The sequence below is a fragment of the Saccostrea echinata genome, unplaced genomic scaffold (assembly GCF_033153115.1).
Source record: "Saccostrea echinata isolate AGI-Se365-2 ecotype Australia unplaced genomic scaffold, CSIRO_AGI_Sech_v1 ptg000030l, whole genome shotgun sequence".
NCBI classification, from domain to species: domain Eukaryota; kingdom Metazoa; phylum Mollusca; class Bivalvia; order Ostreida; family Ostreidae; genus Saccostrea; species Saccostrea echinata.
In genome coordinates, this window is record NW_026889779.1 from 27,523,696 (window position 1) to 27,595,784 (window position 72,089).

The 72,089-nt window shown below is 32.4% G+C and overlaps 4 protein-coding genes across 5 annotated transcripts in view; 2 read left to right on the plus strand and 2 right to left on the minus strand.

The window, feature by feature from the left end:
• LOC133196650 (uncharacterized) overlaps positions 1-1,105 on the minus strand; it is a 10,695-nt gene extending 9,590 nt beyond the window's left edge. Inside the window, exon 1 of the mRNA XM_061332510.1 lies at positions 1,021-1,105. Coding sequence (XP_061188494.1) covers positions 1,021-1,105 — 85 coding nt within the window. The remainder of the gene's footprint in view (positions 1-1,020) is intronic.
• A 4,671-nt stretch (positions 1,106-5,776) lies between these two features.
• LOC133197622 (uncharacterized) lies at positions 5,777-9,335 on the plus strand. Its single transcript, XM_061333731.1, has 4 exons — positions 5,777-5,940; positions 7,279-7,443; positions 7,818-7,864; positions 9,257-9,335. The coding sequence occupies exons 1-4, from the start codon at positions 5,850-5,852 to the stop codon at positions 9,293-9,295; spliced, it is 342 nt and encodes a 113-aa protein (XP_061189715.1). The 5' UTR covers positions 5,777-5,849; the 3' UTR covers positions 9,296-9,335.
• A 12,097-nt stretch (positions 9,336-21,432) lies between these two features.
• Positions 21,433-31,426, plus strand: LOC133197621 (uncharacterized). The gene is made up of 8 exons (XM_061333730.1): positions 21,433-22,019; positions 25,524-25,548; positions 25,652-26,233; positions 27,925-28,872; positions 28,961-29,527; positions 29,811-29,846; positions 29,987-30,562; positions 30,807-31,426. The coding sequence occupies exons 1-8, from the start codon at positions 21,969-21,971 to the stop codon at positions 30,812-30,814; spliced, it is 2,793 nt and encodes a 930-aa protein (XP_061189714.1). The 5' UTR covers positions 21,433-21,968; the 3' UTR covers positions 30,815-31,426.
• Positions 31,427-37,793: 6,367 nt separating this feature from the next.
• LOC133197620 (collagen alpha-3(VI) chain-like) lies at positions 37,794-45,303 on the minus strand. Of its 2 annotated transcripts, XM_061333729.1 has the most exons (9): positions 45,197-45,303; positions 45,020-45,044; positions 42,396-42,977; positions 42,118-42,168; positions 40,368-40,418; positions 39,715-40,269; positions 39,559-39,591; positions 38,647-39,204; positions 37,794-38,312 (listed from the first exon to the last, which is right to left on the minus strand). In XM_061333729.1, exons 1-9 carry the CDS (start codon positions 45,245-45,247, stop codon positions 38,305-38,307), a joined length of 1,914 nt encoding a protein of 637 aa, XP_061189713.1. In that variant the 5' UTR covers positions 45,248-45,303; the 3' UTR covers positions 37,794-38,304. The 2 variants fall into 2 exon arrangements, with proteins under 2 accessions (XP_061189713.1, XP_061189711.1); XM_061333727.1 differs by lacking the exon at positions 37,794-38,312 and having other exon boundaries at positions 38,633-39,204.
• Positions 45,304-72,089: the final 26,786 nt, after the last annotated feature.

Below are 72,089 nucleotides of genomic sequence, written 5' to 3' on the forward strand. Positions count from 1 at the left end.
TAGGGCGGGCCACAATAGGTATTACAAAAAGATCATCTGGTGAAGAACAGCAGGGCCAAAGTTATTCAGGTGAACGTTGTGGCCCATGGGCCTCTTGTATTAATAATTATTTCGTTTTGAGTTAGGTGTCTCAGAAGAATTATTTTGTCTCTAGGCAATCTTTTAAGAGGGTGTATCGAGTGAACGCTCAGAGTTATATCTAGAAAGCGGTTTCTGAGATTTTGAAGTTGGTGTCACATGTGTATAAAACTCCCGTCTTTTAATAAGATTGAATCTATGTAATCAAGAACAAGATGAAACCCTTCTTAGACTGTTTAAAAGATTGAAAAGTGAACTTATAAATATTTTTTTTGAATATTGATGAACATGTTTAATATAATCAGTTTGTAATATTGTAAAGGGCTCAATTTCCGAATACTAGTAAATGTGCATATTACCTGATTATCTTGGGCTGAATATGTTCCTAAGTTTTTAAAGTCAAAATTGGAAAATTATTCCGCAACCATTATCAACGCAAAACCTGTCATGAGAGTAGGACGATGCATATTGATTGAATAAAATAAACCAGATTTTATATATTTTACCGAATAATCCAATATTTTCGAATAATTTCATTGAAATATTCGAATATGAATTACTAACAAAATTGACATCCCTACCTGTGGCAAACATACGAACTCTACACAAATATATATATATATATATATATATATATATATATATATATATATATATATATATATATATATATATATATATATATATATATATATATATATATATATATATATATATATATATATATATATATATATATATAAGCAAAACAAAACAGACAAAAACTGCAGTAATTCACAGCTTTAACATGTAAATTGTATGAAAAAAAAAATCATTTTGTTAAACAATCTATTCAAGAATTGATTATAATCTCTATTTCATGTCAGTTTACAGTTTACTTTGTACACTTCATCATGTGAGGAAGCTTTAAAATGAACAGCCAAGAATTAGTTAAATGCTCACCAGAAGACGTAAGTTGAACATTGAGTCCAACGGCAGAGGTGTTGTAGAAAAGAAACAGAAGAAAAACCTGGAGTATTCCAGCCATATCTGTAATGAGTAAAAATTGATGTTTCAAAATAATTTTGTTCTTATTTTTGAATTTTTATCAAAGAAAAACAAGGCAAAATTTCTTTTTTACTTTAAATTTACTTCCTCTAATATGTATTTTCGGACTTAATTTGAATTGATTTTGAAATTCTAATATTAAAAAAGCAATTTTTTATTCTAATTTTTACGACAAATAATATAGGTGTACATCTACTCTCCAACCCACGTATTTTCTAAAACAATACAAAGAAAACAAGTGTGACAATTAGTTATCCAATTCGAATTCAGCAGTGTACATTTATGTTTTATTTAAAAAAAAAAAGAATAAGAAAATTACTATGACAGTAAATTCCCGTTTGTAATCTGCATTTAGATTGACACCGCAACAAATCCCATCATTTGATATTCCTGTTAAAACTAAAGCTATTTTACTGGAAAAGTAGAAACCCTCATATATATGGTAAAATATTCATTTGCAAGTTCTATTAAAAGGGAACAAACAATCACACAGAATTAGCTGTAACCAGCTGAACTGGAAAAATCCCCAGATTTAGTCTGTTCTAAATTAAGCCATAAGGAAATGCCCTACCGAGCCCTGTATTATTTAAAGTCGCTGTGTTAAGTTAAAATTTTGATAAATGTGTTAACCTCTTTTAAGTCCTTTTATTTCGAATATGAAATAAAAATTCAAAGAACATACATTACTATGGTCAGAAACTTGCAAACCTTTAAAGATAGATAAAAATGAAAGGTAAATTGCATTTGTAATTTACAGAGATTACTTAGAGAAAATTTCAGTGATAGAAAACTTTTACGTACCTTGCCTTTTGTTTAGCCTCTTCATATGTGAGAAGATCAAGTCTTTTATAGACCAAATGGATGACGTGAAGACGGGAGAAGTCTTATTGGATGCTGGATCAATTGGCATTTATCGAAGGATAGCATCACCGTTATAAACAACTAACATTTACATGTAAATGTCGAATAACCCTATAGAATGGAAAGTCTAAACAACTATTGATGTCATGTTGAATCGTCATGAAATCCAATTTCGATTCTTTGTTAGCATGTATTACCCAATCGTGTAATCAATCCTGTTAAAAATAGCTAGAAATTAGAATTTTTTGATTAATTTTAAATTAATTTTTTTGAGAAAAGTTCTCAGTATTCCTTTAATTAAGGTTGAAGCCTTGTCACGTGCATGACAAACACATTCTTACAAAAGATTATCTAATATTTTGAATTATACATTTGTATAATATACATTTGAAATCGATTTTCTTAAAAAATGTTAAATTTTTTAACCATGATTTTTTTTTTTAAAGTTTTATATCGTACAACTAACGATACGTACATGTATCATACTTGACGAATGTAAAACATCATGCCATTAAAACGAACTGAATTTCATGAATACTAAACCGGAGGAACGTGCCCTCTAGACAGCATAATTCTGAACTTTCTATAACATAATCTATATATGTGGCATAAACATCAAACTTTATACGATCAAATCTAATAAGTTTTAGCGCCGTGGCTGTATGCAGGTATTTTCTGTAAATTCTTTGCAACATATATAACCAGCATATATTACTTCATATAGTGTTAAGTAATGAAGCGTGTACATGTATATACAAGGTCTGTTAAGAAAGTGAATTAGGTCAGAAAATTTTTCACACTTACATTGTTATATATTAGGTATTTATCATTTCAAATATTTGATATGACTAAAATATTTTTCCTTTAAAGTAAAATAAAATAAAAAAAACGCATTAAAACTCTTTCAATGGTATGTTGCATTTAGCACCTGGTACTTTGAAGTATTACATTTACAAAATCAGCTAAACATTTACACAAGGACTTAAAAAAGAAATACATCTGTAAACAGATGCTGTCAAAAGAGAGTAATAGCCGCATATGTTTGCCTGTATATGTACTCTCCTTTGTACATAGTTTATTATTGAAGAAGACACAATATTTAATCTATAATTTACACTGTGCATTAATATATTTAAGTCCAATGGGGCATAAAATGCCCAGGTGAGCATGTGGCTCTGTGGTCTTTGTTATAGGTAAGTATGTGTATTTAATTGTAATGTAGTTATGATTTTCAAGAATACCTAAGGCCTAAATTATAGTTTTAAATAAAAAAAAATAATACAGTGTGAGTGAGCAATCGTTGCACTTTGTCACCTTTTTTCAAGCTACATGTACTGTCCATGGAGTAGTTTACATGCTTCCATATTATATAATATTAGATTCCCGCTGCAAACAAAGATATAGACATTCGTGTCTTATCAACTACTGAATTTACTTCAAAATTCTCGTCGGCTAAATGGAAAAAAATAAAGAAAAACGTGTATGTATATGTTTATTGTACTGCCTTTCAATTTATTTGTTCCTACTTTCATTCTGAAAAGTTGTCGAAATCCGTACTTAATACACTGTTCGGTCTGAAGGCGTGCAATAGGTATTCTCCTCTGATATCTGCAGTTCAGTGTAAAGGCTTGACCGATTACAAGACTGATGTAACAGTGCTAGAAGATTGACAATGAAAAGGTCACAATAGATAACATTTAAGCACTAACACTGACTCTCTCTGTCTGTGGAATTGACAGGTTGGCATTGCTCGTCATTAAAGGGTTTGTCTTTTCCTTAAAGAAAAATATCAAGTAAAGCTTCATTAATGCAAAATAACTGATTGTAAATATATTTAAAAACTATAAAAAGGAAACTTTCAAATAACAAAGTAACCATTTTCTTGATAGAAAACTAAATGTATGTAGAACGTATTGAGAAATATACTTTCTGAAGAATATACATGTATATATATATTGTATTAAAACACCACGTTTTCTATTGATAGGACAGTATGAAGTTCTTACTGGTAGTTTCATGTCTTGGAATGGTGTATGCGTAAGTAATTTTCAAAACAATATCAAATTAGGATCTAATGACTCCGGTAAGAGGTTTGTATAGACATTTATGCAGTTTCAACGTATTGTATTAGCAGTACTAGTCCCCAATGGGTAAGTGTAATCTGGTTCCCATCAAAATTTGAAAATGCCATAATTCCGTCAAAATTTAAGTCATTGAGGCTACTTGATCTACAACTCATCAAGGTAGACTCGCATACCAAAAAAAAAAAAACAAAAAAAAAAAAACAGCTCCATATTTACAAGCGTTTAGGAAAAGTGCGGAAAACCCTTAAAAATTAAAAAAGGCCTAAATTCCGTCAAATATCATCGAAGCGGATCGAAATGTAAATTTGTTCTGTAACTTATCAAGATACACTCACTTACCAAAAATCAGCTCAATAGCAGCGAACATATAGAAAAAAAGGGTAAAAAAACCAAGTAGGACAGACTGACAGACACAGAGGGACAGACAGACAGACAATCGAGGAAGAAACCTATAGTCTCCACCGGTTTCACCGGTAGGGGACTAATAATTGATTTTAAATTCCTGTAGCATTTTACAATGGAAAATCACTATACAATCTGTCATGTACAATTTAAATGTTTAATTAGCACAGATACCTTTTGTACATATACTAAATCATATGTCAAATTGATCAAATTTCGGTTACTCGCCTGCCTTTCCGATCGAGTACTCGAGTATTCATTTGATAATCAAGTGTACTTTATTAGTTCCCTACCGGTGAAACCGAAGGGGTCTGTAGGTCTCTTCCTTGTCTGTATGTCAGTCTGTTCCACTTGGTTTTCCGAATTTTTTTTGTCTAAACGCTTGCGGGCATTAAGCTAATTTTTAGTATGTGAGTGTACGAGTACCTTGAGTAATAAATCATGTGTGCAATTCATTCCACTTCAATGATTTTTGATGGAACCATGATTTTTATAACTTCTAAGGGGGGGGGGGAGCAGATTTCCCACACTTTTCCCCCTAAACGCTTGCAGATATTAAACGGCATTTTAGTACTTGAGTCTTCCTTAGTTAATTAGTGATAGATCAACAACATTTCCTTCCAATTCAATGATTTTTGACGGTATTACGGTCTGTTTAATTTTTTAGGGGAACCAGAGTACACTTACCGGTATGGGACCAATATTGCTTATGCAATACTCTTAGAATGCTTATTGTTAAACGTACTTTTAGAATCTAAATGCCAACTCAGAATAAGACATAGTGGTAATAAGTTGGACCATTCGTCGAGTACTCAAGTAGCCGGTTATTCGTTGACAACCTTAATTATTATATAGTAAATATTCAGTGAATATAGACGTGTTATTATGGAATTAAATCTGTGATGTGAAATTTCCATAGTTACCTTTTGATATCCAGATTTTTCCATTACTTGTAGACACGCTATTTATAGTTCAGTGGAGTAGCAGGGTGAGAGGCTTATAATAAGTATACTAAGGTCTGTTAGGAACGTGATGATAAACTAAATAGGGAATTTGTTAATTTTATTGTGCTTCATCATTAACGGTCCATGTCATAGGAATTTCTTCTCATCCATTGCTTGAATATTTATTTTATATTCTCTTGTTCTTTTCATAAATATATTTACGTAAATGAATTTAATTTTGCTTTCTCTCTTACAACGCATGATAAATTATCATTTTTAATCATGCATTCTGAAACCCCTATTTTTAAACCCTTACTGTGATATGGAGGTATACCAATGAAACTTTTGTAAAATCAAAACTATCTAGTATACACATTTTTTGTACAATTTAAGAGCCAATAACCATGGATTGACGCTTGATCAGATAGGACAGATGATAATCGGCAACATGGACAAAAACGCAGACGGCAATATGACGGTGGATGAGATGTTGTCAGAGTTTGTTACAAATTATGACCACAATAGTAAGTTCTTCACATAAAACATAAGGTTAAAACAATAGAATTTTAACTTTATCATTTTATTGTCAGTAATAACCGTAAAAAATGAACTACGAGGTTACATCTTCATAACTGAATCGACCCTCATTTGACCTCTGAACTATATTTTGTTAGATCCATTCGACTATCATTACGTCAGGGGGCGTGGCTTATATAAACATTTGATTTTAAAATAAGAAAGAGGAATAAAGGCCAGAGGAGGAAGAACGATAAAAAATGTTGAATTATTGTAATAGATCTGTTACATGTATTATGTATTAGTGTTTGATGTACGTTAAAAATGTTAAATCAATTTCTTCATAAACAAGCTGACAGAATGTTTGTCAAGATTAGCAATATCTATATCATACAAAACAGAGGGGTTTTCCTTTTGTTTAACCAGACCTTCTGAAAGAAAACATGTATGCATATTTACATTCCATCAACAGTTTAAACATACATTTATATTTTCATATAGACCGTAGAAGTTCGATCAAAATATGCTCTTTCCCTAACACATACAAAGAGTTTCCATTCAATATATATTGTCATGTATTAATCATTTATTAATGCGTGATATTTAATATAGAGATAACATTTATCTAATGCTGAATGATTTAATTTAACATTAATATTAAGTCTAAAGTAATATCTCTTCTATAAAAATATTGTTAAGATCTTAATGTTGTCTCATAATATTTGAAAGAAATTAAAGTCTATCACATTCTTGACAATGTTGGGTCATTTGAATTTATTTTTTGCAAACAATATCAAAGTCATTTGATGAATCGGTGATTTCTAATTTGTATCGACAGTGCTGAAAAGATATAAAATTAATCACTCGAATACAAAAGAGCTTTGAGTTATCCTTTTTGAGCTAAGTAAATTTTCTACCATTCAGTCTTAATCAACGTGACTTTTTGTTCCGTCTTTTATTGAAATATGAACAATTACTAAAAACGACGGAGGAAAACATCTACTGGTTTTTAAAAAAATGCAAAGTTTGTTAGCGACTTCCAAAAATATTTACTGGTTCCTATAAATAAGCATATAGAATATCTTTTGACATAATCTCCTTTTTTTCAAATCTACATTTCACTCTGTTCTTTAAATTTCTAACGAATGCAAAATCTAACTTTATCTTGTGGTTTAATTTTGATATTAAATGTAGAAACTACGAAGTAATATTTTTCTTCAAAATTGTTTTGACTGTCAATGATCTGGGGGATAAAGAATCAATGAAAGTGTACATATGTATAGAAACCATTGAAAGGTGAGACAAGATGTAATTAAAAAAGAATTATTTCACTTTTATTTGATTAGGTGACGGTTGCGTCAGCATGCACGAGTTCACGCATCAGTGGAATCATGATTACCATGACGACCACCACGCGTCAGAGAACATGTACAGACATCTTGATATAACCTCTAACGGGTGTTTGTCAAAGGATGATCTGGACGTGCATCATATGGCCATGGACACAGACAGTAAGATATACATTATTCATTCTAAAGGAGGGGGGGGGGGGGGCAGAGAGAACCCACATTTCAGATGAATTTAATCATACAAAAGTTGATTCCCAGTTACAGGAAGTTTAGAATTTTGTTTGATTTGTACATATTTTATTGTAATTTATAATTACAAAGGGATTGGGCACTAGTGAAAACTTATTACGCCCTCTCCCTACATGTAAATTACAAATTTAAATTGTCACAGTTAAACATAAAGTTTTTAAAGTATACAATATTTGCAAAATATTACAAATCGATGCATTTTACAGATAGAATTTTTTTTCTAGCTATGTGTTGAGTTTCAATGGTATTTTACAGACATATTGTATATGATATGGTTTATTTTTCAGACGACGGTACCGTGACCTCTGCTGAATTTATGGAATGGCTTCATCATGTAAGTTAGCATCACGTGAAAAAATATGCACACGAAAACAGATAAATTTTACCAGGAAAATCTCTTCAAAGATTATTTGATGCTCCAATCCCATAAATTAAAAAAAAAATACAAATATTTGGCACAAACACGATTTTTTATAGTCAAAGTTTTGTGCTTGAAAATATTTTTTTTTTAAACATCAGATTTCACAGGAAAAGGGTTCATGAAGTCAATTAAAATGTGCTGATATAACAAACTAACAAAATAATACGTGAATATGAACAAAACATAAATTCAAAATAACAAAAAAATCAAATGCCATTTGTTTTGCCGAGTCGGCAGTATTTCATCTATGTTTTGGCTGCTTTAAGAAAGTATGAAGGTTGTTGTGAACAATTTTAAAATAACAGATTCGAATGTTTAATACTTGGATAATTGTGAAAAATAATGATTTTCTTGGGAACCATATATTTTTTCATGGCTGACGTTTTTCATACTAACTGTTAGGCCATTATTTACACATTGAATTGTCGACAGATTTTTCCTTTATTACCCGATCATGACAAGGAGCACACGGCGAGTGTGATCGGTCGGCAGGGTATGCTCACTCCTCCATGGCACCTGAACCCACCTCTGATGTTTTGGAGGTCCGTGTTTGCTCTGCTCAAAAATTTGTATTGTTTAATGGATTTTTGAGCTTGAATACTGTTCATTATCTCCATACATTTCATGGAATGGTATTTATTATAAAGAACAGCTTCGTATAATTTTGTTTATTTTATAAATCTGCTGATTACCATTCTGTAAATAATGTTACATGTTGAATGATTAATAACCAATCATAGAAGTAGACAATGGAGGAGTGATTTGTAAACTGCATTTAAATTTTATATTTTCTTTTAATTAACAATTAAGTTAACGTTGGGCAATTCTACTGTGATAAGTATGTGTAAATCAAACAAAGTCAATCAAGATATGTATTTTTTGAAATTGTTTTATGTCCCTTGCAAGAATTTTTCACTCTTATGAAACGTTACCATATAACAGTATAAAGGTCAAGGGCTTCAAATTTGACCTATACTTGGCACTCAAGATCGACATTGAGCAGTTCTTTATCGTGCCAACGCCTACCGCGACTAAATTTTTTACGCAGGGTGCTTTGCGAAGGAACAGTCACTAGCTATGTTAAGCGTCTCATGTTTGACGCAGCGCCGGGAACGAGAATCGAACACTGTACCTCCCGATCACGAAGTGAGCGCCATACCACTAGACTACCGCGGCCGGTTGTTCTGAAATAAAATGTGTCAAAGTAAATAAATGTAATTTAATATGATATAACATTTAAGAACCGTTATCTTAATTGGATGTTTGTTTTTAGTTTTTTCCTTAATTTGTTTTTGTCTTTGACAGGTTCACCCTGACAGTGCTGGACATGGTCACCATGGATAATTAAACCATACATTACAAGAAATAAAAGCAAGTGTTATCACCCGCATCGTTATTTTTTATATAAAGAGAAAGAGTTAGATTTCTTTGCTTTTCCTTGGTTACCTAAGGGTTTTTTTTCATTGTATAAGAGTAGAAGACTGAAAAAACAATACATACTTGCCCTTGCAGTGCATTGTATAATTAACCTTTGATAACACATTATCAGCAATTCTAACGGAAAGAAAGTCGTTATACAACAATATCATGACATTGCATTATAATGTAATTACCAAACATCTGATTTGAGGACTTAATGGAATCTTAAGTTTATCTAAAAGAAATTATTAGCTCACCTGAGCCGAAGGCTCAAGTGAGCTTTTCTGATCACATTTGGTCTGTAGTCCGTCTGTATGGGAATTTTTTTTTAAATCCTCTCAAGTACAACAAAGCCATTTGTTATTTTGACATGGAGGCATCATCAGGTAGTTTAAAATCCAAGCCCCCCCCCCCCCCCCGGTAATCTTTTCACTACTGAACTGATTTATGCCTTTGCCTAGCCAATGTGCTCAGGTGAGCGATGTGGCCCATGGGCCTCTTGTATTTTTTGTTTTTACTAAAGGTGTGTTTAGAATGCCTGCAGTCCATATTCAGTCGCAACATATTAGTGGCGTATCTTTAAGACTGTTCTTAATTTTTTTTCGGGATAAACTTTAAAAAATGAAAGCAATTTTTCCTTAAGATCAACATTAAACCGTTTACTTTTTAAACAATTTCTCGATATAAATTAAAGACCAAGCTTTTTGACGTCATAGGCAACTGCTTCTTTGAAAAAAATTGAAGTTAAAAATAATGTCGATGCCATATACAAGTAATATGAAGATGCTAGAGTGCCGTTTTGTTAATATATATTATGTAGTCTATGAAGATGCTTGAGTTCCGTTTTGTTATATATGCAGTCTTTGAAGATGCTAGAGTTCCGCTTTGTTAAGTAATTTGCCTATGAAGATGCTAGAGTCCAGTTTTATTTTATATGTAGTCTATGAAGATGCTAGAGTTTCGTTTTCTTGTATATGTAGTTTATGAAGACGCTGGAGTTCCGTTTTGTTATATTTATAGTATATGAAGATGCTTGAGTGCCGTTTTGTTCTCTATGCAGTCTTTGGACTACGTTGGCCGATATTAGCCTGCACGTATTCTAACTGTTAATTGGAATTAGTACTTTCATAATATACATTGATATACATTGCTATACATTGCTCTAACATTTTGTCTGTATATGTACAAAATAGCAAAAAGGCAATGTGACAAAGTGGACGCATAAAACACATATTCTTTTATTAAAATTCCTGGTAGGCGAAGACCATTGAATTTTACATGTAAAGAACTGTTCTGTTTAGATTAAAAAAACCCCCAAAATCACCAACTAAAGTTGCTTCAATTATTTTTGTGCAACGCCATATCAATATCAATACAGAACTGTAATTATACTGGATAACATTCTTTGGCATATTGCCATCTTAATCAGCATTTTAATCATTTCTAACCCCTCTACCACTTTTTCTCGTCTACTTATATATATATATATATATATATATATATATATATATATATATATATATATATATATATATATATATATATATATATATATACTTAAAATTTTAAAATACTAATGAATTTGAAATGTGAAAGTTGAAATGAACATTACATATCAATTAAAACAAATAGTTATATTTATTTTTAAAGTTACTACATATTATGCAGTTCAAAGTAAAACATGATTTTATGAACATCAAAAGCCATTATCTTTTAATTAGATGATATTTCAGTAAGTCTCTTACCAGTGTGTATCTCTGCTCCTACTCATCATGGAAACCAGGTTTATGGCCTTCGTATACATGTACTTTTTAATAAAACAATAGAGGAGTGTATTTTCCATATTGTCCTTACTGGAAGGGTCACTCTTTACTGATATAGAGATGCAAAATGTTTGTGGAGGCAACTTTAATTGATGATTTTTTTACTTCTTTAAATAGATTGATTTTAAATTGTAGGGCGCCATGGTTTAGAACTTTGTATATTTTGCAGTTCTTTTTGCTATTTAAACTCTTCCCAACGCAGGTGTACAACTTTATTCATATTTTATGCGTTCAGTTTTTGACATTTGCCTGTTTACCATATGGTATCTGTACTGACAATTATGAAAAGTGTGCAATGTCAGTGGAAAATGTACATGTCAATGTACATTACTAAAGTACGAATTTCAACAACAGTCAGAATACGTAGAGGTTAGTATCGGTCATCATATACAACAAAGACTACATAGATTCCACAATGAGGAATTCCAGCATCCTCTTAATATCTACTTCCGTTTTCATTTTATTAACGAAGCTTTTGACTATGATGTCGATTATTATGGTCCATAGTTTATCGTGTAAAATGGTCGTATAAAGTGTTAAAAATGATGTTATCAAATCGGACGATTTTAAGTAACCGGTTTCTCACTTTTTCGATCGAGTACCAGGCTACTCAGGTGGTTTTCACTTCTCCTCTTAACACCCTTACTCAAGGTTAATTTTTAATAGTAACTGTAAGATATAAAATTCATCACAAATTCTATACTTTGCAATTACTGAAGTTTCTATATTTAATATGATGATTTAGCCACCTGAGGAGTACAATATTCACCTCCGGGCGAGGTGAATATTGTACTTCAAAGGTGTTTGAATCATCGTGTTGACTAAAAAAAAAAAAAACCAGCAATGATTTTTTTTATATAGATGAGTTAAAAAATATTGAACACCAAATTGAATTTAAAAAAAAAATTCATCTACCCATTACATATTTTTCCACTTAGATCATCATAATGTGCATGGATTCTAGTTAAAATTCCTGACTTGCAATAGAAGAGACAACTGGATAAAAAATTTCAGAATTTTTACTAGTGAAAGTTTATTTGAAGAAAGAAAATATCACTGTTTCCTAAAAGACTTTCTAAAATACATAATCAAAAGAAATTAAAGTTTTTTAAATCTTAAAAATGGTATCAGGGAAATAAATAATTAATCTAAACCTTGATTGTGGAAAAAATGGCTTTTATATTGTTATTTTGCATTATTTTTTTTTTAAATTCTGGTTTGAAAAAGTTTAATTTGAAAAAAATGTGTGTAACAATAAAATTCCCAGAAAATCACGTTTTGTCCATATAAGTCAATTCTTTAAATCTAAGCCAAAAATATTTGATATACAAGTTTACTTACAAAAAATACATGTATTAGATTTTGAAGTGACCCTATTTTACATTATTGTGTTGCACTCCTGACATCTGATATGTATAATTTTATTCAACATTGTTTTAAAAATTATAACACACAATAACCAATTCTTAGTTTGTAAATCAGTTCGTTGTTTTGATATTTTTTATCATTTACGGAAGGTTTTTCATATTTTCAAGACTTCAAAACATGATCATTTGCAATGTGTAATATATATACATTTTATTAAAAAATGTGTTAAGTGATGAAAATTATTCTCTGAATTGACTGTAAAATGTCTGTAATTAGTTGACAGACACAATGCTTTGAACATCAAATAATATCAGACATTTTTTTTTTCAATTTACTTTTTTTAGTAAAGATAGATGAAGATCATTGATAATTACAGAACAGTTTTGTTGCACTTCTGACTACAGTAAAATTAATAATTAAAACAATATAACACAAAAATCATGTTGGCAACATCAAGTGGTAACGAAATTGTGCAAAATTCATAGTCCAATACTTCATAATTAAAACATGAAAGTATTCAAACTTAGCTTTTTGTCTTAATTTATTCCCTACTTATTTAAAAAAACTAGCTGAAATATAATTAGAACATTAAATATATTCTGTAGTATATTTTCTTTTACAGAACAAACAATGTAAACGAGGTCAACCAGACACATTCTTCTCATCAATGTTTTCTTTATATTTATTCATATTTGATCAGCAATAATTCTAACATATTTGTTGCAGTCCCGACCAAGCATGAGAGTCTTAAAAGTATAATTGCGAAGTGAAAATGACATCAGGACTTGTTCTGTTGTTTCAGTGAAGTTAAGGTGGAATTACCAAACACGAAAAAGAAGACTTTGATACTTTGTCAGAATTGATTAAGAGCATCAGATGGATGTTGAAATCTCGCATTAAGCGATTAAGGGGTTGTATGAAAAATATTTATCCTTCTGTCTTTAATGATTCAGAAGTGAAAAGGGAATTAAATAGATTACACGATCAGTATGTACTAGTCCCAGCTGACAAAGCTAGTAACAAGATAGTCTTTGTTTCTAAGGCTCATTAATTGAATTGTATTTTAGAGGAATAAGATTTAATTCTACTTGTGGAAATCCAACTCACACCCATTCCTCCATTTCTAAGAAGGGAATTCTTCAAAATCATATGTCCGTTTTACATAATTTAATATTCCCAACAATCAAAGTGAATTTGAATTACCACACCTTTACTGGATTCCTACACTTCTAAAAAAATGCTTACAAACAAAGATACCTAGCGGGTTCCAGTAAATGTTCTACCAAGCCTCTTTCTTTACTCCTCACTAAAATATTTACTGTAATGAATGGGAAACTTCAGGAGTACTGTTCAACAGTATATTCGAGAAGTGGTGTAAATCAGATGTGGATACTTAAAAACTCCAAAGAACTTTCGGAAAATTTGAAATCACAAAATTTTACTAACATCAATAGCATCAAAACGTACGACTTTTCAACACTATACACAATCATTCCCCACGATAAATTGAAGTTCAGGCTTTTTGACATCATAGACAGCTGCTTTTTCAATAAAAATGGAACCCGTAAACGTACTTACCTTGTCATTGGTCATTTACAAAATTATTTTGTTAAAAAGCACTCTGATTGTACACACAAGTACTCTGAAGTTGATATTAAAAAGATGCTTGAGTTTCTTGATTGACAGTATCTATGTATTTTTGGAGTTATGGTCTTCCAACAATCTGTTGGAATTCCCATGGGTACCAGTTGCATCCCCTTATTAGCAGACCTAATTTTGTATTCATATGAAGCAGGATTTATTAAAAAAAAAAACCTTCTACATGAGAAGAACACACTTGCTGTGGCCTTCAACTCGACATTTCGATATATCGACGACGTATTATCAATTCACAATAGTTACTTTCATTCATGTGTCGACTCGATATATCTCAGTGAGCTTTAAATAAAAGATACCAGAGATTCTGACACATCTGTTTCATTTTTAGATATTTTACTAGAAAAAGACGTTAATGGTAAACTAACAACACTGCTTTATGATAAACATGATGACTTCAACTTTTCAATTGTCAACTTCCTTACTTATGTAGCAATATACCTTTATCACCTGCATATGGGGTTTATGTCTTTCAGATTATTCGATACGCAAGAGCATGCTCTACGTATGAATAATTTCTAAAACGAGGCAAGCTATTGAAAAACAAGTTGACGAAACAAGGATATCAACAGTCTCGTTTGAAGTCATCTTTTTTCGGTCGATACAATGACCTTGTCAGCACAAACCTATCATTGAGTCAAACGCCGAATGACGTTTTTCATACTAATTGTTAGGCCATTATTTATACACTGAAATGTCTACGAATTTTTTCGGTTTTTGTTTCCCGATGATGACAAGGAGCACACAGGGGATACTCACTTCTCCATGGCACCTAATCAAAACTCTAAATTTTGAGGTCCGTGTTTGCTCTACTCCAAATTTGTATCGTGTCATTGGACTTTCAAAATTGAACACTGTTCGTTATCTTCATATTTCATTGAGTTTTATGACATTTTTCCGTTTGTTTATTTAACATTCATAAAAGAAAAATCAAAGAAAAGATAAAACTCATCTGAATTGATAAAATTTAAAAAGGGAAGGACTTTTTTGAACAAAAATCTTTTTGTCATATATTTTGAATCTTTAAAAATGCATTGCACTCCTGACCATAGAAACATGAATCTGAAACACAGGCAGACCCTGTAATTGATAATTCTATTTGGTAAAAATATTCTTTGTATCTTTCTTTTTTAAAATAAAACTCAGAGAATCATATACTGATAAAATATTTTCATGCTGGGGAGCAAAACATCCAATGTTGCACTCCTGACATGATTGGATATTCACAGACACTTGACTCATTAATGCTGCTTTTGATTTATATAACATTTTAAGTTTTAAATTGTATATCAGTTATCAGTTATTACATTTTAAAACTTCATTTTGACTTACTTGTCTTTCAGATTTTTAAAATCGATGTTTTTGGCAAGTTTTTTTTTTTCTCTGTTTAGCGTCCACCCATCTTTCAAAAACCTACCTACCTATTCGCACACACACAAGCCAAAAAATAAAACACAGACTTTACAGTAATAAAAATGACATCATTCAAATGATTTGATCTCACGAATCTATTTTTCTCATAGAAATATCTTCTGTTTGGTAAAATCAAGGTATCACATGCTTAAAATATACATAATATGACATACTAGTGAGAAATATTCAAAGAACTTGACAAATTTCCAAAATTTTGACCAAAATAATCAATTTTAGAACTCCTGATTTTTTTCTGATATGGGGTGCCGAAAACCAAGGCGCACGCGGACGCTTAACGTAGAAAAAACTTGGAATGGCCTTACATTTTTTCTGTTGCACTCCTTAGATGGTATAACATTTTTTAAACATCAGCCTTGGCCACAACTTGTTCAAACAAAAGTTGTGGAGTATTTAAAGCTCAATACATTGAATATTATCAAGAAAGCCTTTATTTTCAATATAAAACATTATTGATCTTCAAAAAATATTGAATTTTCAAAATGTCACAAAAAGGTTTGGCACTCCTGACATTTTTAGCATCATTCTTGGGCAAACTTTTTTTTTGTGAATTAAGACATCAATGAGATATCTGGCGGGTATTTAGACTATCTAAAGACATATGCTTAGACATGGAAATTTATTCCCATTGGCTGTATTTTTAATGCAGGTTGATAAATATGTGTTTAGTCAGTTTTTTTTTAATTTACCCATATGGTTCAATGATTAAATGATAAATACAGTGTTAAAATAAACATCACCAGTTGTATTGCTTTGGAATTCTTAATTCTATTTTAGGTGCGTTGTAGAAAAAATCAGCTATGTAGGTTTGATCTTGACAGTAGGGGGGGGGGGTTATAAAGAAAAAAAAAAAGACAACTTACCTTAAAAAATTTTGGGTAGCTCCAAAAAAGAGAAGAATTCTCCCAACTCCAAATTTTATTTCAGCGGGGGTGGGGTGGTTTGGCGGATCAGCCTTTCAATGAATATTTTCATACTAAATTAATAGTAAAAAATTTAGAAAAAAGTTTTGGAAGGGGGCAGGTCCCTTGCAACCCCACGCCGATTCTATGTGCCTGAATGGTATGCTGAGTGGAATTCGAGTGCAAGTGAAATAATTTATCAGAACTATTGATATCAGTTTGGAATTATTTTTCAATCTATTTTTAGTCCTATGTAGAAAAATAAATCCTTTGTTCACCTGGAATTTCAGTAAATTTGGATCTCTGCCATACAATCAGAGAGCCAGGATTTTTTCAATCATATAATAAATGTATTTATCTTATCTTTAAAATACTGATTTGAAATAAATAATCAATTTCACTGCATTCGTACTTTAATTGCAATTTTTTAAAATAAATTTGTCCTTGTGTATGGCTAGGAAAAGGGAAGTTTTTCCTCCAACAAAATACATTGTATTATGTATTATGGTTAGCTGTTTTGTTTATTTGTTTATTCTATCTCACATAATACTATATTATGTTTTACTGTTTAAATACCGGCCATTCCTATAAAATAATTCTATGATTTTGATATCCGGGGGTGGGGGGTTCTTATTATCCTAGCACAGGTTAAAAATACTACTTAAAAGTTACTAGTATAGGTTTTGATGTTATTGACTTTGGAAAATTCTTGTGATTTTATATTTTCTAAAAGTTTTTCGGAGTTTCTGAGAATTAAAAAAATAACGCTTGATTCACACCATTTCTTAAATAAGTACGGAGTGGTACATGTAGCACGTGAAGTTTCTCCTTCACAGCAGTTAATATTTTAGACAGAGGCTTGGTGGAACATTTACTGGACCCTTCAATGTATCTTTGAAAATATATCTTAAGGCATCTATATGTTAGTTTGTAATATATTTTTGTAGTTTTATAATGTTTTGGAATCCAGTATAGCTACGGTTAATCAAAGTCACCTTCATTGACACAGAATGTTAAAAGTATTGGAAACTGAATGGCGATTTTGAAGAATTTTATATTTTGAAAAGGAACTGTGAGTACAAATTACCAGATGTGGAATTAAAGCCAAGTTCTTCAAAGATGCCGCTGTAATAATAAGCCTTACAAGAAAAATTACATTGTAAGAAGCTTTGTCAGCTGGAACTAAAACATATATTGTTCAATATTCATGTATCCTTTCCAATTCTTTTTTCACTTCCAGTATACTAAAAACGAAAGAATAGATGGTATAATTTTGCCTTTTAATTTTCTGATACCATGTTTCTTAAATTCTTTATCTATTCTGACAGTCATGTTATGCCCAAACGTTTTTTTTAGCTTGTGCAGCCTGCGTGTCTTTGACTTACTACAAAGGATACCATTGAGAAGCGACACAAGTAACAGGTGGAATGACTTGACTTACTTGACTTATTCCTGTTCACTCCTTGGGGAGCATAGGGCCGCAACCACAACGCGCCAACGGACTCTGCTTTTGGCTATGTTTTTAATTGGGTTCAGGTAAAACCTGCCTCTTTTGCTTCCCTTTCCAGTGACTAGGGGAAGGAAAACCCCAACAGAAAACCACCGGTCCTCCGGGTCCAGGGGGTTTGGCGTGGGGCTAGCAACTCCATCCCATAAAAAAAGCCCATGCTACAGAAATCGCAACAACAGGTGGACTACTTGAAGTATCGCACTCTGTTTTTGTCTACCATGCTTCATTCTTTAACCCTTGAAAACTTTCTTCATTTTAATAAATCGTTGCATAGAAACAAAATTTTCAAAAAATCAAATTAATGAATTATCAGTATATTTATTGGCAATCATATGAAGAATTTGAAATATTTTTTTTTATTCTTGATGCCTTGACTTCCAGTTGCTACACTATGATTTAAATTTACTAGACCGAGAATCGCATTTCTGAAATTTTTCTTGTGTATTTGTTATAAAAAATTGTTTCAAACTTTCAGATTTATGAATAAATAATGCACTACCCAACCCCTTATATCTAAATTTTACTTTGATTACATAAAAATATCGTCGATGCCACCACATGCATTAGTTTGATTTGAGAGGGAAGCTGTTCTACTGAGTTTCAAATTTTTGTGGTTTTGTAATGTGCCTCCAATACTCTCTTCAAGACATCATTGCGGAAGCAATGATTTCATATCCGATGTTTTATTTATAGAATAACAAATTTAGATCTGCCAAAGATAGCTTAAAAAATATGTCATTCGATATTGAAAATAGCTCTGTTTTTACATGGATTCGATTCTTCATAGAATTGGTAGATTTCATTTGATAGTTATACTCTAAAAAAATTGTAATGAAATACACACGATTATACAAGATGAACTTGAGATATGACTTTCCGCCTTGAGATTTTGATCAATGTCTTAATGTAATTGTGGGTCATGTAAAAAATGTTAACATTGAATGAAGTATTATCAATTATTCTTGTATAAAAGGTTGTACGAATTAGATATATATTTCGATAATTTTAAAACTTTTTACTAGTCCTGAACTTGAAATGTTCAGCTATAGTTAAACAAAAGAGTAATGTAAGCAGCATGTAGAGGAAATCTTTGTAGGCACGATAAGGCTTTATATACATGTGTACCATAGTACCTCATCGTGGGAATCGTTTTCAATATACCTCTCATGAAAGGACATATGCAGGCAGCTAGAAGCCCTGCTGTCCAATTTATTAAAGTCAACAATCACTACCATAGTTTTCTATTGGTTTTGGATCACAAATTGTGCCCTCTAGCTAATGTCCAACTAGTGTGCTTAAATATATGATACATATTATGTACACATATAATTTTAACACATGTTCTATGTTAAATATATATAAGATGTATGCAAATAAGAAAATGATTCTAAAAAAATATAAAAACATACACTTATAAGAATGGTGAATGGTCAGTGTGAACAGAGGCCTATATTGATTATACTTGTAGCAGACAAATATATAACCATTTTAATGTTTTTCTTCTTTAAAGGTTTAAAAGAGAATTCAGTCTAGGAGATAAAGCTTGTTAAAATAAGTTATAATTAGACCCTTTCATGCATAGTTTTCTTATGGGATTATTGACACAGGAAACGTAATGTTTATGCTGAACTCAAATACCTTTTAATGAATGACTGTTGCAAGTTATATTTAATGTGTTCATTGATTAAGCAGGCATCATTAATAATAATGCTGAATATGAGCTATTTTCGAGCCCAGAGAATGAGCTGTCATGCAGACCGATGACGTGTAATAATAAGTACAGTGTTTTGAATTTTAAAACCTGAATTTTTGTAAATGAAATTGATCTTGAAATAAATGACCATTGAATACTAAGTATCTATACATTCAATTTAAGTTAAATGCTTAGCAAAAGAAACAAAATATAGGAGAGGATTATTAAAGATAGTTAAATAGACTTAAAAACGAATGAAAGTATGTAATATTGGTTAATAAATAGTATACATATTAATAAGATATGTGCAATATTTTGAGACATTTGTTAGCATTTGAATCACTTCTAAAATCTAGTATTAAATCTATATTTGAACTAATTACAGATTGAAGAAACGTATAATTGAAGCAATCCCAAAACTAAAAGCTCGTATGTATTTGAAATATATCCAGAATTGACATCTGTGTCTGCATTTGAAGTAATTTCAGATTTGAGAGCTATATTTATATTTGATATTTTAATTCCACAAAACCAGAACTGTGTCTGTACGTATTTGAAATATTTTCAGATTTGAGTCATATGTTTGTATTGAAATAATTCAAAAATTAAATGTATTTGAAATTCTTCCAAATGTTAAGTAATGTGTCTCTTTTTTGATTGCTGTAAAACACATATTTTTTTTGAGTCAAATTTTTGCGTGGGGGATGTCTAAGGATTTGATTTCGAGGTTGAAGTACGGTAGACAAATAAGTTACTGTAAATTGAAATTTTAACATTTAATAGAGAGCATGAATTCGTGGGTGTAACCATACATACACCAGGAGAACGACGAAAATTGAATCCGCACGATAATAAGTCCTGTTACAGAACTGTGTTTGCTTGAAAACATTTTAAATGTGTGTATTCTGTGTTTGAATTTGAAATAATTTTAAATTGAAGAACTGTGTATTTTGAAAAAAAATTCCAAAATGAAAAATGTGTCTCTATTTTCAAGATATTCCCAAAGTAATTGGTGTATTTTTATCTTATTTTGAGAGCTGTTTTGTTTAAGATGTGTTTGTATTTTAGGTATTTCCAAATTGAGAACTAAAACGATTTATCTACAAGGTTTAAGGAAATACATTGTTAAAGAAATAATGATTTTGAATGAAAACAAAACAAGACAAAACTACATTTCATGTTTACACATTTATTTTTTTATTACTCAGATTAATTGATACTGTAAATATCGTCTCGTCTGGAAAGTTTATAACTTGAAGCAATGAATAACAAGCAAGAAAGACTTGCACAAATCGGTGATTATGCTTTGGTTGATCGATTTTGTTTAAAAAAAAATATTTGAATACTGATAAATATAATTTAGATATCGTATTTTGATTTTGATGACAAGAAAGAAACTTCCCCATAGAAGTTGTCCAGGAGAATGCTTAAAATTAAGTTTTTCTATGATGATATATTTTCAATTCAAAACATTTTTAAGTCTTCATGTTTTATCCACATTGTGCCTAAAAGATAGAAGTCTTAGAAATTAAAAACAAACATTAAAAACGGTTCCTCAATACAACTTACACCCACTTTTCTGTGTGTCTTCAATATTAATGAAAACTGCAAAAATAGAACGGTTAGACAGTTACTTGTCGACATGGGGCTTATGACTTACAGATGTTCTTGTGTTCCATCAAAACAGCTAAAATGCTTTATTATTTCAAGACCTTAGACCCAAACCATAAAGGTAACCACATCTTAAAGCTTTCCTCCCACAAGCTAAGTGTTTTAAGTTGGATACAAAATGTGATTATGAACGCCTAATGATTTCATTGATGACTAAAATAGCAAAAATTCCACGTATAATTCCCATAGGATTTTATTCGTTCATTGGAAGCTTTTACCTCGCATTATACAATTCCAGCTGCTGAAGTATTATTCGGATAAAGTTTGACATATCTCAGGTAGAGTAACAATTTCAGTGGATGCTTTAAGAGTTCGGTTGAATGATGCTCCTTGATAAAGATACATTGGATTTTGGGGAGAGAAGATATCGAGATAATCCTCGTGGTGCCTCATCTTGATTCTCCGCCTACGGGCACCTGTCTTTGTTGTTAAACATTAATGGAATAACTGTTTCATGACAGACCAGAGATGTTTTACACAGAAATGTTGGATAATAAGAACGCCAATTAGTAAAGCTGACGAAAGGAATATATAGATTTTGACTATGGAACCTTTCCGAACAGTATTACTTCTGGTTCTACAAATTCATTTAACAGTAAGTTACCTTTTAAAACGTTATATGCATTGTCACTGTATATCAGCGACTTAAAATAAACATTTAATTTTTACTGTAACTTTTAATGTTATATAAAATGTGGAGGAAGACTAGTGATGATAAATAAGGATGACATACTCATTGATGTTTTCTAGAGTCTTCATAATGCATACCTTTCCGATTGATGAAAGCTTTTGGTGACCACTGACAAATTCTTTGTAATGACAGAACTATATTTACATTCACTTGATATTGTCTTCTTTATTTCTTATAAAAAACCATAAACGGTCGTTTATCTATACCTTAGCTCCGCTAAGCAAACCTATTGAGCTAACTCTTCCGTCAATGAAACATATAATGTCGTACATATTAATAATACAATATTTAACGTTCTACATCCTTCTTTCTATGCATGACTATTTATAAAGACAGAAATATAAGCAATAAAATGTTTTTGTTAGTATGGGAATTACTGTTGCAAAAATTGCAGAAAAAGTTACTGCAACTGCTGCAACATTAATTTCCCTCACTAACAAACAAAGATAGCATTTTAACGTTTAAATATTCTAATCCATATTGATATATGATGTAAAGTGACCAAACGTTTTAAAAAAAATATATGGGAGCATAATTTTCCCCATTTCTTTTTTTATACTTTATCCTTACAAAATGTTTTCTATTTTTCTAAAGTTAATGTCTACCATACTTTCTTGTACTCTTTCAATAAGTAGTGATAAGAATGTAAAAAAAATGTATAAATGCACTATTGTTGCCATATTTCCAATTCAATTCCAAAATTAATGTTTATTCTAAGATTAAGCAATTTGTAGTGAAGCTCTAAAATGTTGATAGTTTATACGTTTAAAAAGTACACAATGTAAATTAGGTGTTCTTTTGACAAACTGCTTTCTCCCGAAGCCCAAAGGAGGAAAATGAGATTGATATTTGTTGTATAAATGTTAGAATAAATGTTAGAGGTGTCTGGCATATGCCTTGAAATTTTCTCATTGCACAATTTTTATTACCTACAAATAGAAACTAAAAGAATTCAGATAGAAAAAAGACATTACAATGTTTATAATTAAAATAAATAATTATAGAAATATTAAAAAGAATAAGCATTTTGAAAACTTTCATGCACACATTTCTTGATTAGTTAAATTATAATGTCACTGTGAACAATGCAATGCATATCTTCAAAAACAGACGTTTTTAATCACTATGTTTCACAATATTCTGATTGGATTACATCTTTATCAAGCATTTAAAGACACGATCAAGTACGGGAAGGTATAGGGAACGTAGTCAACCCAGCTGACACATTTTTATGTCAAGGGCATATCATTTAATACCATGTTGCTCAATCATTGGAGGATAAAAAGACAAGCCTCATGTCCTCATCATATGCGCATCTATCGGACTGGAATGCCGAAAACATATCTATGAACTATTTCACGTTTCTATATCTTTGGCGGAGGTTAATTGCTACAAGGTGGTGATCTGTTTTTTAAAAAGTAGCGAGAAGCTGTTATAGATTATACGACAGCTATTTACTGAATTTTTTTTTACAGATAATTTCCGAGGAGTTTTTCTTGAGTGGTTGGAGCCACCGGAGAGCTAGGCAGATTGTTCATAAACATCCATAAATCATGAATATAATAGTCATACACTCATTCTTTGGCTTGTTCATGCTTATGTAATTGCTAAAATTTTAAAACATCAATCGTTATGAAGTAGATTCACAGATGATATTAGATAATATTAAGTTTTTTTGTTTGACAATCGTTTTTTAAAAAATTAAAATTTACAAAATCTATTCAATATTTTAATTTTATCTGACTCAAGGTTTCCTCGGATTTCTTAAAAACCAGTCTTTCCTAATGCAGGCATTAACTATTTTCACAAGTTCAAAAGCATAAATTTCTTTGCTGTACAAACCCTACGAGAGGATGCTTATGAGGCATGCTCAGTGAAGTTTATATACCCAAGAACTTGATATCTAAAAGAAAATTTATGATACTTCACAATAATTACAATAAAATGAGTATTACAAGAAACTGTCAATTTTTAATCTCACATTTGATATGGTCATTTGAATTGTACAATGCTAAAAAGGATCAACCAACGATATTGCAAACTGGTTATAAAGGTTAGGGAAACAAAAAATAATGCAAGCTATAAGTAAATTTTATTGCCTTAAATGCTATATACAAAGAAAGATCAAAGACTGAAAATATTGATGAATAAAACTGTGACATAAAGATTTCATATTGATTCATATTGAACACATTTTATCCAGATATGATTTACATTTTGTATCGACCTTTGTCATATATTTAAACACATAAAACAATTTGAGCCTATAAATACATGTATACAACAATGCCAAACTTAAAAGAATAAGAAATTTTATATGGGTAGTTTCATAAGTAGTCAAACCAACAGTTCGGATTCACGTCCTTGATGCATTCTAAAAAAAACTTTACATAATGCTACATTCAGCTCAAACATTTACATCTCAACGCAAAGGTATCAACAAATGTCATATATAATTCTAATGATTTCTATATGTAAAACGTTATAACAAACCCAGTCTTATCTTTTTGATGGCTAGACTGAAGTGGTATTTCTTTATATTATGGGTTAGTATGTCAGATAATAATATTTGGTATTTAAGAAATAGAAACAAATGCACAGCCCTGCTGATTTGAAAACTAAACGAGATACGAGAGAATGATCGAAGTCTTTCAGAATATTTTTTCCCTGAAACTCATTAATCGGGAAGCATTTTCTTTAAAAAAGTGTTACTCACAATCAGTTTCGAAAATGTTATCCTACAGTCGTCTGAAACGGTCTGGCATTTTTCAGAGGAATGCAAGGTTAATTATACAATCTCAGAAACTAATCGAATTTTTAGAAAATGAAATGAAAAAATAAATATTATGGAATGCTTTAGAGAAACACAATATATTCTGAATGTAGACCAATTTGATATGTAATTTGTTAAATAACTGTATTCTGCAATTTTAATCACTAGAAGGGAAATTCGGCAATAGTATAAGTATAATTAATCACATGCTTGTATTGTTTACAATTGTGCTATATTTTCAAACGAAATACGTTTCTCCTGTGAAGAGAAACCCCGATTTTATACCACATAACCTTCTTTGACAGTTATGATAAAGAAGAGCCTGCAGTTATAAATTCATAAAAAATATGCCATAGCACAATGAAAGCATAATGGTTTCTGATCATTGCATAAAATTAAATAATATACAATTTTTTCGTCAAATATATAAAAACAAAACAAAACCAAAATCCATTTAATTGGTACAATAAAGCCATATAATTCAGGAGAAATCGGAATTTTGAATAAAAAAGATTTTGAAAGTTTATGGATAGTCTATCTATTTGTGTCTGGTCTAGTTTATAGTTCAACAATTAAATTGACATTAAATTTCTATGGTTGTGCGGCATATTAATCGTATTTTCTCTTCTTTGCAGATTTGTCAACTGACCCTGTTAAAAGGTAATTGCTTTAGGAAGAAACATTTTTGGTTCAACAATTTATGACATGATAAAAATGCTTTTCTTTAATCACAACCTTTATTTATTATTTTGTTCTCTTTTAGAAAATGAATATTTCTGCGGCAACAAGCCAGCAGATATAGTTATCTTGCTTGATTCCTCCAATAGTATCTGGGGTCCAAACTTTCGGACACAGATTGACTTTGTAAAAAACGTGACGTCTATGTTTGACATTGGAACAAACACCACCCGTGTCGGTGTTGTGACGTACAACACTGACGTTGTAGAGGAAATAGGACTTGGTGACTACACCAACAAATCAGATCTCCTTCGTGCCATCAACAACATACAGCAAAGAGAGGGTTATAATACACACACATTTCAAGCCATAAAATATATGCGTAAACGAATGTTTAAGAAAACTTTCTTAGAAAGAGGAAATGCTGCCAAAATCGGTATTATTGTCACAGATGGGCAGTCGTCCAATGTTCTGTTAACTATATGGGAAGCTGCAAAGACAAAGCGGAGAGGCATCCGCCTTTTTACGGTTGGTATTGGGGATAACACAAATTCCCGAGAACTTAAAGGAATTGCCAGTAAACCTGGGAGCGATCATGTTTTCAAAATTGACAATTTTGGAGCCTTAGATTCCATCAGACAAATTTTAGCAGTTCGTACTTGTGAAGGTAGGCGAAAATTAATATTGGGGAAATCGTATCATCAAATCTTATACAATTAATTTTCATATATATATATATATATATATATATATATATATATATATATATATATATATATATATATATATATATATATATATTAAGTTCAATACCTTAATCAATATCTTTAGATTTATATCAAAATTGAGCAGACAAAATTAACAGAAAAAGGACATTAAGTATCCTTTAAAGAATAAAGAATATTTCTTTACTTGTTATGTCACCTGTATTCAACAGGTGATCTGTTGCTACCCTTTGTATTCGTCGTATTGGCTTCGTCCGCGCGGCCCTGAAACCATTAAACTAATTTAAATCAATTCTGGTCTTAAGCCGTTTTAGACGAAGGGGACATATATTGGAATAAAATATGGAGATAACGAACAGTATTCAGCTCAAAGGTCTATTTTAAAAATACAAATCTGGATCAGAGCAAACACGGACCTCTAAAACATCAGAGGAGGGATCAGGTGCCATGCATGGAGCATTGATCATCCCCTACCGACTGGTCACACCCGCCATGTGCACCTTGTCATGATTGATAAAAAAGGAAAGATCCGTAGACAATTCAGTGCGTAAAAAGTGGTCTAACAATACGTATGAAAATGTCAGACAGCTTTTGAATTAATGATAGATTGTATTTGCTGACAAGGTCATTAATTGTATCGACCATAAAATTTCATTTTTTGCCGGGACAATTAAAACTTCTTAATACAATAATATTTTCGGAACAATCTTCTCTACTCCAGAACTTACAGCAGATTATAATTTTGAATTTTGCAACCGAAACTTTAAATTTTTTTTACCCTTATGTAGGTTCATTCTTAAATTTTGAATTCTTAGGTTCAGATCTGTGGGTGGAACTTAATCACATAATACAATAAAATATTCATCTCAACATCTAAAACAATGATACAAATTAGTGAGTTAGTTTACTTAGTCTTTGGAAATGCATGATCTTGGTTCTCGGTTTCAGAGCCTTTTGTAGTGCTTAGTTGATCGTACAGTAGAATTGTAAGCATAGCTGCCTCTAAAAATATTGTGAGATCAATGCCCATTTTTTAGGCATTCAGGTTCTGGTGTGGGGCGTTCTGGTGCAATAATCTTTACTGCCATATACACCGGTATTTTTTTTTTCTCTCCAATTTTTTGGTTTTATTTTGTATACTTATTCTTGGATAAAAACATTCTGAAAAAAAATTAGGGGCCTGTCAATTGTATGAGTTGTTACCCATGAATCACCTTAAGTCTTCATCAAAAAGATTATAGCAATAATTATTACTAAATGGAAAACCATGAAAACTCAACAGTCTGAGGTCTTCATGATAAAGTCAAGGTCAAAGGGAATTAAGTAGCTTAAGTGTTAGAGAATATGTAGAAATATTCTTGATATTCTGATGCTAAAGTTGCCCATAACCCTGTTAATTGCTAACTGCACTTTTGGTGTATTTTCCATACCCAATTCAGCTTAATAAATGATAAACTTGGCCGTAAAATCTGAACTTACAATATTTGACCCAAGTCATGTCCACAGTGCAATTATATTTTATTTCTGATGTAATATTCCGAAAGCTATCTACCAAAGGATGTGTTCTGAACTTAGCTAACCAAAAAAGGTCCCAAAAAAAATTCTAATACAAGATCTTTCTATTGCTTTGTAGTTATACCTGAAACCACAACTACGACCACCACAACTACAACAACAACTACAACAACCACACCTACTACAACTACTACATCTACTTCAACAACCACGCCAACAACAACAACAACACCCACTACAACAACAACGCCCACAACAACAACCACACCCACAACAACAACAACGCCCACTACAACAACCACACCCACAACAACAACCACACCCACAACAACAACAACGCCCACTACAACAACCACACCCACTTCAACAACAACGCCCACTACAACAACCACACCTACTACAACAACTACGCCCACTACAACAACCACACCTACAACAACAACCACACCAACTACAACAACCACAACTACTACAGCCACACCTACAACAACAACGACACCCACCACAACAACTACGCCCACTACATCAACCACACCTACTACAACGACACCCACCACAACAACAACGCCCACTACAACAACTACGTCCACTACAACAACCACACCCACCACGACAACTACGCCTACTACAACAACCACACCCACCACAACAACTACGCCCACTATAACAACCACACCCACCACAACAACTACGCCCACTATAACAACCACACCTACTACAACAACTACGCCCACTACAACAACGACCACACCTACTACAACGACCACACCTACTACAACACCCAAGCCTACTACTACAACCACACCCACCACAACCACAACAACAGCAACCACAACAACCACATCCACCACAACAACCACGCCAACTACAGCCACTACGCCTATCACAACAACACATACTACAGCAACCCTGCCTAATACAACTCCAAAACCTACAACGACCACTCCAACTACAACAACCACTACACCGTTTACAACGACAACAGCAGCGGCGACGACATCAACACCGACTACAACAATACCAACGACAACAACAACAACATCGTTCATACAATTTGTCAGACAAGGTATTTAAGCAGATTATGTCACAATCCAAATGTTTTGATAAGCGATAAATTTAGTTGCTGTTCACATTTCATTTTCATTTCATTTCAGCATGCGCCGGAGATAAAAATGATATTATGATAGCTATAGATTCCTCAAATAATGTACGGGACTACGAATTCCGCTTACAACTTAAATTTGTGGAGGAATTAGCCAGAAATATGAACCATCAGACACACAGTACTCATATTGCTGCAATATCATATAGCACTGTCATTAGCAGCATTGTGAGTCTTGGCGATTCCCAAAATATTGGTAATATCGAAGAAAGATTAAAGCATGCAAATAGAACTTATGGCAGAGGAAGAGTAGACGAAGCTATCCGATACATAAGGACAAAGGGATTCCGAAGAAGCACGACGAGAAAGGATGCTACACAAATAGGCATTATTATAACCGCTAGCCCTGGAACTGTTAAGTCCATTCGAAAGTCAAAGAGACAAGCCTCAAAAGCAAGATTTACTGGGATTATTCTCATTGCTGTGGGGATTGCTGATATTAATACAGAAGAACTAAAAGCAATTGCAGGTACTTCAGACGGAAGTCTGCAATATCACTTTCCATCGGCTAGATACCTCTCTGGAAATCTGGCAAATTTGGCACATGAAATTTGTACAAGTACGTTTTTCAATTTTTTTTTTTATAGAATTAATTTTGTAATTCAATTTGATTTGACTTCATTGCAAGTATTGTAAGAAAACTTGGACTAACTGTAAGTGAACTTCCATTGCATTTATTCAGTTTTTGCACTAGTGATATGAATATAAAATTGTGTCTGTGTATTTTATCATCGAAAATACTAATTCCTGATCTTGCCAAAAGACTTACATCTTTACTTTATTTTGAAAATATCAAAATCAGTAAATTCAAGGTACCTGTATATGACATTGTTATATTTCAGTTGATAGAAACTCTGTCAAAGCACTGTCAGATATGTGTAAGTATTCCCGTAATATACAGAATACACCGTTTCCAAATAGGCCTAGTTAAATCAGTTTAGGTATTAATTATAACATTGAATAATTTACCTTAGAAAAGTTATCCTATAAAAATATGTTTCTGACGTATATATTTCAGCATGTGGCTCAAGACAGGAGGCAGATTTTATGTTTATGTTGGATGGAGTAAATGCCGGAAAAACCAATACCCGAAAGATTTTAGCTTTTATACAAGACTTAATGAAGGACGTAGACGTTGGATCCAGAAAGGTGCGAGTAGGTGTCGTGTCGACGCAGCCAGAGTGTGGGGAAGACTTTGCTGGATTTAACCTCAATACCTACAAACATAACAAAAAACTAAATCGCGCTTTAGGAAAAGTTAAAGGTGCGGATGTATCAGCCGTTTTGAAAAAGTTAAGACAAAATATGATCTCACGGGCCAAAGGAGGAAGAAGAGGTGCAAAAAAGGTCGCCATTTTATTTATAGATGAAGGACTAGAAGACCCAGTAAAGGCCTTCTTAGAGGCAGAGAGGGCCAGCATTCAGGGAATTGAAGTTTATATTGTAAAAGTTGGCAAAGATCTTTCCATCGAGAATGATAAGTTCGGACAAATGATGAATGATGAAGGTCTTAAACAAAACAATGTCTATCACCTTTCAAATTATGATGATCTGCCAAACATTAAACAGAAGATCTGGTACAATATGTGTGATGGTAAGTATGAATTTGTTTGATTATTTTCTCTAGAAAATGTTTAAAGTTGAAAAGATAAACTACTCTGATGTATCCTCGAATTTGAAAAAGTAAAACAGGTATTTTTTTTAATTACACATTACATATTGATTACATTGCAAACAAATTAAGATACGAATTTTATATAATAATCCTTCCTGTGCTTAAAAGAATTTATTTTGTGTTCCTTAACATAAAATTCCAACTTTTGTGTCATTTTGATAAGAGCTGTGATCGGATGTGAGATGCACACTTGGACTGGGACCAATGAGATACACTAGACCTATAATCATGAACAGAGGATCACAGAGATGTGCGATTCAGAACTTACTGCACATGCTGTCTAATAACATATTTGTTACAGAAACAGACAGTACTAAGTGTTCTAAACGCCTGCAAATATTATGTATGAAAAATGCAAAATCTGGACAGGCTAAATAAAGAAAAAGATAAATATTTCTACCAAGAATGCTGCCTGTATCAGTGCATGACATCACATTATTCATGTGTGACATATATGTCAAAAGAAATGGTAAGTATTTATCACAAGGAAAATCCCCTTACAATTAATATGTATGCATGTGATATTGTTTGTATGTGATATTGTTTCTATGCAATACAAACTGTTTATTGCAATCTGTATTGATAAATGTGAATATTGAAAGAAAGAATGCTTTGTGTAAATGAAATTGTATGGATGCGATTATTTTATGTTGAAAAAAGGGCTGTTGCATGATTCACCTTCGCTATTTTTATACATTCTGTTTAAAACATCTGTCTTTCTACATATTTTTACAACTTTTGCAAATGTTTAATAAAATGAAAGTCTGTTTAGTTTTCTTTTCACTCTAGGGTTATTTATCTTATGGAATGGTCACAATGAAGCGGTTATTTATCTTATGGAATGGTCAAAATTGATCGCTTTTATAAAAGATGTAATTTTTCATATATCCTGACACTTTTACAGATATATAGAGAAATAAAAACCATTTTAAGAACCCGTCGTCTGCAACAACAACAACAGTTAAGATACGTTCTTTTAATTCTCATTTTATCTTTTTGTGAAGGATTGAAAAGGATGCCAAACAGCTATCGTTGAACTGACATATTGTTTTGCAGGAAATCAAGAAACAAAATAAATATCAAATTTCCAACTACATATATTGTTTAAATACATAGACAGCGCATGCAATCCTTTTTTTTTTTTTTAAATTTTTTTTTTAAAGTCATAGCCCAAGGTTCCCAGGCCAGGATAGTCAATAAATCATTTTAATAAGGCCTATAATAATGACCAATTAGCCCCAAAAAATATACAACAAAAGCATTTTCTTTGAATAAAAGTATTACATGATAAAGCTCGTGGTCACAACATAAGAATCTCTGTATTTTTAAAACGTTTAGGTGCATTTATGCTAAATTTATTCCTACACTTTCCAGTTCAAATGATACAATGTAAAAATAAGCCATTGGCAAAGTTTAAGGTCATGAATGCAGTAAACTTAGAATTTTACCAAAACCCCTTTATCCAATCCTATATCTACAGAATAGTATATATACCCTTCAATTATCAATTAACAATAGTTACTTCCATTCATTTGTCGACCCGATATATCCCAGTGAGCTTGAAATAAAAGATACTACAGAGTCTGACACATCTGTTTCATATCTAGATATTTTACTAGAAAAATACATTAATGATAACCTAACAACAAAGGTTTATGATAAACGCAATGACTTCAATGTTTTATTCGTCAGCTTCCCTTACTTGTATGGCAATATAGTATTACCCTTATCACCTGCATACAGGGTTTTGTCTCCCATTTGATTCGATACGCAAGAGCATGCTCTGCGTATGAGAAATTTCTAAGAGGAGGCAAACTATTGAAAACAAGTTGATGAAACAAGGATATCAATAGTCTGGAGTCTCATCTTTCGCAAGTTTAATGATCGATACAATGACTTTTATCAGCATATAAAACCTACCATTAAGTCAAATGCTGACTGACGTTTTTCATACTAATTGTTAGGATATTATATACACACTGGATTGTCTATGATTTTTTCCGTTTTTCCCGATTATTACAAGAAGCACACGGCGGATGTGACCGGTCAGAAGGGGATGCTCACTCCTCCATGGCACCTGATCCCACCTCTGATGTTTTTGGAGGTCCATGTTTGCTCCGCCTCTGATTTGTATTGTCTAAATGGACTTTGAGCTTGAACACTGTTCGTTATCTCAATATTTCATTTCGAAAGTGTGAAAGATGGTTAGACAGACACCTGGGGAAGCAATACCTGGGTTTCCGTGTGTTTGTATATAGCGGAATATACCCCTCTGGTAACGGATTTGATCATTCTTGGCTGTGTATCGTCTTATACGCTGTTATAAGACAAAGATAAGCCAAACAGTTGCGGATACTCAGCAAAGATTATATCAGGAATTTAATTAAACGTAAGATCTCAATAAGGCAGTCTCTTGTCTCAGGAAAAAAGGTGCCATATCACTAAGTGGGAAGTGCCAGGATATTAGTACCTGGGGAGTGGCATGACAACAGCAATTACTTCACGGAAGATACCCGTTGACGAAAGTTAGTGGTGGAACTCCTTATGGGTGCTTTGTGTTAAAGAGTTAACACACCAGCTCGGCCAAGTTGCCGTTAAAGAAGTACTATCATCTTATTGTCAAGTAAATGTAAAGAAATTAATTTTCAAAAATCAAAAGTCAGAGAAAATTTAAAATATCTACGCTTAATTTTATTCGCCACGGGAAGATTATGGCTGCAATCCTGGCATATCGAAAATGCCTGAAACAAATGTTAATTACATACAACATTTGACCGTATGCTCCATTCCATTCATACACTCTTTCTAAAAACGCTACCAGATGTGCTTTACAGAAATCTGACAGTAATATTACTCATCTAATATTACACATTTAGGTTTTACTAAAATTTTATTGCATTGCGCTGCTGTTTAAAGGGGTCTCTTATCTACTGGCGTAGTAATAAAATAAGTAATTTACAGCAAATGTTGGATGGCGCATGCATCTGAGATGCATATCAAATCACCTAAAAACAATTGAGAAATATTTGGAAATCTATGAAATATTTAGCAAAAAAGATGGTGAACAGATGAAACTCTATATGCAAAACTTTAAAGTTTCAAGAAAGAGAGGGATATCACGAACTTACGTACTAGTGTATGCAAAAGAAAATATAATTCGGCATATAAAAATATTTTACAATTCAAAAATGTGTCTATGCACTCTGCTGTGACAATACCACACATCTACAAATATATGATAATTTCTCACTTGATGCACATGATTAAAGAATGTTGGACAAGTGCTGAAAATCCTATGATAAATTTTAACTTAAGCTTAAGGTCTGGGAGTTTATGAGGAACATGTGCTATAAAAGTGATCTCAACTGAATATCAAAATTTAACATATTTCATTGACGCAAACATCTCTCTCTCTCTCTCTCTCTAAATATATATAGTAGCTATGTTACAGCATATTTTCTAAACTACCTGGCATAATAAGACAATTAGTAAGAATGGCATGGACGCCGAATAAGAAGGATATTGTCGTTTCTAGGAATTATTCCGCTTGTAACAGTTCCAAATTGAACCACAACACAAGAAGCATTGCCTGAAATATTCAATACAGAGAGATTTGTAACATAACTCAGCTCTTTGTCTAATACATTTCCAATGATTTAACTACAGCAGTAGGAGAAAATAATAAGAACAACATGAAATATGCAATTTACAGAAAAAGGGAGAAAAGAAGCACGTAGTTAGCTTGTCACGATCAATAAACTTCATAGCTTCCTGCAGGTGTCCGCAATAAAACATAAAACCTGGAATCTTGGCAAATATAAGTTTACATACATATTATGCACCAAAAATCATCTGCCATTGGCATTGAGCGTCTTGGGTACTCAAAAATTTGATGTTATCTCATAGATAAATGTGCATTTGTCTCATATTCTTAGATATACTTGCATAACGCGAAAATGTTCCAGTTATGTATTAACGGAAATGTGTTCTGGGAGTATAGTTCGAGATTCTATCAAAATAAATGATACAGTAGGTCAATGCTGTGTTTCCTTGTAAATTATATATGGTCTTTAGGTCATGGAAAAATAATTTTATCAATAGTGATAGACCGTCCTGAAGCTTAGTTTATGATCGGACTCAGTGCAGCTCAAAATTATATATGTATATGAAATTATGCATTGTATAATCAACTAGAAACTGATCTTATATTTCAAATAGCTTATGTACTCTTACCAAACACCTCAAGTTCCAAATGACAAATGTTGCTTAGAAAATTGATGTAGAAATATATAAGTTCAAAGCTAAAAAGTGAAAAAGAATGCATAATATGTTAACATATCAACATTTCTAATCTAATCATTTTCACAGTGCATTAAGAATGTTATTTTTAGAAACAGAAGTAGAGGAGGCGCTGATGATGAGGAAAAGAGTCAGCTGCTTAATAAAAGCAAGAAAAAGATCGCTGAGTCGACTTTATGACATCATGGACACTGCAAATCCCCACCTGTGGAACAGGAATACAGGCAAAATAATGTCGAAATTGACAATTACGATATATATGAAGAAATAACCACACCATTTCCCGACCTTGAAATGATGAAAGTCAGAAAAGTGTTCAATTTGCAATGTTATAATAAGCTACCATTTGATCAGGCAACCATTTAATCAAGCAACCATTTGATCAGGCAAGAAAGATGGTTCATATGAGGATAAATTTCAAAAGTATAACTAACTGTAAAAAAAAGAAACAGGGGTTTACCGTATGCTGTTTCACTGTAAACTGTAGACGACCTAAAACATCTTAACCGTAAAAAAACAATGTAAGCTGTTTTATGCTGCTTGTCTGTTAATTAAAATATCATTTATAATATTACAATTTGAAAAAAATTCTCTTTGTGATTCTATAACTTTTGGCCAAAGCAGTATACGTCGGTACTATAAAACTTATTGCGTACATCTAACTATTTCATAAGGAAAACAATGAAGAGAGTACATGTACCAGCGGCTTCATTTTCTAAAATTTGTTAACATTACCATTGGCCCTTCAGCCAAATAAAGTAATTAAATTGAGAATCATTTTAAATAATACAAGTTTTTTGGTAATGATGACAAAAAGTTCTTAAAACCAAACGAAGCGACTCATTTTCGATAAATATCAGAAAATCGCATAAAATAAACATTTTTACATATTCACAACATGAATTTAAAAAAAATAAGGGGAAAGGCGATAGCATGTAGAAGTTCTTTATCTTTATCTTAATTTTTTTCGTGAAAAAACAGCAAAACTTATTCAGAGCAATTTGATTTCACGGACAATTAATGTATAGTACAGGGATAAAAAACATACGACATGGAGATGTCTGAGAAATAATTCTCAAACTAAAAAGCTGTTGTAATTTGGTATATGAGAAAATAATTAACAATAATAGCAAAAGACTATAAACGTCGGCGTCCATAAATCACGTAAAAGACAAGTCATCCATCTATTTATTTTCAGTGATGCGCTGTACAAAATCTAAATTGATTTTTTTTACTGAATATTTACGATTGAATGTTTTAAGTGCACCATTTTTTTTTTTATATAAGTGCAGTATCAAAATGATAACCATACAATAAATCCGAATAAAAACTCCCGCTCCCTTTGCTGTAAATAATAATACTCATTAGCAATATTTGTACCTCAAAATCGACTCAGATTTAACCTGAAAATACTCGTATGTAACATTTGAATCCCTCCACGAATCGGATTTAAATGATGATACTCATAAACAACACTTTATACTCCCAGAACGACTCAGTTTTAAATAATAATATTCATAAACAACATTTCGTATCCCTAAAACGTCTCGGATTTAAATGATGAAAAAATACACATCAGCAACATTTTAACCAAAACATCACAGATTTAAATGATACACTCTTAAGCAATATTTTGTGTCCCTCAAACGACTAGGATATAAATGATAATACTCAAAACAATATTTTGCACCCCAAACGACTCGGATTTGAATTGATAGTACATAAAAGCAACATTTTGTTTAACCCCAAATGACTCGGATTTAAATGATAACACTCATTAGCAACATTTTGTACCCGATTTAAAGGAATATATCCGTAAGCAACGTTCTGTACCCAAAACGACTCGGATTTAAATGATTATACACATAAGCAACATTTTTTTTTTTTTTTTACCTCAAACGACTCGGATTTAAATGACAATACTCTTTAGCAACATTTTGTATCCAAAAAATAAAGCGGATTAAAAAGATAATACTCATAAGCAACATCGAGAATATCAATCCGACCAAAGGATCCTGATGTAGTCCTTTTATTTGGCAACTTTTATCGATTTATGTTGCAGGCAGAGATTCTTTATTACAAACTTCCACACGCTTTTAAGATAAATTATATGTTTGTAACTGTAAGATAAATTACTAGTATTTGTTTGTAACTGTAAGATAAATTACTAGTATTTGTTTGTAAATCTAATTTAAATTACAAGTATTTGTTTGTAGCTTTAAGATAAATTACAAGTATTTGTTTGTAACTTTAAGATAAATTTCAAGTATTTGTTTGTAACTGTAAGATAAATTACTTGTATATTTTTGTAACTGCATGATAAATTACTATTATTTGATTGTAACTGCAAGATAAATTACTAGTAGTTGTCTGTAACTGTATAAATCTGTACAACATCAGTTGTTCCCATGGGACTCTTCTACCGGTTACAAAACAGATTCGCCTGCTTTAATTTATTTTAGCACTTACTGTATGAAATACTTGGTATTCATTCATTGGATTCTATATCATCTCGTATCTAGACACGTTAGACGTTTCTCGTTAATTTTATATACTTTAATGTCTATGTCAAAGTTAAATCACATGTCTTTCATGTTTTGAAAATTTTGGCAACATTTAAATACAAAGGTGACGTCCCTTGAACACAAAAGAAGGTAAAGGACGCAATTGTTGATACAATTTTGCATAGGTGAATCAGCAATCCTCTCAAAATTCGAAAACAAAATGTAAAGGAAAGATCCAGACAAATAATATTACACATAATTGGAAAGGAATGGAGAAGTTTTCTCAAAATTGACGAAAATATATTTAAAATTATTTATTAAATTAAACAGCATTTTTGTAAAACCATTCAATGCACCAACCATTTAAAGTATAAAATATATAAAACAATAAATAATATATCAACAACAATTGTACAAAAATATATAACATTAAAACATAAGTATTTCACAATCATATAGTATGATGTTGGATTAGAAAAAATTGGATGTATAAATCATTTTAGTAATGATATGCTGAGGTTCAATGTAATGATTTGTCTTTTCGTTGGGACAAACTCAAAATTTTATAAAAGAAGAAATAAACAGCAGGTAACGTTTACATATTATGCAATACCTTTGTCAATACACAAAGGAGAAATGCGATGCTATATATATTTACTCCAGTGAATGACTAAACTTCTCGTTATTAATGGTGATAAAATTCACTTATAAAGAGACCACATTCCTTGGTCTGAAAAACTTGTTTATTTCATCTAGCAGCGGATCAAGACATCCAACCTTGAACAGGAAGATAGCCACAACAAGGCATCAGATCAGATGACCTCCCCATTGGGTCAATGTAGAGACCGGCAATAACATTCAAAGTTCTGCAAAAAAGTAATAGAAAAATAAAAACATATTTTGTAAGGAGACTTAACTAATATCCATGAGATACATTGAAAAAATACGTAAAGCCATCCAATTTGATTTTCAATCGGTGTTTATCAAAACTGCTCAAGAATTTTTTACTTATAGTGCCATGAAAAGTACAGACAATGTTTTGATTTCAAAAAAAAATCTTTTTTTATGAGAGTGTGCACTCTCCACAATTACTATTTTTGTCAAAATGATCTAGAGGTTCAACTTGAAAAAATCTTGGCCAAGCCTCCTGCCTTGAAAATAAACTATTAATTAATGAATTTAAAAACTACAGTTCCGTACCATCACACAAACTATCCCAAATTTTCTGTTTCACTGCCGGAAGATCCTTGTAATCTGATACTTTGAAGAAAGTTTCCTTGGAAGGAGAATCACACATCATCAGGACCTCTTCTTGGGGCTTTTCCTCTCCCACTTGAACCACAATCACTTCCACTCCATGGAGTTTTGCTCTTTGGGCCTCTGTGAGTGCTCGAAGTGGTTTCTCGAGACTTCCATCTATTACGAGTACCGCCACCTTCTTCGCATGACGTCGACCTCCTTGGCGATGACTAAATGCCCCGTGTCTCATCTGTTTAAGTAAAGCAGAAAAGTCTACCGTTTTGACCTTTGTTAAAGCATTTTTCACTTCATCTCCGTTTTTGTTGGAGCTAAGTGCAAACCCGGGGCTGTCTTGTTGACATTCAGCCGACATCAATCCAACCTGAATTTTGTCTTTATCGATAGCTAGTTCTTTTGTAAGATCTTTGAGGAAAGCCAGAGCTCTCTTAGTATTCGTGCGACCAGCATTGACACTATCTAATACAAACATTATATCTGCCTCTTGACGGGAGCCACATGCTGAAAAAAATCAGAATGTAAGCAACAGACGTTTAATATCGTATACAGTTTTTCCTCTAATATCTTCAATTTTGCCACTTATTTTGGTCGATGGTTAAAAATGACACGACTATTATTTTATCAGTGTCTTTGTCTTTAACTCGTCAACACTTATTGAAATAAATTTAACAAAGAGTTTACTATTACGAGTAATCTGATGTAAACCACTAACTCGATTTAAGGTGATTCAAGACTAAATTGGTGAATCTTTTTTAAACAAGATTTTAAAGAATGATTCAGATACCAAATTTAGTTTATGAAAGTACATGTATATTAAAAGCAGTTTTAAATCATAAGCAATTAATTAACCCATACCTTGATCCTGTATAGGTGTCTCAGCTTTTGGAACTGCAATAAATATACCAAACAAAATTTTATGTATTGGCGATTCTTAAATCTTTACGATTCTTCATAATGTTAACAAAATTCACTATCAATGATAATAAAAATAAAAATAATTATAGTAAATACCTCTACATGCTTCCAAAGCAACCTCTCCTATAAGGGTAGATAAATCTCTGAAAGAAGGCACCTGATAAAATTGTCCAGAGGTACCAGTAATTGATTTTATTTCCTCAATGTCAAAATTTCCAACGGCAATAGGAATAATCGAAATTCCAGAGTCGATAGATTTGTGAGCCTCTGTTGTTGTATATTTTATGTAAGTGGAAGGAGATCCAGTGAACACAATAGCGAGTTGAGCGGAATTTCTCCTAGCTAGACCTCTACGGAAGCTTTTGGTGCGGATATGTTTGAAGGCTAAATCCAATCTGTTACTTCCCGCAGTCCTTTTGGTTTTATCCAGGGTAGCTATGACGTCATCTCGATCATAAAGATCATTCAAATCCAAAGCATTTACCACTTGGTCACTGTATAAAATTGCACCTATTCGTGTTCCATTTGCTTGTACGTTCAGAGTGTTGACAATTTCTTTTGCAAACGACATTTGATTGTCAAGGTCCGCATCAGAAATGGTTGTTGTAGAATCAAATGCAAAAATGACGTCACTGACTCCATCTTTACACACTTTATCAATAAAAAATAAGTTGATTTATTACCTGTGTATCTTTTTCTATCGAGATGATATTGACAAACCTACAGAATCAAAAGTACAAACTTCTAACCTGCTTGTGCTACTTGAAGCAAGGAAGTCGTCGTCGGGGCCGGTGTAGTAGCTGTCAAACAGAATGTCTACGTATAGAAATGTAAACTACATAAATATATATGACATGACTTTTCCTATTCACCTGGTATCTTATCGTTTGCCCTAGATGTTGTTCTTTTTCATGGAGTTTAAATGAATTATATTTTTTATATACACAAAGCATTTTTGGTGATTTATATCTTACTGAAGAAGTGCTTGAATGTTGACTGGTTTATTATGTCTCCCGAATGAAATTGGGGCGATATATTATTGATCCACCTACCGGTATAACTTTGCCCACATATATTTTCGCTAATGGCTTGGACAATCTTTAAAAAACTACATTGACAAAAATACAATCACCAAGTGTAGTTTTGTATTAAACATTTAATATTGCTATGGATACTGAAGATATTAGATTTTTGAATCCCACTTTTTCTCAGTCACTCCATGACAATTCTTTTGACACATTAAAGGATTATTCCTTGTATCAAGTCACACTGATTTCTGTAACAATAAATAAATAAATAAATAAATAAATAAATAAATAAATAAATAAATAAAAAGAATCGGTTGGACACACTTTTTCATTATTTTCATTGAACCATGAACAAAAAAAATCTTTCTAATTTGCTTTCCTCTCAAGGTTTTTCATTCTGCAAACTATGGATGTGTAATCGTTTCCCCAAGTTTCTGTGTTTGCATTTTTTTAAATGACTGTCCTTGTGGAAACAAAAGTGGGTAAATTTCTGAAAATTTGAAATTAGGTTTTTTATTGTCCTTTACAAAAATATTGATATGTAATTTTTCATAAATATAAATTTTTGTACAAAATATAAAGTGAATTTGTTAAGGACATTAATATCATAGTGTTTGCTGATTACATAACATATATTCACATATGCAGGTTTTTAGTTCATTTTGAAGAGATTAGGACGATTTAATGAAATTAATAGCTTACACGGGTCAGATGTGAAAATGCCAATCCCCCTTGGTTAAAGTGTTTCACCTGTATGGGAACCCACCTTTCTTTGAATACCGACTCAATACCTGAGGGGAAGGCTTTTACACAGATCTATGCTGTGCTAATTGTTACGATCAAATAAAAAAACGGGCTGATGTAAGTAAAGTAAACAGAAATCCCTTTTTAGTAAATAACAAGACTTTTTTTTCACTATAAGTCGATCAATACCATTAATAAAACATACTGTATACTAGACAAATTATTTTTATCGAAATATTATGGGCTTGTTGATTTGAAATACTGTAACAAATGAATTTAAAAAATAGCTTTACTCTATGCCAGCCTTCACAGAGATAGTTTTATTTATAGCGAACAAGCTGCCTTCCTTTCTTACATTATCTGATGAAAATACACAGTAATTAAAATTTCACCAGACAGATGTACATACATATTAACGTACAGTTGTTTGGGTATCGAATTATTACGGTGAGACACAAAACTTGTATTTTAAATTCTTATTTGCATGCAGAAGTGCATGAAAATGAGGAAGGGAATATCCAAAATCTCCGTTTCTTTACAAAACATTTGTGTAGTTGAGTTGTCTTTAGTGTGATGATTTAGTTTTATGTTACCACCCAGGATTCAATGTAGCAGCATTATAATCTACCTGACCTTCAATCAAGGTTACTTTTCATAAAAACACTTTTACGTCTTTGACTTGGGAAAGGAAGACTAGAATTTCAGAAATGGGTTGAGAATTACTTACTTGTTGTGGTCGTTGTCGTCGTAGATGTCGTCGTCGTCGGCTTTGGTGTAACTGTAAAAGGAAAGCCATAAAATTTCATATGAAGATGAGGAATCAAAACGTACTCTTACATATGTTGTTCACGGGTGTACCTTTAAATACTAAAAAAAGGTTAAATATTGGCATTAACAATAGACGTGTTATCTTTGTCGTTCAGGAATTCAGTTCTTCTAGAAGAACAGGTTTTGTTAACATATTATGAAAGAGTTATTGCCAAAAAAATGATGATGTAACTTTACCTCTACATGTTCTGACAGCTAAAATGTTTTTTATGTTTTGAAGTGCATTGAAGTCTGATACTCTAAAAAAGTATTCACTGGCAGGTCGAGTTGCCATCATTCTGAGTTCTCTTGTGTTGATCCTGGATCCAATTCCTATGGAGAATATATAAATCTTTTGTCTCTTGGCTTTGGATGCCTCCCACACCGTCATTAACATATTACTTGATTGTCCGTCCGTCAGAACAATGCCGATTTGAGGCACATCCTCTCTTGCCCCATGGTTGACCGAAAACATTTTCTCCCTCATGAATTTTATAGCCTTGTTTGTGTGGGTAGCATATCCATGCATCTGTGAAATCCTACCTATAGCCGAAAGGACGTCCTCTTTCGTATGGAACTTGTCAAGATAAAATTCTCGGTTAACGTTTGATGAATAGGTCAAAACACCGACTCTGGTGGTGTTTTCCCCTATTTGAAACATAGATATGACATCTTTGACAAATTGAAGCTGCTTCTGAAAGAACGGTCCCCAAATACTGTTAGAGGAGTCTAGTAGGAACACAACGTCAGCTGGCTTGTTCCCACAATAATATTCATTATCTGAAATAGATCATAATGATATTCATAGTTTGTTTTAATATACAAAAATCTTACAAGTTGGTCTAAAAAAAGATATCGTTATCATGCGTAAAAAAGAATGAAGAGATAAATGTCGAGGCATTCGGATGTAAATTATGTGAAGGTCACTGACTCAAACTCCCTCAGCGCATTTTTTCTCGTCCTATTTGTAAACATTTATTTAGCATATACACTGTAACTGAACATTTAACAGCAGTGAAATCGACATTGTTTCTCCAGTGAGAACACAATGCAGAAAATTTCCCTACCTCAAGTAGGAATAATAATTCAAGTAGGATCACAATTTAGTAAAATTAAGTCAAGAGAAAAAGAAGATACAGCATCTAAAATTATATTGAATTAATCAAACATAACATGTTTGCAATGTTTGTTGAAAGAGGCAACGTTTACTGTAAATCTCCACTAAGTCTACAGGTAGCTGAACCTTAAATTTTAAAGCCTCTAAACCTGACATTTGAGAGTTTTAGTCGCTTACATTGATGCCAAAATGCAATTTAGAGGGTTTCCTATCTGTTTTTTTTTGTCTTTGAATTATTTGGACGACTTTCAGGCATAAAAAGTACAATTTTGATTGCAAATGTATCCATAACTTTACCTTTTTAACTATATTCTCTCAAGATCACAGGAAACAAAAGCATTGTTGATAATTTAAGAAATTTCAAGAAACCATAAATAAGGGTAATGTGTTTTTGTTATAGCTTTTGCTGATTTTTCTGTAAAGAAATGGCAAATTGAAAATCAAATTCGAAATGTTCTGCTTGAAAATATAAAACAGCAACAATAGTTAAATTTAATTCATTTTCCTCCGTCAAAAAGATGCTATCTCGTAGGCTCATTACAGAATTAAAATGTCCATGAAACAGAGTACAGATATTGCAAGGAACTTGTCTAATTCAATTATACAAGAATTAATGAAATATAAAGATTAAGAACAGTAATCGAGCTCAGAAGTTCATTGAAACAATTTGGGAGCAAAACGGACCTTTAAAAAGACAGAAGATTTTTCATGAGGTACCATGGAGGAGTAAGCATCCCCTGTCGACTGGTAACACCCGCCTTGTCGTAATCAGGCAAACGGAAAAATCCGTAAACAATGAAGTGAGAAATTATCTATATGAAAAACGTCAATTTGATTTAACGATAGATTGTATTTTCTGACAAGGTCATTGTATCGACCATACGATTTGCCAAATGCTGATTTTCAACGAGACTTATTATATCCTTGTATCATCAACATTTTTGTCAATAGCTTGTCTCGTTTTAGAAATTGTACGTATGTAGAGGATGCTCTTGCATATCCGACCAACTAGGAGACTCAATATGCAGTTGATTAACTTTACTTAGGTGACTTTTTGAGAACCATGTGAATATAAACATGGAAAATACTAGGAACTCTAAAATATTGACGATGCAAAAATGGAATGGGATACCAAGTAACAAGTGAGATTTCCTGTAGACTCTAAAAAGGCTACACTCCTTCCTATGTAATTCATAAATGAGGAAAAAAAATTTCGTTATTCATTCAATTAAAAACAAGAACAATTAAGATCACATTATCAGAGAAACAGGCGCATTTTCAGTTATAATGTCAAATAGACATATGGTAAGTAGTAACTTGATTAACATATACATTTTCTGCTTAGTTTAAAAAAAGATGCATGCGAAATTCTTACATATGACAAAACAAAGTGCAGCCGCAGCAAGCAAAATACTGCGAATACACTTCATTACTTAATTTTTTATGAGTTGCCTCAATATTTACCTATATATGATAAAAGTCCGTGTACAAAGAAAAGTATTATATGATACGCTAGAGTCATACAGGATGGACATTCATTTTATGAGTAATTTGTAAAGTCGTTTGTGATTTGGTTTTAACAATGATATCTTTTCTGAATAAAAAGTTGACCACGCATTTGTCTTCGGTACCTACTACAGTATGTGACGTCTACCTATGATATTTAAAATGTTTGTATTGATCTTACAGAGAAGATGGTACTTACCATAAAGCCTTTGAGCCAGAATGTTCTAAAAGTAATAGCATAAATAAAACATTAATTCAGTTAAATTGCTAAATAATATTTATTAAAACGTTTAATTTCGTAGACGTGCAAACATTAATGTATAATGATTAGCGAAAACAAAATATATATGTAGAGGATGTGTAAATAAAAACTCACCGCTCCAAAAGTAAATAGAAAAAATGCCAGATATATAAGCCTTAAATCCATTATTGTGACTTTGTGAACAGACTTCTGAGTTTGTGCACTATATTTTGTCTAGTCGATTGTTGTATTCGACAATGCGTGAATGGGTTTTAAATATACTTTCCCTGCGAATTTTCTCATGCAGTGGGCGGTCTTTACGACCAGTCTTACGTGATTTACAGCAAATCTTGGCGCTTCTCTTTAAGAGTTAACTTTGTTATGTCATTGACAAAATATTTGACTAAAATTGTTATTTTCATAAGAAGGCAGGTCCGATATTTATATATGCTCTTAGCTCCCAAAAGCTTTCATTATGATATGAAGTGACTCCCACTTAAGATCATAACAGCGATAAGACAGGTTAATTTTAAACGTATTACTCAGATTCTTATTTATGTGTTGTCTTCCGGAAAAATTATCTAGGGCTCAACTTTTAATACATCTTTTTCCTAAATAATAAGTGTTTTGTTGACGATGCATGCATAGAATAACTGAGATTCTGAGCGACTGCATCATGAAATCATAACTTATCTATAGGGAAGCCATCACATCATCACAAAAATATGAATTAGAATTTTTATTGCCCCCCACCTTGAAGAATAAGCAATGATAAGATTACATTGGTCTTATTCCTCTGATTCGTCTACATTTGTATTTAGAATCCCATGCCTTTCATTAACAGTGAAAACTCTTGTAGTGTCCGGGTATTTAAGTATCATTCTCAGCATTGACATTATCAAATGATATTGTATCATATATTTTCATGGTGTATCGTACAGTGGAAGATAGGAAATATTATAAAATATAAAGTAAAATTTAAAAGAATTCATATCTAATAATTATACATCTGGATGCTAAATAATGTTCCACACGACTGATTTTATGTCATATTTGCTAAATATAGTGGGTCGGTCGTAAAAATATTTACAACTTATTTCTTACATCTTAAACATATGCCTTCAAAACAAAAATGATATATTCCATGGTAATTATAAACATGAATCAAGACACAATTTTTATGACATTCCAATAAGCGTTTACACTTCAAATCAACTTAGAAGTCAAAACATTGACCTGACAAGTCTGGTTTATTTTTTAAAGGATTATAAGTATAAGTGTAGGATAGTATAATTCACTATTGCATTATCTGCAATTAATATTATAAATCAAAAAATGGCATAAAATCATCCTCAGTAATTAAGGGATCCATGTACTTAAAACAAGAAAGGTAAAAGGTAGAAAAACTTATTTAGATTATCAGGTGGAGTGCCTTGTAGGTACACTTCGGATCGTCGTGTAACCTGGATAAAACTGGAGTAGGAAAGTAGTTGAAATTGATATCGAGAGATAAAATTAGATGATTTACAGAGTATTATGTCATCTGAGCCACTCATCGTAACTAATTCTATCTCTTTTCGTCTGTCTTCGTGTGTCGTTCATCGGTCATCAGCTTTTGATCATTTCAACTTTTTTACTGGAACAACCAAACCAATTCAACCAAATTTGTCATATAACATCTACGAATTAATGTAAATATATTAATTTATGGTCCTTTCCTATCTAAGACCTGAAAGGCCAAAATTCCCAAAAAATTATTCTACTCTATCACTGTATATCTCGCAATCAAACCGATGTCAGGATTTAAGTAAGCATAAAGCTCTTTCTTCTTTATGAAAAGTTCATCTTTGCTCATGGACATTTAGTAGGTAGACTAGGTTGAAGAATGCCAACAATTACCCAAATTTTAAAATTTTTAGCCACTGTGTCCATAGTTCAGTTCTTACGATTGGGCTTATTTTGTCATACATGGAGGATTCATAACGTCAATAAAAAGCTTCTTCTCTCCTCATGGCCAACTATTTGCATAACTATAAAAAAATCCTTGGACCCTCTATATTCTATTTAACATACATTTAGATAGTAAGTATTATTGGATAGAAAAAGGTAAAGATAACAGTGATCATTTTAAAAAATTCTAAAATAATTCAGATCTTTGAACAGAGTGACAGGCATGGACCCCCGTAAATTCCAGAGGTGGGATAAGGTGCCTAGAAGGAATAAGCATCCCGTGTTGACCGGTCACAACCGCCGTGAGTCTTTTGTATTGACCAGGTAGACAGAACATTCCTTAGACAAATTAGTATAAAAACAAAGGCCTAATAATTGGTATGAAACACATCAGCCAAATTATAGGTGATATTTGCCAAACAGATCAGTATGACCATAGAATTTACGAAATGCTGACTTGTTAAAATTCCACAAACATCAACTTATCTGTCAGTAGCATGTCAGGTTTTAAAAATTATCGAACACATTAGAAAAATGAAAAATCATAGATGCATATTTCTCAAAAAAGTAATTAATATAGGCACTGTTGTTTTCTGCATATTACAGTGTGCTGGGTGTATCTATTCTTTCATGAATTAGGTACGCGCACACCAAAATTCTACTGTTACAAGGACGGCAAGAAAGCTCTGATACAATTATCTATTATAAGACAATAATGTGAAATGGAGATAGAAATAACCTTACACTCCATGTTGTCTGCGAGATTTCTGTGGTTATTGTCATTCGTGTACGTTATAAATCATAACCTGCATTGAGGTGAAATACTTGCTCTACATCTATAATGAATTCTTCAGGTGACGTATAACTGAAGATACATGTATGGGTTTAGAGAAGGCATGTACAATTATACCCATTGTCACATCTACAGTCTAGACATTATCGAGAATGTATAGCTTTGTAAGCAGTTTCTTGTCCATGATCAATTATACAAATGATAATACTGTGCAAACAATACTAGAGTTATCAATTGGGTATAATGGCAATATATAATTCGTTTGACAATACAATAGAATGTCAATTATAAATAAATTGCATGAAATATGGAGATAACGAACAGTATTCAAGCCCATAGTCCATTAAAACAATACAAATCAGTAGCAAACACAGACCTCCAAAAATATCAGAAGTGGGATCTAGTGCCATGGAGGAATGAGCATCCCCTGCCGACCGGTCAAACCCGCCGCGTCATGATCGGGAAATAACGGGAAAATCCGTCGACAATTCAGTGCGTAAATAATGGCCTAACAATTAGTATGAAAAATGTCAGTCAGCATTTGACTTAATGATAGATTGTATTTGCTGACAAGGTCATTGTATCGGCCATAGAACTTAAGAAATGATGACTTTAAACGAGATTGTCTATATTCTTGTTTCATCAACTTGTTTGTCAATAACTTACCTCCTTTTAGAAATTGTTCATACGTAGAGCATGGTATTGCGTATCGAATCAACTGAGAGATATTCACCCCATATGCAGGTGGTAAAGGTATATTGCTGGATAAATAAGGGAAGTTGAAAATTGACAAATTTAAAGTCAACACGTTTATCATAAAGCTCTCTTGTTAGATAACCATTAACGTCTTTTTCTAGTAAAATATCCAAATATGGAACAGAATTATCTACGTTATTATTATCAAAAATTTTATATATATGACATATGTCAGAAAAATGAGATAATTTTACTAATTTACAACTGAATGATAGAGAAAAAATATTTCTTGTACCCACAATTTATAAACTCAAGAGAATTCAGAGTGCTCACAATTCTATGACTATTTTCTGTACATATGAATGAAATATATGGAGATAACGAACAGTATTCAAGCTCAAAAGTCCATTATACAATACAAAATAGGAGCAGAGCAAACACGGACCTCCAAACATCAGAGGTGGGATCAGGTGCCATGGAGGAGTGAGCATCCTCTGCCGACCGGTCACACCCGCCGTGTGCTCCTTGTCATGATCGGGAAATAACGGAAAAATCCGTCGACAATTCAGTGTGTAAATAATGGCCTAACAATTAGTACGCAAAACGTCAGTCAGCATTTGACTTAATGATAAATTGTATTTGCTGACAAGGTCATTGTATCGACCATAGAACTTACGAAATGATGACTTTAAACGAGACAGCTGATATTCTTGTTTCATCAACTTACTTGTCAATAATTTACCTCGTTTTAGAAATTGTACATACGAAGAGCATGCTCTTGCGTATCGAATCAACTGAGAGATATATACCCCGTATGCAGGTGATGAAGGTATATTGCTGCATAAGTAAGGGAAGTTGACGATTGAAAAGTTAAAGTCATCACGTTTATCATAAAGCTTGGTTGTTAGATTACCATTAACGTCTTTTTCAAGTAAAATATCCAAATATGAAACAGATGTGTCAGACTCTGTGGTATCTTTTATCGCAAGTTCACCAGGATATATCGTATCGACATAAGAATGAAAATAGCAATTGTTAATTGACAGTACGTCGTCGATATATCTAAATGTCGAGTTGAACGCCACAGTAAGTGTTTTCTTCTTTTCACGTACAAGATTTTGGACAAATTCTGCTTCATATGAATACAAAAAAAGGTCGGCTAATAACGGGGCGCGATTGGTACCCATAGGTATTCCAATAGATTGTTGGAAGACCTGGTCTCCAAAGAAAGCAGTAAATGAAAGCATACTTCCCTATTCTATCCTGATGCGAAGAGGAAAAACTTCTACAACACAATTCTACATATGAATGTAGATCTACATCAAGAACAAAATTGTGTTGAAACAAGTTACCAATTTTGTCAAAGAGAATCTTGCAAGAAGACAGACAAACTTTTATAAATACATAAACTGTGTCTCATTTTGCAAAACATCTCAATAAAAGCGCCAAGAAATATATTATATCACAGAAAACATTTCCGCGTGAAGAAAGAGGATCGATTGTGGAAAGTGAATAAGTTTTAGATTCATTTACTTATTGTATATCTATAATGATATAATAAAGCAGACAATAAAATAGATTCATCGTCAATAACTAGTGGATAAATGAATTTATGAATTGAAAACAAAGTAGGTAGATAATGGAACAATTGATTTAAATGTTCAAGAGAAGTGAGTTTTAAGAACAGAACTAATAGTCTAAGTGGCTAAACGTGGAGCAGTAAAGTAGTTCGTTACCTAGCAATACATGTTTCTCTTTTTAATATTGTGAAATATTTATTTCTGTTGATAAAATCTTGGTAAGTATTCATAGTGGGTATTCAGGTAAATGAAGATATTTCCACAAACATTATCAATACACTCATTGTAATGGTCTGTATATCTGCGGGTGTATCTACGTGTTGCCCCTCATTCTTGATGCATTAGGTAATTCTGACAGGCACACCAGAATTCTATTGTTACAAGGACGGCAAGAAAGCTCTTATATAATTGTCTAATCATATGACAATAATGTGAAGTGTGGTGATAGAAATAATCTTACATGTTGTCATTGCAGTTGTTCGCTATGAATTGCTATATATGTACACATTTATGTATGAAGCAAATATAACCTGCACTGTTGTGATTTTCTTCCTTTTATTTATGATGAATTCTTCAAGTGACTGGAAACTTATGGACTTGTATTAAGAGAAAGAATATTAAATTATGGCCTATTTGAAACAACTGTAGTCTGCACAATTTTTAGTACATAGCTGTGTAATCATATAAAAATTTTATTGTCGAAAAACTGAAATAAAGTGCAGGTGGGAAAGCTTTGCAAACAATACTATGTTATGCCAGTATGGGACAAGGTATCATTTGCTGGACCTAAAGTCAAAAATGTAACCTAAAAGCGAAGACTAAGGTCAAAAGTTTTGTCTGAGGTCAACAATTTATATTTTGTCTAAATTTCAATAAATAAATACTTTGTTATATTTTGCACTTGTATACATGTTACTTAACAAATGCCATTTTAATGTATTCAGCCTCGTATATCAGCAAAAATTGGCGCCTCACTTAAGCACTACCATTTCTATTGAAACAATGAGTCTATCCTTCCGTGGAAGTTTAATAGATAAAACCTTATGTACATTACACGTGTAAATTTTCGCTAAGAAATATACGAGGGTTGTCCATAAAGTTCGTGGACAATGACGTTTTATCAAAATGAATGGTTCTTGATATACTTATTGTATACCAAAATATTTGTTAAAAAATCCAAGTCAGAGTAATTTGGTTTTTATTGATTCAACTTAAAAAATTTTTGGAAAAAATCGCGGTCTTTAAAGGTCGCAGATGGTGCACACGGCCCAGGGTTAAAATTTTGATTAAAGTTTTCTGATTAAAATGGTCATTTTCTTTAAAAACAGGTAAATTCGTTGAAATTAAACAGTCATTTTCTGATATCTTTAGTATCGCTTATTATAAAGATAATGAAAATATTAAGCAAAAACCGCAAGAAATATGTTTCAAAAATTGACCGAAAAAGCCATCCAAACGGAACAGCGCTCAGTCATATAATTATGTTTTAATATGGTTGAAAGGACTACAGAGACAATTTATTTATTTAAACAACTTGAAATTATTTGAATATATTTAATTCATTTATTTGAACCGTTTACAGTAGCTCAGTCGGTAGCGCGCTCGCTCCGTGATCGGGAGGTCGTGAGTTCGAATCTCAGCCGTGACTGACCTAAGTAGATAAAAAATGGGTAGCAACTGTTCCTTCGCCATGCGCTCGGCACTTTGAAGTGAAAGTTGCAGGTCCTTTGGATGAAACCTTAAAAACCGAGGTCCCGTGTCACGGCAGGCGTTGGCACGATAAAGATCCCTCACTGCTCAATGGCCTTGAGTGCCGAGTAAAGGTCAAAATTTGAAGCCCTTCACCGGTATATGGTAACGTCTCTATATGAGTGAAAAAATTCTCGAATGGGACGAAAAACAACACACAATCAATCAATCAATAATTTATTTGAAATTGGTATATTACGTACTTTATTTTTCCCCGCTTTCACTGAAAGTGGGGATATTAATTTGGTTCTGTTTGTCTGTCCGTCTGTATTTCTGTCTGTCTGTAACACTTTCGTTTCCGCGCGATATCTCGAGAACCCTTTGAGCTTTCGCAATGAAATTTTGCATAGCAACTCCCTATGGCTTAAAAGAGAACCCTCTTTATTTTGAGGTCAAAAGGTCAAAGGTCAAGGTAATATATTAATAAATTCTGTCTGTTTTAACACTTTCGTTTCCGCGCGATATCTCGAGAATCCTTTGAGCTTTTGCAATGAAATTTTATACCATAACTCCCTATGCCCTCTCTCGCCCCTCTCAAAGTGTCCCGGCCCGTTTTTTTGTTTTTATTTATTTATTGTATTAAACGTCGCTTGGTACTATTTTTAGCACAGGGGCATGTGGATAGTATTTACGTATAATACAGGTTGTCGGCGAACTTGTTAAATTTAATTACATCTATTAGAACTGTTTATTAATAGCTAAATTAGACAACATGTATTGTGTAAAATTTTGACAATATCGAACATGGATATAAACATTATCTTTGACCTAATGTTTGCATTTCATTTGTTGTACATTCAAGTGGTATATTCTCGCTTAGCAAGTGAGAGGTCCCGAGATGAAACCCCGGACGATCCTTTTTTTTCTAAATGTTTTTTTTTGGATTTACTAAATGATATTACTAAGCATGTGAAATGAAAAAGTTATGACGTCTGGCTTGTACAAACTCATAAAATCATTATTACAGTGTGATAAATATTCTATATAAAATGAATCTTCTATACACATATTAGAGAATAAGCAATCAAATCTTTATATCCATATTGGCATTATTTATTTGCTTCAATATACATGTATACATTTAATAATTCTACAAATCCGAGGGGGGGGGGGGAGTCCGACCCCCCCCCCCCCCCCGAACTGCGCATGCTCTTCTTTTTTCCTTAGGCGGGGGACACAAAATCTCTGAATTAGCATGTTGTTATTAGATGTGAAGTAAGTGGTCTAATAAGTTTGATGTAGAACTATATTTTTTTACCTCTACACTAAACATATGATTTATTTGTCTTTTTATCTGTAATATTTGAAATGTAAAATGTATAAAAAATAATTAAAAATATTTCTGTCTAAATCCTTGTAAATCTTATTAGAGGAAACACAAGAGGTGAACAAATTAATATATTTGACAAAAATATCGCCTCTTAAAATAAGTTATTTTTACTATAGGTAAGTAGTGCTCAATCAAATACGTACCGGTATCAAGACAAGGTGAAATAAATTCTAGTAATTCCTATTAAAAGCCTTTAGATTTACAGATAACAAGAAAAATGAAATATGAACAAGACGTGCTAAAGAAACGTGAATACCCGTATCCGTTAATTGACCTGATCATTTTCAATCGACTTTATACTGATCATTACACTTTTTAATGATTTCTGCCAACGATAAACTGTTTAAAATGTATATCCATTACAAAGTTTAGTACTGAAAACAATTCTCCCCTTTGTCCAAATGACCCTTAACAGAATCGTGATACAATCCCCGATATGACCTTTTCATGCATGTGTCTAGTTGTTGACACTAAAAGGATAAGAGAAGTAAAGCTATGGACAGAGGAAAGACTTTTGATTCAATTAAAAATGCTTCTCAAAATTAAACAGCCGTAATGAAAGCAGTGAAGATAACAAACAAGGATGAACAACCATCAACCAATACAAATCAAAAACAGGACAAACCCCCAAGAAAACACCAAGAATGGAATCAAATGTCTAGAATGAATAAGCAACCAATGTCGACCTGTCACGCTGCTGTTGGTCCTCTGTATTGATTAGATAAACTTAGTAACCCGTCGTCAAATATTAACAACTGTCACGGTAGCTCAGTTGGTAGAGCGATCGCTCCGTGATCAGAAGGTCGTGGGTTCAAAACCCGGCCGCGATTGACCTAAGTGGATAAAAAAATATGTAGCAACTGTTCCTTGGCAAGCGCTCGGCAGTTTGGAATGAAAATTGCGGTTCCTTCTGATGAGACCTTAAAAATCGAGGCCTCGTGTCACGGCAACGTTGGCACAATAATGATCCCTCTGTTGCAACCACAATTTAAATAACATTCACTTTTGTATTAATTATTGCAATAGTGGCTAAGAATGCATCTCAAATCCAAAACCAGTTTGCAACGAAATATTGAATTGATATAATTATTTCAAAAGTGATATTTATATGTATAATGGGTGAAATATTGCAACCGCTATTGAAATAAGTCCTACTTAGAGTAATAAAAAAATATGATCTTGTACTTTTTCGTATATGAATAATATCCTGTTACATACATGAATGTGAGATAATAAGCCTGTTGAATATTATTTTTACTACAAAAAAATCGGTATACACTAATTTTTATTCTTCAATTAGATTTATATACGTGTGTTTCGTTAACATTATAGACATTGGATACCATTGCTTACACTTATCCTTTGTGATAATATAAAAATCAATTAATCTTATATTTATATCAGTAGCAGGTGTTGTTTTTGTAGTGCGTTATTCAAATAATGACCACTATTAAAATATTTATTTCAATAGTGGTTGTAAACACCACATTGGAACTACTATTGAAATAATGTCCTTATTGATATAATAATTTCAGAAGTAGTTGAGAATACATTTCATAATCAACACTCCATTGCAAGCATTACTGAAATAACAACCACTATTGAAATAATTATTTTATTTATGTACGTCATTTCAATTGTGAATGCAAACTGGTCTTGGTTTTGAAATGTATTCTCAACCATTATTGAAATACTTATATCACTAGTGAACGTTATTTCAATAGTGCTTTCAACCTGTTTTTGTTTTGAAATTTATTCTCAATCACTATTGAAAAAGTTATTTCAATACTGAACGCTATTTCATCTGTGGTTGCAACATCTCTCATTACTCAGTGGCCCTAAGTGCCGATTATAGGTCTTAAATTGAAACTGTCACCAGTATATGGTGACGTTTCTATTATAAGTGAAACATCTCGAACAAGACGTAAAACAATATATAACCAATCAATCAATCAACTAGTATAAAAACAATGCCCAAATATTTGGTAAGAAACATGCAAGTTAGAATTTACCAAACGAAAGCTAGGTCGTATTTGCTAACAAGATCAACATAACGACCATAGAATTTGTGTAAAGTTGACTTTAAAAGAGAATATTGAAACTTCTGTAACACCAATGTATTTGCCAATGTCCTGTCTCAAATGATTATGAATAAATTACATTTATTTACTTTTTGCAAAGACTTCCAGTTTTGCAGTTGTCAAGAAAAAATTCTAGCAGTATTTTTCTTTCTGGCAAATGGAAAAATGTTATATAATAGGATTAGTTTATCTAATGAAGTATGTAATCACGTTGTTTTTATAACGTTTGAAGAGAAAAAGCAATGAACATTAACTGAATTTCTTGCATAACATTTTATCCTCTTTACTTTCATAGAATGTAGTTGATCTGACGTATTCTAATCATTTCAAAATGTATCTCCGATTCTTGGGTAATGAGTTACAAAATGAAATCTAAAACTTGCAACATTTACAAATTTATGAAGTCTCTGAAAAAATGTTTTTCCCACAATATTTTGGCATGCCGTAGCTGATTTAATAGGAATTTGTATGCAGGAAGAATACACCACTGCGATAGAAGACTGCAGTTGGTTGTTTCATTTAAAAATATGTACGTAAGCGATATCAACGATGCATAACATTAAACAAAGAAACCAAAATAAAACAGAGATATACGATAAATTAGCTCATTGAATGTGTTACTTTAATAAGTTTATTTAGGAAAAATGTAATGTTCCGTGAATTGACGTTGATTGTTTAAAATAGAATATTTAAATATCTATTTTACCTTTTACCTTTGAGGAATGGATGTAATTTTTCCGGATTAATCTATCTATGTAAATACATTTTTTTATCTGCGTATAGTTCTGTTTATTTTATTGCAGTGTTACATATCAATAATAGTGACAAACAACATATCAATTCTAATGTCAACGAAGGCTTATGAATATCGAAAAAAATAATAAAAATGGTATAAAAAAGGTCTGTGTAAGATATGAACAGTATCAGAAGTATGATACACTACATTGATACTATGAGTTATTAGGTAGTCTGTAATGAAAAAAACTATACATTTTTGTGTCACATGAATTTTGTAGCTGTAGTGAAATTTTATACCTTTTTTTTATAACTAATAAATCACAATAAAGGAATTCCAATAATTTTTCGAAAATTAATTAAAAATTTCCGGTTTTTTTAGGGACGGTAGCAATACAAGTATTTAAAATTAACTGATGCTTTTTTTAAAAAAAAATAAAATATGCTCCTTAAAAAATATATTCACAGCAAAGATCATTCTTACAATAAATGATTACGTCCAATTTTCATAATACATAAAAATGAAAAATGTGATTCTTTCTCGCTGGAAATTTTCACTCCAGACATTTGATAACACGTTGTATAGCTTCCATAGAATTAGAATATAAATCTTTAATATCCTAAAGTAATTTGATATAAAGGCATAACATACGATAAAATCTTCAACAGAAAGAGTGTTGAAAGATCAGACAAAGCCCCATTTTTGTATTCACACCTTTGATATTTTAACTCTTGTTCATGCAACACTTACATACAAAGCCAAATTTTATTTCTAATCCGACTTATATAACTTCTGATGTTTTTTGAAAGCACATTTTACTTGGTATAAAGGTCAGACTGGTTGCAAACTACAAGCGTCTTGAAACTAAGAAAAGTTATAAAATGTCTGCAGACAAATGAAAATTTACAAGAAGCATTATTATGAAATTTATTAAGAGGCCCTACAAAGCGGACGTGTAATTTATGCATTAGCAACAGTGATTAAGATTTTTTTAAAATAAAGTAACATTAGGGAGGTGTTGTGAAGCAAACATTTACAGGACTTCACAAAAATATATGTAAAACGTCAGCCAGAATAGATGTCATCAAACTTATCTATGGCCACGAATAATAGTAACAGAAACTATTTATTCCTTAACATTGTACGTAACACTTTTGGATGAAAGAGATAGTACTCTTGATTATCAAGCGATACAGGCTTGTTGTAAAAAGCTGACTGGGCTCTCCACTCTGGAGAATCAGGAGGTGGAGCCTGTTTTATTGTTTATAATATTTAGCCGAGCCGATTTGATCTGACATTATAATTTATGTGTTGTTTATTTACCTATCGTCAATAAATATTAGAGACACTTTACGAGGTTACACATTTAAGGGAATAAGTGTGAATGTTGTACGAATATCAATCCACGTAAAAGTTATTAATGTGTAAATATAATCAAAGGACAAGGTAGGCTAAGACCCCTTCTTGGCCCCTGGTTTGGGATGTCTTTAAGAATGATGCAACAGTTTATCAATAGAAACCTGTTGTTACCCCTGCCACAAAATGGGTATTGATTCTAAGTCATGGGATACACAGGGGTCACAGGAAGGTCACAAAATATGTCAATTACCGAATTTTCTCATTTTTATGCAAATTTTCATCGATTTTACAGCACATTTTGTTTCAGAAAACATAGAGCACAAGCTTGCCTATCTACCAAATTTATATATTTCATACAATAGTATCAGATGCATCTTATGTATAAAAATCTCAGATAGGCAAGCTTGTGCTCTATGTTTTCCGAAGTGAAAAGTATCTCAAATTTGATGAAATTCCACCAGAATTTAGGAAATTCGGGAAAAGGTCCTACTTCTGCAACCTCTTGTGGCCTCTGTGTAAGCTTTGAATCCAAATTAGTGCTGGTTTTAAAACAAGCATCATTTTAAGTTCTTAAATACAAACTATCACAATTTTAACTGTGTTCTGATTTTTACATCAAACAAGGGGCCAGATTCGGCCGTTACCATACCTTGTCCTTTAGTGACGAATACATAATCTGTCCACTAGAATTTTGTATTTCTTAAAAATAATATCAAATTGAAAATGTGCGGAAATGTCATCGAAATCCCTTGAAATTCACTACTCCTACATGGCAAATGATCCTACCTCTGATGTTTTAGAGGTCCGTGTTTGCTCTGCTCCCGATTTGTGTTGTTTTAATTGACTTTTAAGCTTGAATACTGTTCGTTATCTCCATATTTCATGATAGGTTCCGCCCTGTACCTCCTCCAGAGTTAGATATTTACACCCATCTTTTCCCAACAATTTCGATATATTTTTTCGATATTGGATCATGCTCGTTTACCACGCCTCATTTTGATTTAAAACATTTTCGTGTACAATGTAAACTTAAAAAAACTCAAAGGGACCAAATTGTACTTTATTTTTGATAGTAAATGTCATTGAAAATACATGTTTGTACCACGGCATGAATAGAATAAATTGAAAACTAATTCTGCAACGTCTTTAAAATTTTTGCGCATTGCTGGTCTACGAACGAAAGATGCCAAATGGGATGTTTGAATACAACTGGTCGAGGATTTTCAAAGAAAATACCAAAACGTTTACAAAAAACACAGGGACTCAGAATTACACCAGAAAGGTTCTAATTGCCCTTTGTTTCTAGCTAACAATCCGCTTTTCAAGCAGTGTACAAGTATCTTGAAATGAGCATTAAAGCTCAATACAAATTGTAAAAGGAAGAGAATTATCTTTTTCCGTCATATTTCTCCTTTCTAGTCTAGATAAATGTATTTTACTTTACAGATTTCATCAGTGCGGACGTCTCCTCCATTGTCATTGTGACACATTTAGGCGCGAAAAAATGACTCTATATGCTTCTGCCACAGTTACTTCAATGTACAGGTCTATACATTTCAAAGTGAAAAAATACGCATTCGACGAAATAAAAATGTATACAAAAGGGCGACACTACCTGCCGCAGGGACCAGTTAAAAGCAAACAAGTGTAACAAATGCAAAGGGTTTTATATCCCCAGTGCTGATATATGTACATGTGTATCGGCGATACGAAAACTAATATGGTGTATGCATATTTAAGAACCAGATTCAGCTTTAAACCAGTACTACAGTACTATAAGGTAAGTTCGTTCACATTTGTAACGCACTTCTCTTCAGTGGTCTTCTTATGCGATTATACTGATGGTCTACTAGTATGATATCAATATTTTAACACAGCAAGTTTAAGAACACGTCATTTTGGAGTGTTATTGATCTAAAAGGTTCAGTCAGTGATATACATATATTGATTTATTCAAGGGAGTCCACTGGGGTTTTATTGTGTGAAAACTGCAATAGAGAAACTCTTTAATATTTTTTATACCATATGTAACTTACATTGACTTCCGTGTACTTGCCAAGTTTAGGGAAAATCTAACGTCTGAGTAGGGACCGTCTCAAAATACAGGTACATTTACTGTAGGATTATATGGAAATGTCTAATTTTTTTGCACATCGAACCAAATTATAAAATTTCTACAATTGACTTTTTTGCTCAAATTATAATATTTGATGAGTAATGCTATATTAAACATTACATGCACGAAATGAAAAATTTTACCGTCTGTTTTTTCAGAGGGGGCATCAAAATGTCAAAATTAATGAGTTTTCCCTGTTTTATGGAGTACTACTGAATATGACAGATACTAAGGATATATACAACAATTTTACAAAAATTGTAAGATTTTCAAATTCCTATTTTTCAAATTTCAAGAGCGTATGTTTTATACGTTTTCTTTCATAAAATATTTAAGACACCCTCTGAAAGAAGTTCAGTTTTTCATAACGTCAAAAACACAACATTGCGACGTATATTTAACTATTAGTTGAAAAATCTGTTAAAAAAATCAGTTATTTGAAAATGTAAACGCGATTTCTTAAATTTGTTAAATCTTATTTATTTGAAAACAGTTGCTATAAAATATGAAAGACGTTTTATTTTACCATGCTGTGCGAAGTATTGTACAATGAAAACCCCATTCTGCCCCCTTAATATATGAAAGATAGCGTAAATTGAGGAAATTGTCTTGCATCTTAGAGGAATTGACTACAGTTACATCAAATGGGCTTGTGAATTTGACTCCTGAACTCGACTTCCGTTCCCTTTAGTTTTACTGCTAGTTCTCTCACCCTTCTTCCTGCTTTCCTGGGTGGTATATGCAAATCAATGTATACTTCGCAATGGGAATTACAGTAGATACAGGGTTTTTGTACAATGACTATACAGTATTTGTTCAGAGAAATACAGTGCTTAGAGTTTACCAGAGATCTTTCAGAGTATCAGGGAATTTTAAATCCAGTATTGGTAGTTATTTACCATTATAGTCTAACTATTCTTATGAAGCAGGATTTATTCAAAAACATCTACATGAGAAGGAATACTTGCTGTGGCCTTTAACTCAACATTCAGATAAACATTTATCAACGACGTTTTATCAATTAACAATAGTTATTTCTATTCATATTTCGACTCGATATACTCCAGTGAACTTGAAATAGAAGACTCCACAGAGTTCTACCACATCTGTTTCATATTTGGATGTTTTACTGACTATAGACGATAAGTGCCACTAACTACTAAATTGTATGTCAAACAAGATGACTTCAGCTTTTCCATCCTCAAATTTGCTTAATTATGTAGTAATACTCTGCTATCACCTGCACACGGTGTTTACGTCTCCCAACTTATTCGATACTCAAGGGCATGTTCTGAGTAGGATCAGTTTAAAACCGAGACAGGCTACTGACAGATATGTTAATGTTACAGGGATTTTAACAATATCGTTTAAAATTAGTATTTCCTAAATTATTTGTCATTATAATGACCTTGTTAGCTATATAACCTATCAACAATACATAGGTCTCACGGCGATTGTGACCGGTCAACAGGGGATGCTTACTCCTCCAAGGCACCCGATCCCACCTCTGGAATTTGAAGGGGTCCGTTTTTTATGCCGTATTCACAAATTTGTATTGTTTGTCATAGTGTGGTATGTAGTTTTATAAACAAAATATCTTAAAATATTGAGAAAAAATTATCATTATTCGAAATGGACATTTCTAAGTAAAATAAAAACATATAAATTGTACATGAGGTACATACATAAATGTTTACAATTTTAAAAAAGTGAAGACAACGAACAGTGTTCGGTCAAACACAAAAATCATACCAACAATACAGGACATTAAACACGCCCACCGGAAATTCCATAAGCGGAATCAGATGCCTTACTGCGTCTTTAGTCAGTAGATCATCCAAAAATGAAACAGATGTGGCAGATTCTGTGGTGTCTTTTATTTTGAGTTCACTGGGATATATAAAGTCAACATATAAATGGAGCTGACTATTGCTAACTGATAAAACGTTGTCGATACAATAAATTGGAAAGGCAGAGTTTATTTCGATTGAGGAGAACAGACTTTGTCATAAATCGTGCTGTTTACAGACCTACGAGTGTATAAACAAAAAAAAAAAAGCTAGATAAAAACAAACACCTCACTGGCTGCCTTGATCATGAAACCACGTGATTTGTCATTACAAATAGGAGACAAATGAAAAATCGGAAATCATCTTTCAAAATGTGTAATCCTTGTTTTTGAAATTCTTTGAATAGATTGTCCTTGAGAAAACGGATACAATCCGCAAAGACCACTAAAGCTGCGTTCCTTCGTCCTTGATCATCTTCGAAAGTTAATTCTTCATCTTCGACAGAAATATGCAGATAAAGTTAAATTAAATCGTTTATCATTTTTTAAAATCCAAAATGTTCATTCCTGCTACAATCTAAAGTCGTTTATTATTGATATTAATGATCAATAAAATTACATTTTATTATTTATTTCAAACCTATTATCTCTTAAAACGTTCTCAATTCAGTTTCATATTCTATAAAAAAAGTTTCCCTCGATAAACTGAAAAATCTTTTATAGGGATCATATATATAATATACTATTGTTTATCATCTTCATCCATGAATGAAATATTAAAAAATATCAATACAACTTTCACATTTTAAAGAATCTTTTACATATAGAGTTGATATACGTTGATGTATGTGGGATAATTCTTTTCATTTTAAAAAAAAATTAATATAGAGAATGTTGATGTTTGACATCACAATTGCACAATTCTTTCTATTTCTACCATGGAAGAGTTATAGTTCTTAGTGCGCTCCTTTATGCAAAAGTACAATCTTCGCAGGACTTCTGGAACAATCGTAACAACATATAAAATATGTTGAAGTCGATGAAAAACAGCCCAACTCACATGTAAATGAGACAGTGTATTATTGTGGACTTTACTTGCATCATAAGTAGAAACGACCACGATAATTAAAGGAAATCGGTGACAAGGGTTGACGGTCCATCTCAAAATACAGTGTTCATGCCTCGGAAACATCGTAATTTTTAACAATGGATGATAAATTCAGGGTTTTCGAACTCTCGCACATGTCTGTTAGTTCTTCTACTCTTTAATGGGAATGACAAATACATTTAAAATTCCTAATTGCATTGAGATCGACATATTTTGTATTCTCCGCTACGTCATATTTTCCCAGTCAGACGCGCCTCTAATTTGAAGAATTCCAATAATGGACATCGAAAGTAATGTGGGGGTTATTATGTTTTTTTTTTAAAAATATAGACTGTAGTTCCATGCGTGAAAATGATTCTGAGTGACAAGAAAGCCCCCTGCCTTGTGTATTCTGAATTTGCAGGTTTCATTTTGTACATTTTTTGTACAGTAGTTTTGTTTACTTTCAGCAGAGAAGTTGTAAAAGTAAAATTAACAAGAATTTCACAAAAATTTAACAAGTACGGTTAGATACTGAAGGAAAATACGTCAACCGCCGTTTCCCACCACTGCAGTGTAAAATCAATAAGAAAAATTAATTAAATCTTGGTAATAATAAAAAGTTGTTTTGCCAGTTAAAAAAAGGAAGTGATCAGAAAATGATTTTTTATATCCGTGTATTTAATGTAAATGCAAGTGTTTGAAACTAAACAATTTATTTAATTAATTAAAGCTGTTAAATTATGAACTCAAATTTTATGTTATTCTATGTCCTAAAGGAGGAAACAATCACGGCATTAAAGTTTTAGAAAATATTCAAAGCAATATGCTTCACTCGAAAGTGATTATTTGAAACTGTAAAGGCAGCTATCACGAAAAAAAAACCATTCAATGCGTTTTTGTTTACCGCTTCAAAATAAAACCTAATAATTAATTTGAATAAAGACAGTCTTTTTCTATGAAATAATCTCCCGTCATATGAACAACGTGGGCAATTATTCGTTGATTTTCTCCGGGATTAATTTTCAACTTATAAAAAAAGTTTTACTAAATATATCAAATTATATTTCTAAATAAATATGGTCGGAAATATCGAAATCTGTATTTTACTTCTTATTTCTGTTTGTATACGTTTGAGGAAAAACAAGATACACGTAACAATTATCTGGCCGATTAAAAGCCGTACACGGTGTATAAAATGTGTAAACACCTGGGGGTCGTAACATAAAGGGTACTTAAGTCTTAGACCATGCTTAAGTAGGACTTACATGTAAATACAGTCTTAAACTTAAGACCGTAACTAGAAACGTGCTAAGATTTGACAATCTTAGCAAAACTTAGTTGGCCGGTAGAGGTGACTTAAGTATGTCTTAACTTTTTTAAACATATATTTAGAACTAATTAAGGTTGATTTTCAATGTTAAAACATTCCCCTTTTTATATTATGCATTAAAAAATAAGTTTTTCAATTTAATATATTGGTATAAGAATTTTAGTTTTTCGTCGGGGGGGGGGGGGGGGGTATACATCACTTATTCGAATATTGCTCTCTAAATGACATACATATAAATGCAAAACATTATTTTTGGGATACATGTACGTTTTGAAATATTAGTGTGACCTAGCGAGGATTCAGGCAGGGGTTCACTACCATTAACGTTCGAGAGAGAGAGAGAGAGAGAGAGAGAGAGAGAGAGAGAGAGAGAGAGAGAGAGATGTTGATAAGTTAGAGATATACGAAATTTTTTTTTCTGAAAACAATTCTTTTCCATCCTTCATTAAATTGTAAATAAGCAAATCATAAAACGTCTGTCTCTGCTTGCTGATATGGGAGGAAAAAAATTAAAATGCCCCATTTTTTTTTTTTATTAAGAGTTTCAATTTCAAGTACATAGACGTTGAGTTATCGTGCCATGTCTGCGAGAATGACAATTTAAGTGAACATTTGTCAAACGAAAGAATAACAACAAACGGTAAACTGAAAACATCGCAGTCTCGAGTGATAAACAATATTCACGCATTTACAATGAACCAATAGTGCCACTTTATGACCGTGCAATATTTGTTTTCAAATATTCAGAATTATTTAAACAGATTTAATTTTAATTAAATACGAAATCTAATCTAACCTAGCTAAAACCGATAGGTAAGGACGTCAACTTTAATACACATGTGATTAAAACGTAACTAAATCATTTTTACAAATACATATATAAACAAGAGGCCCAAGGTCCTTAACGGTCACCTGAGTATAATACAACAATTTAGAAGTTAAATACACTGAGGGCTGAAGCTTTGTTGCCCTAAAGCAAGAGAAGTAGGAAGATCCGGATCAACAAAATAATTAGTCTAGTATTCAGTATCAACTCATAACTTAAGTTCTAATCTGTCCCCCACTTAATATTATCACCATGCAGACTATTAACAAACAACTAGTGCTTCTGTACTATTTTAAAACCCATATTAAGACCTCTAGCATTGACCTCTCTTATGGTCTTTGAAGAACTTTTAATAAGATAAGTTATTTTTGCCTCGTTTTTATTTATCTATTACTTACAGGTCTACCTGATTATTAAAACTAAGAAAGTACTTTTTGAATTATACAATAAACATTCTTGCATAATTATCTTATTCTATTAACCTTTCAAAAACATTATTTACAGTGACTAATTATCAAAGATGAATGGAAAAGGGGAATAACTTCTCTCAGTAGAATACAAATTAATAGAGCCCTGCCCAGGACCAGAATGCTTAGACGAATTGTCCAGATGTTCAAAAATCTGGTAGAAATACGCTTACTTATATCATTTAAACTTTTACTCAGTTTGCTTTCGATATGCCCAGAAGCAGAGAAGAATTTCACAGATACAATGCATTTTCACTACAGATTCAACAAAGCCCCTAACACCAGAACCCAAGACCAAAGGTCAAGAAATTTACAAATTTGGAAGAGTTACCCTCATCATCATAACTATGGACTTCAAAGAATTAACACTTTTCCACTATATTATCAAAAGCCCCCCCCCCCTTCCTCGTTATGCCAGAACCCCTGACCCTAGGACCAGGATTTAAATTCTCTTCGAAGCTCCCATCTTCATCATAGCTAAGCAATTTATTTATCAGCTCAACACTAGGGAGCATACAGGATTAGTTAATGACTAATTAATAGAATTAATGCATTTTCACTATATAATCAATAGAGCCCCCCCCCCTCCTCAAGAACCCCAAAAACTGAGGCCATGTATTTAAAAATTTTGGAAGAGGCATCCTTGCCTATCATAATCATGCACTTAGTTTGTTTAAATAATCTCCAGTAGCAGAGAAGAAGATTTTCAAAGAATCAATGCATTTTCACTATATAATCAATAGAGCCCCACCCTAACACCAGAACCCCTGACCCTGGGGCCATGAATTTCACAATTTTGAAAAGGCATCCTTATGCATCATAACCATGCACTTAGTTTGTTTAAATAATACCCAGGAGCAGAGAAGAAGATTTTCAAAGAATTAATGCATTTTCACTATATAATCAATAGAGCCCTGCCCTAACACCAGAACCCCTGACCCCGGGGCCATGGCTTTCACAATCTGGAAGGGACCCACCTCCTCATCATAACTATGTACTTAGTTTATCACCTTAATGCCCAGGAGCAGAGGAGAAGATTTTCAAAGAATTAATGCATTTTCACTATATAGTCGATAGAGACCCGCCCTAACAACAGAACCCCTGACCCTGGGGCCATGAAATTCACAATGTGGGAAGAGGCTCTCTTACTCATCATAACTATGTACTTAGTTACTTAATTTAATACCCAGGAGCAGAGAAGATTTTCAAAGAATTAATGCATTTTCACTAGATAGTTGATAGAGCCCCGCCCTAACACCAGAATCCCCCCCCCCCCTTGGGCCATGACATTCACAATTTTGGAAGAGGCACTCTTCCTCATCATAACTATGTACTTAGTTACTTTACTTAATACCCAGGGGCTGAGAAGAAGATTTTCAAAGAATTAATGCTTTTTCACTATATAATCTATAGAGCCCCGCCCTAACACCAGAACCCCTGACCCTGGGGCCATGAATTTCACAATTTTGAAAGAGGCACTCTTCCTCATCATAACTATGTACTTAGTTACTTTATTTAATACCCAGGAGCAGAGAAGAAGATTTTCAAAGAATTAATGCATTTTCACTATATAATCAATAGAGCCCCGCCCTAACACCAGAACCCCTGACCCTGGGGCCATGAATTTCACAATTTTGGAAGAGGCACTCTTGCTCATCATAACTATGTACTTAGTTTCCTTATTTAATACCCAGGAGCAGAGGAGAAGATTTTCAAAGAAATAGTGCACTTTCACTATATGATCTATATAGCCCCACCCTGGGGCCAGAACCCCTGACCCTGGAGCAATGAATTTCACAATTTTGGAAGAGGCACTCTTCCTCATCATAACTATGTACTTAGTTAGTTTATTTAATACCCAGGAGCAGAGAAGAAGATTTTCAAAGAATAAATGCATTTTCACTATATAATCTATAGAGCCCCGCCCTAACACCAGAACCCCTGACCCTGGGGCCATGAATTTCACAATTTTGGAAGAGGCACTCTTGCTCTTCATAACTATGTACTTAATTACCTTATTTAATACCCAGGAGCAGAGAAGAAGATTTTCAAAGAAATAATGCACTTTCACTATATGATCTATATAGCCCCACCCTGGGGCCAGAACCCCTGACCTTGGGGCCATGAATTTCACAATTTTGGTAGAGGGCTCAATGCTTATTACAATGATGCCAACAGTTTGACTGCTTGATGTCCAGGAGTAAAGAAGAAGATTTTTAAAGATTGCATTATTTTTGGTGGTTTTAGGCCCACCCCTCAGGTCCCAGGGGGGCAGGGACCATGAAATTCACAATTTTTGTTCCCCTTCACCCATAGATGCTATATGCCAAATTTGGTTGAAATTGGTTAAGCGGTTTCAGAGAAGAAGCTAAAAATGTTCAAATTTTAACGCACGACGCACGCCGACGGACGAGAACGGATAGCAATAGGTCACCTGAGTGACTCAGGTGACCTAATAAATTGAAAAACTAGGATGATTCATCTAACATATTTTGAACATAAGTTTGACTTAGGTAAGACCTAAGTCCGTTTTATGTTACGGTTTAAGACATACTTAAGTAGTACTTAGGCAGGTCTTAAGATTGCACCTAAAACATACTTATGACCCTACTTAAGTCAAAAGCTTAGCAAGCGTTATGTTACGATCTCCTGGGGGTCGTAACATAAAGGGTACCTAAGTCTTAGACCATGCTTAAGTGGGACGTAAGTACAGTCTTAAACTTAAGACCGTAACTAGAAACGTGCTAAGATTTGACAATCTTAGCAAAACTTAGTTGGCCGGTAGAGGTGACTTAAGTATGTCTTAACTTTTTTAAACATATATTTAGAACTAATTAAGGTTGATTTTCAATGTTAAAACATTCCCCTATTTATATTATGCATTAAAATTTTTTTTTCTCTATTTTATATACTGGTATATGAATTTTAGTTTTTCGTATGTGTGTGTGTGTGTGGGGGGGGGGGGGGGGTATTGATCACTGGTTCCAATATCACTCTCTAAATAACACACATGTAAATGCGAAATTTTTTTTTTTGGATACTTTTGAAATATTTGTTGGACCTAGGTTATAAACACTAATCATTACAAGTAAATTGTATAAAGTAATCATGGATTTGTTTGTTCACTGTGAAAAAAATAAGATAAAATAGATTTTAAAAATTAATTGTCGGGGAATTAAAGAAAACTAATAATGTCTGTAAATTAGATTGAATGTAGAACGGAACAAGCGAGGATTCAAACAGGGTTCACTTCCGAGAGAGAGAGAGAGAGAGAGAGAGAGAGAGAGAGTTGTTGATAAGTTGAAGGTATGCGAAAAATTGTTTTCTGAAAACAATTCTTTTCCATCCTTCATTAAAATGTAAATATATCATAAAACGTCTGCAGTCTCTGTTTGCTGAAATGGGAGGAAAAAATTCAACATGTCCCTATTGTTTTGTACTTTTTTTTTTAATTACAGTTTCAATTTCAAGTACATAGACGTTCGGTTATCGTGCCATGTCTGTGAGAATAACAATTTGAAGGCAAGTGAACATTTGTCAAAACGAAAGAATAACAACAAACGGTAAACTGAAAACATCACAGTCTCGAGTGATAAACAATACTCACGCATTTACAATGAACCACTATTTCAACTTTGTGACCGTGCAATATTTGTTTTCAAATATTCAGAATAATTTACACAGAATTATACTTTTAATACGAAATCTAATCTAACCTAGCTAAAACCGTTAGGTATAAGGAACAAGTTTATTATATGTGTAATTAAAAACGTAAATAAATCATTTTTACAAATATATATACATTGTATAAATAAATTGAAAAAAACTACGATGATTCATAAAAAATTGTTTTGAACATAAGTTCGACTTCGCTAAGATCTAGCTAAGTCCGTTTTATGTTCTGGTTTAAGACATACTTAAGTAGTACTTAGGCAGGCCTTAAGATTGCACCTAAAACATACTCATGACCTTACTTAAGTCAAAAACTTAGCAAGCTTTATGTTACGACCCCCTGTCTAAGTTTTTAATCGCCTTTGGGCACGTGTCATCGTGTGTGATTATAAGTATGATTGTTCTACATCACTGACCATGCTGGTCAAAAATAGCATTTATATCGTTCTTCATACGGCAAATTCCTTGTTTTAATAAACAGGATATAAATGTATTTCGGGATTATTTATTTTCTAAAATATCTGAGGTTGTCAACTGCATGATTTACATGTACATGCAAACTGATGTATGGTGTCAGGAAATATTTTAATGAAATTGTTTTACGTTGTGTAAGATTCTTACAATAATTATATCGAAAGTCAATGAAAATGATAGCCAAAATATATAAATAAGGCCATTCATTCTAAGTTTTTTTTCTATGTTTAGCGTTCGCGTGCGCCTTGGACCCAATATCAGAAAAAAACCCAAACAAAATCAGGAGACCCGAAATTGATTATTCTAGTCGAAATCTTTGAATTCTATCATTTCCTAAAATGATCTGTCTACAATTTTTCATATTTTGTATATTTTAAGCATTTAGTGTCTTGATTTTGTTAACTTATAGATCTAGAAAGGAGAAAAATAAATTTTTTTGAAATCAAATCATTTGATTGACTTTACTTTTATTACTATGAAGTGTGTTTTCTTTTTTTTTTTGTTTTTTGGTCTGTGTGTTTTTTTGCGAATAGGTAGGTAGGTTTTAAATTTGAAAGATGGGTGGACGCTAAACATAGAAAAATACTTTGAATGGCCTAAGCAAAATTTGAAAAAGATTTAATTGTCATCAGATTCATGATACACATGTATATTTTCTCAAGCTTCAACGTCAATGAAAAAACGTATACGGAGTTAATATGGGAATCTGCCTTGCTCTATAATTGTAGGATCTATATCAAAGTCATTAAATTCTTGTCTAAAAGTAAGCCATTCATTTTATTTAGCACTTGATTAATTTTTTTATTTAAAAAAAATATACGATAACCAATATCAATAACTCAAATTCAATAAACAATGGTTTAATTTGTTTCAAATTGACATGCTACAGATATAATTATTTAGTGTGAAAGTCTTTTCTTCTATTGTTATTTTTAATTTTTTTCTTATATATAGTTACTGTAATTTTGTTCATTATTCAGAAATAATTGCCACATAAGAATTGTAAATATGCTTTTCATGTAACATGTCTAACACTTTTTTCCCCTACAAAAGAGAAGTGTGTCATTAAATTTCAACTGCCTTTATATTACTGACATTGTTAATACACTGTGATCTCAGTTATGACTAAGCTACGCCCATTAAATTATTGACCCCGCCTACTGGGACTGCTCTGGGACTGCTATCTGTCAGGTTGGGTCTGGTTGGTACTGTACTTGTGTGTTGGTACCGTACTTGTGGGAATTGTTGTATAAAGTGTTAAACAGTACGTTTTGATGTTTCTGATGTTGGTAAAATTTTGTGTTTACAAATTTTCTAAAAGTTCCTTGGAGTTTTTAAGTATCCACAGCTGATTTATACTAGTTCTCGAATATTCTGTAGTGCATGTACATTAATCCTGAAGTTTCTCCTTCATTTCTGTAAATATTTTAGTGAGAAGTAAAGAAAGAGGCTTGGTAGAACATTTACTAGAACCCGCTATGTATCTTTGTTCGTAAGAATTTTTATGTAGTTTAAGAATCCAGCAAAGGTAATACTATGGTAATTCAGATTTATTTTAATTGTTGGGAATATTAAAAATATTTAAAACGGACATATGTTTTTGAAGAATTTTCTCCATAGAAAGGGAGCTATGGGTGTAAGTTGGATTTCCAATTAAATTTTATAGTTCCTCTAAAATTCAAATAATGAGCCTTACAAACAAAGACTACGTTGTTACCTGCTTTGTCAGCTGGAACCAGTACATACTGATCGTGTAATCTTCTAATTCCTTTTTCACTTCTGAATTGTTAAAGACAGAAGGGTGAATGGTTTTCGTACAGCCCCCAATCGCTTAATGCGAGATTTCAACATCCATCTGATGCTCATAATCCATTCTAAGAAAATGACAAGGTCTTCTTTTTCATGTTTAGCCCATCTCCTGCCATAATCTTCCACAGAATTCATAATGTTAATAAAATCATGACGCCAGTTGAAAGAACGGGGTTCCCGAACTTTTGACCCTTTTAAAATAAGGGATATAACGAGGCCGAGTCTAATATTTCAACCCTAGATATTTTGATAAATTTTCTTAAATGAATTTTTACTATTATATTAATTATTTTAAGATAAAAATATCAAATGTTTACCATCCCGATTTCTAAGAGGGCCATCTTAAAAGTTGTCAAATTTTACTATTGGACCCTATGGGAAATTGTTGGAAAAGCGCCAAATTATCACATTTTCTCCATATTTCTTTTGTATTTCTGCCCTAGGGATTTCGTTTTCAGTCAAATACATGAAAGTTATTGTAAAAAGTCACCAAATTGTGAAATTTCAAAAAAGTTGACCATCTGGTTTGGTCTTGAAATTATTACAAAGTTTATTTTTCCCCAATACCTCTAAATTTGCCATATTGCGGCATACATTTTGTATATATCGTCATAGATGAATTATTTTGGTAAAAAATAACAACTTTTAGATTGCTGGTATGTTTCTTTTGATGTTCTGTCAACAGTGTTTAATAAAATGTCCATGGACGTCTTGAATACTCAAGCGAGTCAAGCGTCATTCTTCAGCGTCATGCATTGCTTACAGAACCGGAAAACAGTGACACGTCGTGAAAGCCATTTCAGCATTTATTTCTAAATATTGTCCTAAAAGCACATTTTAAGACCCATAAACGTTACAGATAATGTTCATTTTGTGTTACAATTACAATACTTGGATATTAGGTGTTATGTTGCAGATACGATTGCATGAAACTAAAAAGCTGCGCAAAGTCATGCGCACTGGAATTAGACTCGGCCTCGTTAAGATCTCATTATTAACTACATTTACATCACCAGTTATATGACGTGTTCAGCAGGACTATAGTTGTAGGGTGAAGAAGAACATGAACACGTTGGAGGATTATGTATCAGATGTTCGATATCTAGGCACTGTAAAGTAAGAATAAGAAACAACATTCATTTAGTGCAGACCGTTCACGGTACCTCAGTCGGTAGAGCGTG

Coding starts and splice junctions, on each gene's coding strand:
- LOC133197622 (XM_061333731.1), top strand. CDS start 5,850: ATGATAATCGGCAACATGGACAAAAACGCAGACGGCAATATGACGGTG. Junction 5,941..7,278: donor TACAAATTATGACCACAATA/GTAAGTTCTTCA, acceptor TTATTTGATTAG/GTGACGGTTGCGTCAGCATG. Junction 7,865..9,256: donor TTATGGAATGGCTTCATCAT/GTAAGTTAGCAT, acceptor TGTCTTTGACAG/GTTCACCCTGACAGTGCTGG.
- LOC133197621 (XM_061333730.1), top strand. CDS start 21,969: ATGGAACCTTTCCGAACAGTATTACTTCTGGTTCTACAAATTCATTTA. Junction 22,020..25,523: donor TTCTACAAATTCATTTAACA/GTAAGTTACCTT, acceptor TCTTCTTTGCAG/ATTTGTCAACTGACCCTGTT. Junction 25,549..25,651: donor TCAACTGACCCTGTTAAAAG/GTAATTGCTTTA, acceptor GTTCTCTTTTAG/AAAATGAATATTTCTGCGGC.
- LOC133197620 (XM_061333727.1), bottom strand. CDS start 45,247: ATGGATTTAAGGCTTATATATCTGGCATTTTTTCTATTTACTTTTGGA. Junction 39,592..39,714: donor TGCTTTGGAAGCATGTAGAG/GTATTTACTATA, acceptor TATTTATTGCAG/TTCCAAAAGCTGAGACACCT. Junction 39,205..39,558: donor GACACCTATACAGGATCAAG/GTATGGGTTAAT, acceptor GATTTTTTTCAG/CATGTGGCTCCCGTCAAGAG.